This window comes from Primulina tabacum, chromosome 6 (assembly GCF_025594145.1).
Source record: "Primulina tabacum isolate GXHZ01 chromosome 6, ASM2559414v2, whole genome shotgun sequence".
In the NCBI taxonomy this organism is placed as follows: domain Eukaryota; kingdom Viridiplantae; phylum Streptophyta; class Magnoliopsida; order Lamiales; family Gesneriaceae; genus Primulina; species Primulina tabacum.
Genome location: NC_134555.1, coordinates 26,614,553 through 26,686,641, shown reverse-complemented (window position 1 = coordinate 26,686,641; position 72,089 = coordinate 26,614,553). Strand labels below are relative to the sequence as shown.

Genomic DNA, 72,089 nt, shown 5'->3' with positions numbered 1-72,089 from the left:
ACCTGCATGACTACATAAATTATATGTTCACGTCACATGTTTAATAGCTTCATGATGATATATGATTTATATGCTTTGGAATTTTTTTATATGTGATACGATATGAAATGAAAATTTATTTTATTTTAACGCATGTTGGCTTCGTGGTGGAATTGGACTATGTTGATTTTGGGTTTTAGTATTGACGTTCTATTTTTTGGGCCATAAGTTAATCGTGAATATTTTGAATGCTTTGGGACACATAGATTTTCTAAGGAAATATTTATGATTCGTGGTTATTAGTTGAATTATTTTTGGGAATTAGACATAAGGAATAATTATTCGAGGATTACAACGACTTTGGGAATAAGAAAATAGATAAATTGGGATTTTAAGTTGATGAAAAGTAAGATTGGTTATAGAAATTTATTTTTTGGGTAAATAAGTTTAAGTTTATTGAAATTATGTCATGGGAAAACTGTAGAAGAAAATTAAGAATACCGAGAATTTATGGGTTAACTGTAGAATTTTTGAAATTAAGGACCAATTAAGATAATTTTTGAAGAAATTAAGAATTGATTTTGTAATTTTTAAGGAATTTGGGGACTAATTTAGCAATAAGCGATAATTTGATGGTTTAATTGATAGGAATTTTGAGGATTTAGACTTGTAAGAATATTTTGAACCTTGAGATATCTTAGATATAGTGTTATAAGGAATTTTAATCAGGGGTTTTTAAGGATGAATCGATATTAGGCTTGAAAAATCTAAGCGTTAGCGGATGCGTTTGCGATTTTAAGATTGAAATTTGATAAGTTGATGAATATTTTGGGTATAAAATAAGGAAAGTAAGATACGATAAGTATGTTCCTCCATCATTTGATATTGGGAATTGTAAGAAAATTGAAATTCGAGGTTATAATAGTAATAACACTAAATATTTGGGTCTTTTTAAGTTGCGATTTTTAAATAAGGATTTAAGAAGGAAAATTTAATTGGGATAAAGAGACTTAAGGTCATTCTAGAGTTTAAGTTTTATCAAAGTAAGCGCAGCGGAAGCGTGGAGTTTTGGGATACTAGAACTAAGTCTAAACTTTGGGTTATTAAGGATAAGCGAATTTCGAGGACGAAATTCAATTTAAGGGGGGAAGATTGTAACGCCCCGAAAATTTTAAAGTCCACGCAAACCACGTACATGCAATTATTAAATTATTTTGTATTTTAATTAAATGTTTTAATTGCATGAATTAATTATGTTTTGCATACTTGCATATTTAAAATATATTTTTCTACATGATTGCATAAAAATTGTATTTTTAAGGAATATTCAAGTGACGATCGAGGAACGGGGACCGAGGGCTGAAGAATAGAAAATATTTTTATTAAATAGTTGTTTTTAATTATTTAAAATATGGTTGATGCTTTTTAGTATTTTTGAAAATATGGGGTTTTGACGTGATTTTATACGCCGGGACGTAATTTTTACGGTGTTGGATTTTCAACAAAAATACGAACGTTTTAGCAACCCGGCTAATAAATTCACAAACTTATTTTAACAAAATTATTTTTAGTATTTAATTAAAGACTAATGGGCCTAATTAAATCCTTTAATGGGCTTAAGCCTAATTAGTTATTAATTAAACTATATAATATGATTAAACCCTTCCCAAACCCTTACACCTACACGCCACTTTCAGAATTCTTTTCTCTCCCAAATCACTCCAAGTACACGGCACCCACTTACCACAATTTGAAGGGAAATTTTGAAAGTTTCAAAGAGGAATTGCTAAGGTTTCATAGCCAAGGTTTTTTGTCCGTTCTTCGTCGTCAACGGTTTTTTCGTGCGTTTAAAACGCAAAGGCACGCCATACATCTCCTTTTCTCGTTCATCACATCATATTATTGTTTAAATTATATTTGAATGAAAAGCATAAAGTTCTATGATTATTTTCGGAATATTGCATGCTCACATGGTGAAACTTGAGTTTTTGATGCCAAAATCATGATTTTTATGTGCATAAGGGGCTGCCATGATTAGGAATTGGTATGGGATGTTTGTACATGTTTTTAAGGGGTCCTAGAACACATGAAAATACTGCATAACATGAATTTAAAAAGCTGGAAAACAGTAGGATAAATTTCAGAAAGTGCCGTGAGTTTTTGGTTGGCTTGTTCAAGGTTCATGGGCTGTTTGTGTTGCATGGGACTTAGGGGCTCGACCAGGCCTTGAGGAGGGTTCGGTTGAGACGTGGTTAGGTCCTAGGAAGAGTCCTAGGAGGGCTAGGGCTCGTGCTAGTGAGTAGGGAAGAGTCCTTGTATGAAAAAACTCTTCACGCGTAGGATCAAGGGTGGCTGAGAGTTCCAGGGGTTGTGGCTCGGTTTGGGGGATGAGATAGGTGGTCTGGACGATGGCTTAGGATGGTCCAGTGAGGGTTAGGAAGGGCTGGGTTCAAGGGAGTGGCTTGGGCCAGCGAGGGCAGAACAAAAAGCGTGGGAGCGCAGGGGAGGGACGCGCAGGCTGTTTCTGATCGAGGAGGTTTGCTGCTTGGGTCCAGGGCTTGGGCTGGTTTGGACAGGGCTGGGCGTGGTCCATGGGTGGTGAGGGTCGGCTGGGCTCGGGGGTGGCTCGGCTGGAGGTGACCTAAGCTAACTAGGAGTCTTGGGCGTGAGGGACAATTCCATGCGTGGCTACTGGTTTCACAAACAGGTGGGTTTCTGCGTGGCTTAGAGGCTCGGGCTGGGGGTGGCTCTTGTCTGGGACTGGTCTAGGGTCAGTTAGGGTCATGGGTGCTCAATGTTTAAGGGCTGGTAGAGTCCTAAGGTGGCTAGGAGTCTTGGTGAGGGGAAGGGGATTCACGCACACACAGCACATGCAATTGGGTTGGCTTCTAGGAGGTTTGTTCGTGGGTTAGAGTCATGTTCTTTAGGCTGGGCTTGCACAGTAGGGTCCCTAGGTGAGTTGGCTAGGTTTTGGTTCAAGGTGGCTCGGACGTGGCTCGAGTAAATCGGGAGATGGCTCGGTGGGTTCACTTAGGTGTCATATTTCGAAATTAAAGAACTGAAAATGAATCCAAGGGTCCACGGGGGTGGGTCATGACTTGGAAGGGTAGAATAAATCTTAAAAATGCTATGTTTAAAATTTGGGATCAAAATAATGAGTTTTGGATTTATTCGGGATTTAATCGCCATATGAAACGCTAATTAAATAACTAATTCAAACGCCTAGTTTTATGCTTTATAAAATTATAAAAAATTAGGTTTAAGCTTAAATAATTATTATAAGTCTAAGTTTTTAATTTGAGAAATTTATATTAAGATTTGGTTTAATTCGGGATTAAAACGCATTAATATGTCACATTTAAAGATTAAATTAAATGTACTCGATTTAAGCTAAATAAAAATATGGAAAAATTCATGTAGGCTTGAATAATTATTTGGGATATGTTAGAGTCAAGAAATCAAGAAAAAAAGTCGAAAACGTAAAATGTCGAGTCCAAGGGTAAAACGGTCTTTTTACACCGGGAAATTAGTAAACGTCATGGCAGTGCCCTGAATGCTGTTTTATGTGCTAATATGATTATTTTTTTTTATAGTTATGGATGTTTGTGGAATTTTTATGTTAAAACGGATATTTTAAATGTTTAACGAATTTTAGATGGTTATGATTTAATATGTAAAAATGTTATTTTAAATGTTTTGAGGTTAAAATGTCATTTGAAATGTTTATGAAATATTCATGATTAAATTATGATTTTTAAATGTCTATTTGATTTTTATGATTGAGGGAAGACATTTAAAATACATGTTGAATGCTTAGTTTCAAAAATGAAAAATGTAATGATATTCATGATTTTTCTAAAGTGATGTGAATGAAAAATGTTGAAGGATGTGAAATAATTGTAACTAATTCGTTAATGTTGGCGACGTCGTGAGGGTTATGGTCCCAGTGGGAGCCCGACGATCGTGTTTCCATCATTGCGAATATGTGGTAACGGATATGTGGTAACGGTTTTGTGGTAACGGAAGAATGGGAATATCGTGAGGGGAAAAGGCCCCAGAGGGAGCCCATTTATGGGAAAAGGCCCCAGAGGGAGCCCCGACGATCGTATTTCTATTCGAATCATGATAGGCCAGGGCCCAGTTGACCGGTGAGAGTGTTGCTGGTGTCCCTCGCCGCCCAGTACTGTGGTTTTATGTAGATGGATCCATCGACCCTCATGAGCATGATCAGGAAAGTCACAATTAACGATCTGAATTCAACAAAAGGAAAAAAGGAAAAGGAAAAGGAAAAGGAAAAATGTTTATGATCATGAAAAATGTTTTATGTCATGTCATGTTGAGGAAAAAGGGAAAAGGTTAAGGTTTATGATTGCATGTCATGAAAAAGTATTTTATGAAAATGTTTATGTTTAAAGTTTTATGCATCATGAAAATATTTATGAAAATGTTTATGTTTATGAATCTTCATGAAAACGATATTTTAAGTACAAATATTTTTCACCGTTATATGTTGACTGTATTACGTATTACTCGTTATCAAGAATATGACGTGTTGAGTCTTTAGACTCACTAGGTGTGTATGATGCAGGTGATTATGATAATATGTTAATGGAGGTCTTGATGGTTGATTTGACTGGAATGAAGGCGCACACAACCCGAGGACCAGCGCTTCTACTTTTTCCGCATTATGACTTTTGACGCATGCTTTATGATTAAATATTTTTAAGATTATTTATTTATGCTTTTGAGAGATTTTTGAGAGGTTTAGTATGGGCTTTACTTTTCAAATTATTGCTTTTTAGGTTTAGTAAAATGTTTGACGATTTTATGCTTTAAAATATTTTCCTTTGGATTTTTAAATAGCAGTTGGATGGTTATTTTTAAAATGATGTCAAAATATTTTATGGTTCGGCCGATGCTAAGTGAGGATAAAAAAAAAAAATTCTAGTACTTTTAAAGCAATAAAAAGGGCAGGACGTTTCAGGCACTCTACACCTCGCTTGTAAGTCCTTCTTGATTGCTCATAAGCCCATGCAATGCTTCCTTGAATCTCTTCAGTCGTCCTCTCGTGATTGGTCGCTCTGGCAACTCCAACGGATCCCATGCTTACCTCGGAGCTTGATCTACCATGATAGAATCATCCTCCCTTTTTGAAAAGCATTTGTCCTAAAATCTTGCTCATCACCTACATCAAACAACGAAAGATCACTAACATGAAATGTTGAACTCACGTAATACTCACCCGGCAGATCGAGTTTGTAGGAATTGTCATTGATTCTTTCAAGGACTTGGAATGGTCCATCAACCCTAGGTAATAGCTAACGCCGCTTCTTGGGGAACCTTTCCTTCCGCAGGTGTAGCCACACCCAATATCCCTTCTCAAAAACCACCATTTTCTTCCCTTTGTTAGCTTGCTTGGTATATAGCTCTTTTTTCTTCTCTATGTTGGCCTTGGCCTTTTCATGCAAACCCCTAAAAAATTCAGCCTTCTTTTTTCCATCCATGTTTAAGCTTTCACTCAAAGATAAAGACGTCAAATCCAACGGAGTCAAATGATTAAAACCATACACAATTTCAAACGGCAAACAATTTGTAGTAGAATGCACGCAATGATTATAAGCAAATTCAACAAATGATAAACATTCTTCCCAATTCCTTACGTTCTTTTTAAGAATAGCACGCAAAAGTGTTACTAAAGTTCAATTAACAACTTCAGTTTGTACACCCGTTTGAGGATGACACGTAGTAGAAAACAACAATTTTGTGTCAAGCTTAGCCAACAATGTTTTCCAAAAGTAACTCAAGAATTTAATATCACGATCAGAAACAATAGTCCTAGGCATACCATGCAACCTAAGGACTTCTCTAAAGAACAAATCCGCAATGTTAGAAGCATCATCAATTTTGTGACAAGCAATAAAATGCGCCATTTTTGAAAATCTATCAACAACGACAAATATCAAATCCCTCCCTTTTTTAGTCCTAGGAAATCCCAAAACGAAATCCATAGATATGTCAATCTAAGGCTTGCTAGGAACAGGAAGCGGGGTATACAATCCATGCGGTTGTGTCCTGGACTTAGCTTAACTAAAAGTTATGCACTTATCACACACACGCTCAACATCACGCTTCATATGTGGCCAATAGAAATGTTCATTCAAAGAACTCAATGTTTTACCCACACCAAAGTGTCCCATCAAGCCACCCCCATGTGCATCCCTAACAAGTAGTTCACAAATTGATGATTTAGGGATGCACAACCTATCTTCCCTAAACAAGAAACCATGTTGCAAATAAAATTTGTCATGTGGACCATGCATACATGTTTCAAAGACACTTTTAAAGTCCTCATCTAGACCATATAACTCCTTGACATGCTCAAACCCCAAAATTTTAGACTCCAAGGTAGAGAAAAGTTTGTAGGTTCGTGATAGTGCGTCGGTATTTGATTATGTAGGGGAATGTCTCTACAAATACCACCCACTTGGATTGTCTCTTATTCAACTTCTGCTGCCCCTTAAGATGCTTTAAGGATTCATGATCCGTATGAATCACAAACTCCCTAGGCCTCAAGTAGTGCTGCCAAGTCTCTAGCGTCCTCACAAGTGCGTACAACTCCTTTTCATACTTCGGATAGTTCAGCGCTGCTCCACTGAGCTTCTCACTAAAGTACGCCATCAGACGTTCTCCTTGCATCAAACTCTACCAACACCTACACCTGAAGCATCACATTCAATTTTAAAGATATTAGCAATGTCATGCGAAACAAGTAAAGGAGCATTAATTAATTTTTGCTTAATAATATTAAAGGACTTCTCTTGCTCCTCGCCCCAATGGAATGGAACGTTCTTCTTGATCACCATCGTCATTGGTACTGCCAGTATGCTAAAATCCTTTACAACCCTCCTATAGAAACTTGCAAGGCCATGAAAGCTTCGGACTTGACCAACAGTAATAGGCGTTGGCCAATCTGGAATAGAACTTACCTTGTCTTCATCCACTTGTATCCCCTGCGAACTTACAAAAACACCAAGAAAGACAGGTTTTCTTGTTCATAAATCATATTTCTTTAAGTTAGCATACAAACTCTCCGCTCGAAGTTTGATTAGCACAAGTTTTAAGTGTTCAACATGCTCTTCTAAATTTTTGCTATAAACTAGGATATCATCAAAGTAGAGTACAACAAATTTCCTTATGTGTGCACGTAAAACATTTTTCATTAACCTCATAAAGGTGCTAGGAGCCTTAGTTAAGCCAAAAGGCATTACCATCCACTCATATAACCCGTATTTGGTCTTAAAAGTCGTTTTCCACTCATCACATTCCCTTATTCTAATTTGGTGATAACCACTTTTCAAATAAATTTTACTAAAGATACAAGACCCATGCAATTCATCTAACATATCATTTAGTCTAGGTATCTGATGCCTATACTTGATGGTTATATTATTGATTACTTTACAATTCACACACATATGCCATGAGCCATCTTTCTTAGGGACTAATAAAACAGGTACAACACAGGGAGACATGGACTCACACACAAAACCCCTATTTAACAACTCACTTACCTGCCGTTGAAGCTCCTTAGTCTTTTCCAGATTGCTCCTATAAGCTGGATAATTTGGCAATGCACTCCCGAGCACAAAATCAATTTAATGTTCAATCCCCCTCAACGGTGGTAGTCCTTGAGGTAGTTTGTAAGGACCCGGACACTAATTCATCTTCTTAATCATTATTAGGATCAAATGTAACAATTAAATAAACTGGGTCATAATTTTTTATTAAATACATGAATGCGCAACATATGAAATAAATCTTATTTCATTTACTAGATCCACATCTAGATCAAAAGTACAACTCTTGTACAAAAGTAATTCAAATAAACTACTGTCCATTCACTACATATCAGGTAATGAAAATAACTCTACTTTTGGGTCCGAATCTCCACGCTAATCTCAATCTCTCATCCTCTTCTCGACCCTGATCATGTCCCACCTGTTGTCATGCACACATACAAACACAACAACAGCCGGATAACTCCGGTGAAAAATATATTCCCAGTATAAACAACGTATACATGCAATGATATAAATAGATATAAAATCATGGAACAGATATCAATAACATGTATCATAATCTGACAGACATGAATCGATATAAAACTGAAAATCAAACTCTTGACTCATAATCTCTGACTCGACTCTTCTCTAATCTAGGGATCCCTGTTGAATAAGAACGCAACATTCTCCCACCTACTCTCCCAGCTAGATTGTGGTATGTTCTTATTCCCAGACTTTGGCATTCTGTATCGAATCTCTACAATAGAAGTCGATCTACTCCTAAGCCCATCGATTCCACCAAAAGTCCAGTGCTTTAGCGGCTCTGCCAAAGACTCGGCACCTCTGCCAATGACTAGGCACATCTGCCTAAGACTCTAACTCATGCTTTGCTATAAATCAATAGACTACGCATATCAATCTCATGAATTGCAAACATCAATGCAATAAAATAAAGTATGTGGTTCTGGGAAAATCAAGTCGGATCTAACTCGAGTCTTATCTTCCCGGTTTCAAATTGATTTATACCTTTTCTTTCGTAGATCAGTCTGATCAATCAAATCAATATCGGTCTGGCTCTGATCGTTCTTCGAATGTCGTCAATACCCACTATGGAATGACATTATTGAGTAGTACAATATCAATATACCACCCAACCCAATCAATACTGGATATAATAAGAACTCAATCTAATTCTGTTTCGACGGCATAACTGCACAATCTCGATATACCCAACAATACAATATCAACAGATACAAATAATAACTCATAAGCGATAACAAACTCAATCGGATATCAAATCTGTATAATCTCAGTCAAATTCAATCTGAAAAATCATAATAATTTCATACTATATCCGTTCTTCGATCCAGTTTCGATTATACAATTACAACAATCTCAGGAACACATAATATAGAAGCACGGTATCAAACTCAGATTGAAATTCTGACGGATGGATCTTGCACAATCTTAATTCTAGAATATAAGAAAAAAATTTAAAGATTTCTAGGGAGCTTTCCTCGTTTCCATGCTGGAAATCTGAAGAAATGAAAGAATTGCATATTAAATTTGCATGTCAAGAAACGTGGCTCATTCCTTTGTGCAGCACGTGTCGCGCATATGCGTGACCTTCTTCGACGCATATGCGCGAGACCTACTGGTCTACGCATCAAAATCTTCTGCTCGCGCATATGTGCGCCCTGACCCCGCGTATATACGCGAGACCTACTATCTCGGCACTTGTCAATTTCACCTGCTCGCGCATATGCGCGCCCTGTCTCCCGCATATGCGCGAGGTTCTCTGCTTGTCTCGCGCATATGCGTGCCTCTTGGTCGCGCATATGCGCGAGGGGTTCTGTCCTCCCACACATCTCATGTCTTCTTTTGTCTTTCCCATCTGTTCCTTTTCCTCTATAATCACATCAATTATCAATTAATCATTTCCGATTATAATAATAAAATCTCGGGCGTTACAATTCCCCCCCTTCTAAAATCTTATTTCATCCTCGAAATAACAAGCAATCAAATCAGATAGCAAATCAAATACAATAATTAATGTATAATAGAAGCTAAATAGGAAACTCACATCAATGAAATAACTCTGGGAATTTCATCTCATATCTGACTTAGTCTCCCAGGTAGCTTCTTCAATGCCATGACGACTCCACTGAACTTTCATAAGCGGAATAGTCTTCGTTCTGAGTTGCTTTTCTTTACGATCAAGAATCTGGATCGGCTTTTCAAAATAACTCAGTGTCTCATCAAGTTCGGCCTCGTCTGGTTGAAGAATATTAGAAGCATCAGGAAGATATTTCCGCAATAAAGATACATGAAAGACATCATGTATTCCAGATAAAGAAGGCGGTAGGCCGAGTCGATAGGCACGATCACCTATCTTCTCGAGAATCTCATATGGCCCAATATACCGTGGAGACAACTTCCGTTTCTTTCCAAATCTGACAACACCTCTGAAAGGAGAAATCTTCAGAAATACTCTGTCTCCTGCCTCAAACACTAGAGGTCGACGACGAACATTCGCATATTTAGCTTGTCTCTCTTGAGCTGTTCTCATTCTCTGACGAATCAGCTTCACTTTCTCTGTCATATCTCGAATCATATCAGGCACAATCTCAGGTACCTCTGAGATATCATCCCAATAAAGAGGGGATCTGCACCTCTTGCCATACAAAGCTTCAAACGGAGCCATCTATATACTTGTCTGATAGCTATTGTTGTACGAAAACTCACAAAGTGGCAAAGAATCTTGCCAACTAGTGCCAAAATCTAGCACTACGCTCTAAGGATATCCTCTAATATCTGGATAGTCCGCTCTGACTATCCTCTGTCTGAGGATGACATGTAGTACTCAAATGCAATTTCGTACCGAGAGCTTGCTGCAAACTGTGCCAAAAGTGTGAAGTAAATCAAGGATCACGATATGATACGATAGACTTCGGCATTCCATGCAATCTGACAACTTCTCTGACATAAATCTCTGTCATCTGGTCATGTCTGTAAGTCATCTTGTACGGAATAAAACATGCTGATTTTGTCAATCTGTCAATGACAACCAAAATCGCATCACAACCTCAGGAGGATCGCGGTAGCTTCGTCACAAAATCCATAGAAATGTGATCTCATTTCCATTCAGGAATAGACAAGCTGTGCAACAAACCTCCTGATTTCTTTCTTTTTGCTTTTACCTGTTGGCAATTCATACATTTTGATACAAACTCTGCAATATCTACTTTCATCTGTTTCCACCAAAATTGTCTTTTCAAATTATTATACATCTTTCTGCCACAAGGATGAATACTGAATCGACTACAATGCGCTCTGACAATATCTGTCGTTTCAAATCTGAAGCATCTGGCACAACATGAAATACCATCTCCAGATGTAATAGGATCAACAGAAATACCATCTCCAGATGTAATATGTCCCAGAAATATCACTTGCTTAAGCCAGAATCTACATTTAGACAGCTTTGCATATAATTTCTCAGTTCTTAGAATTCTCAATATAGTTCTAAGATGCTCAGCATGATCATTCAAATTCTTTGAATAAATCAGAATATCATCAATAAAAATAATCACAAAATCATCAAGATATCTCTGAAATATACGGTTCATCAAACCCATAAACACAGCTGGAGCATTGGTTAAACCAAACGGTATGACTATAAACTCATAGTGGCCATACCTGGTTTGAAAAGCTGTCTTCGATATATCAGAATCTCTGACTCTCAACTGATGATATCCAGATCTCAGATCGATCTTGAAATATACAGAAGAACCCTGCAACTGATCAAATAAATCATCAATACAGGGCAAAGGATATTTGTTCTTTACCGTAGCCTTGTTCAGTTGCCGATAGTCAATGCAAAGTCTCATTGAACCATCCATCTTTCTCACAAACAGTACTGGAGCACCCCAAGGAGAAACACTCGGTCTGATGTAATCCTTGTCCAGTAAATCTTCTAACTGCTATTTCAATTCATTCAGTTCAATCGGTGTCATTCTGTACGGAGTTCTAGAAATCGGAACTGTACCTGGTACCAATTCAATGCTGAAGTCTATCTCTCGAACTGAAGGCAAACCCGGAATCTCATATGGGAAGACATCAGCAAACTCACATACCACTGGCAAATCTGCCAATGATGGGCTCGATTTTAGTACGTCTACTGAATACACAAGGAATCCCTCTGCTCCTTTCTGTAATAATCGAGTCATAGATAATGCAGATATCAAAAGAATTCTAGCTCTGGAACCCTTACCGTAAAATTTCCATTCATCAACCATCTCAGGTCTGAACTCAAAATCATATAGAAACAATCTACGGTAGCTCTGTACTTGGTCAGCATATCAATACCGATAATGCAGTCAAAATCAGACAAACCGAGTACAATATAATCTAACTCAATCTCATGCCCGTCATACAGTAACATACAATGTTTCACAGAATTCACTGATATAAGAGCTCTCCCCAAAGGTGAAGATACAGATACTATAGTAGATAATGACTCAACATGCAAATCATGTATCAAGATATAAAGGTATGGAATGCACCCGAATCAATCAATACATAAGCAGAGTAACCAAAAAGAGAACAGTTACCTGCAACAACATCATCTGGTGCTTCCTATGGTTGTTCTTCAGTCAAAGCAAATACCCTGGCCTGCTATCTCGGAGGCTGGCTAACAATTTGGCTTTCTCCTGGCCTCTGCTATGACTGAGTAATAGTCGGCAGCTGGAAGGAGTGAACAACTGATGATCGTCTATCAGTCTGACCCATTGATCCAGATGATTCTGCTCTCTAGGATCTTTGGGAACCTCTCTGTGGACAAACTCTAGCAAAATGTCCTTGCTGGCAACAGATATTGCAACTACCAGATACTCCTTGGCATTGCTCTGTAGGATGTCTTCCTCCACAAGTTCTGCAATAGACCCTTGTAACACTCTGGCTCTGTCGTGAACCACTGGAGCTAGATAAACTACAACCAGATCTCTTAAACTGTCTTCCTCGGGCTTTCATATAATCTTTCTTTCCACTACTGCTACTACCACTCTCAAATTTGGGAGGGGGTTGGTGGAATTGAGTTGAGGGTTGTTGCTGTTTCGGCGCTGGGGCAACATACGAAGCTCCTTTTTGTCTAATCAAACCTGCTTCTGCTCCTTTTGCTCTGTTCAGAGCATCAAAAAAGTTATTCGGTCTCGCAGCATTTACCAGTGTAAAGAGCTCAGGATTCAGCCCATTAATGAACTGATCAGCAACAGCTTCATCATTCTCAGCAACATGTGGAGCAAATCGTAGCAAGGTAGATAACTTGGCCACATATTCTTCAATATTCAACTAACCCTGTCTGAAATTAGCAAACTCTGCACCCTTGTCTTTCCTGTACGATACCTGGAAAATCTTTGATAAAATTCAGTCTTAAAGATTTTCCAAGTAATAAATGTACCTCGATGCTCCAACGCTCTCTTGGTCGTAAGCCACCAATTCTTCGCAAAATCATGCAACTGGTGCCCAATCAGTCTAACTCTGCGCTTGTCAGTATAATCAAGGGAGTCAAACAACATCTCAATGTCATCTAGCAAACTCTCACAGTCAACTGAATTCTCTGTGCCCATCAAAGTCGGCGGTTTGAACGACTGAAATCTCTTCGGCAATGTTTCCATAGGTGTTGCTGTGACATCCATCGGATTATTTGACTTACTACCCTGTTCTGGGATTCTTCGAGGAGGCATATCTGATTATAAAAAGGATTAGTAACCAAATACAAAAAATCTGTTTCAGTCATCCCCTAATCATCTTACTGCTGATCAAGAATCTGTTCTGATTCATTCTCAAGTCATACACGTTTCCAATCAAATCAGATAATCAGGTAAACATGTATTAAAGCAGTAAAACATGCTAGCACTTAAAAGCAGGAAAGAAAACTCAATCTACCCCACTCACTAGCTTCTATCTCAGTCTAAGGAACCTACTGCTTTGATACCACCTGCTGTGGGGACCCGGACGCTAATTCATCTTCTTAATCATTATTAGGATCAAATATAACAATTAAGTAAAAGGGTCATAAATTTTTTTTAAAAAATACATGAATGCGCAACATATGAAATAAATCTTATTTCATTTACAAGATCCACATCTAAATCAAAGGTACAAGTCTTGTACAAAAGTAATTCAAATAAACTATTGTCCATTCACTACATATCAGGTAATGAAAACAACTCTACTTCTGGGTCTGAGTCACCATGCTAATCTCAATCCTCATCCTCTTCTATACCCTGATCCTGTCCCACCTGTTGTCATGCACACATACAAACACAAAAACAGCCGGATAACTCCGGTGAGAAATATATTCCAAGAATAAAAAACGTATACATGCAATCATATAAACATATATAAAAGCATGGAACAAATATCAATAACATGTATCATAATCTTACAAACATTAATCGACATAAAACTGTAAATCAAAATCTTGACTCATAATATCTTACTCGACTCTTCTCTAATCTAGGGATCACGGTCGAATAAGAACGCAACATTCTTCCACCTACTCTCCCAGCTAGATGGTGGTACGTTCTTATTCCTAGACTTTGGCATTCTGTATCGAATCTCTACAATAGAAGTCGATGTACTCCTAAGTCCATCGATATCACCAAAAGTCCAATGCTTTGGCGGCTCTGCCAAAGACTTGGCACATCTGCCAATGACTAGGCACATTTGCCCAAGACTCTAACTCATGCTTTGCTATAAATCAATAGTCTACGCATATCAATCTCATGAATTGCAAACATCAATGCAATAAAATAAAGTATGTGATTTTGGGAAACTCATGTTGGATCTAACTCGAGTCGTATCTTCCCGATTTCACATTGATTTATACATTTCTTTTCGTAGATCAGTCTGATCAATGAAATCAATATCGGTCTGGCTCTGATCGTTCTTCGAATGTAGTCAATACCCACTCTAGAAGGACATTATTGAGAAGTACAATATCAATATACGACCCAGCCCAATCAATACTGAAAATAATCAGAACTCAATTTCTGTTTCGACGGCATAACTGCAAAATCTCGATATACCCAGCAATACAATATCAACAGATACAAATCATAACTCCTAAGCGATAACAAACTCATTCGGATATCAAATCTGGATAATCTCACTCAAATTCAATCTGAAAAATCATAACAATTTCATACTGTATCAGTTCTTCGATCCGGTTTCGATTATACAATTACAACAATCTCAGGAACACATAATATAGATCAAGTCATGATTCCTTCAATATCATATTTTCAAACCATGTTGGAAAGAAAATAAATTCCCATATTCTTGATGCTCTTACCGAGAGAAGCACGGTATCAAACTCGGATTGAAATTCTGACGGACGGATCTTGCACAATCTTAATTCTAGAATCTAAGAAGATTTAAAGATTTCTAGGTAGCTTTCCTTGTTTTCTTGCTGGAAATCTGAAGAAATGAAAGAATTGCATATTAAATATGCATGTGAAGAAACGTGGCTCATTCCTTTGTGCAGCACGTCTCGCGCATATGCGCGACCTTCTTCGGCGCATATGCGCGAGACCTACAGGTATGCGCATCAAAATCTTCTGCTCGCGCATATGCGCGCCCTGACCCCGCGCATATGCGCGAGACCTACTGTCTCGGCACTTGTCAAGTTCACCTGCTCGCGCATATGCGCGCCTTTTCTCGCGCATATGCGCGAAGTTCTCTGCCTGTCTCGCGCTTCTTTTGTCTTTCCCGTCTGTTCCTTTCCGTCTATAATCACATCAATTATCAATTAATCATTTCCGATTATAATAATAAAATCTCGGGCATTACATAGCTCCTCCGGAAATATGTCATCAAACTCCTGCAAAAGTGAAAGAAAAATACTCGGAAGGGACCCAGCTATATGTGTTGAAGAGGATCTCTTTATGAAGAATCAACACAAGTGGTTCATGTGTGTGCATCAATTGCTTCAACTCACTCTTTGGGGCCATATATGTTTTCTTTTTGGCCTCATTTCTATCATTTTCTTTCCTCTTTTTTTTTCCTTTTGTATGGCCGTCTCACTCTTTTGGTCCATCCTTTTTTCAGCCATTTTGTTTTTGCTCCCAAAGGCCATCTCACTTTTTTGTTCACTCTTTCTTTCGGCCTCTTCTCTCTTCTTCTTTTTCAATTGGTCCTCTAACACTTTCTTTGGGGACAATGGAAGCAATACAATGGGTCCCTTCTTCAATACATATGAATACCTATTCTTGAACCCGTCGTCAATCACTTGCCTATCATATTGCCATGGCCTACGTAGCAAAATATGACATGCATGAATTGGCACAACATCACACAATACCTCATCAACATACTTTCCAATTGAAAATGCAACTAAAACTTGCCTATTAATCTTCACTTCCGCACAATCTTTCAACCATTGAAGCCTATATGGTAGCGGATGCGTCAATGTAGGCAAATCCAATTTTTCCATGATCTCAATACTAGCCACATTAGTACAACTCCCACCATCTATGATTAGATTGCAAACCTTTTGGTTTACAAAACATCTAGTATTGAACAAGTTTTCCCTTTGGTTAGTATCCTCCTTCTTGACTTGGGTACTCATGATCCGCCTAGTCACTAGTGCTTCTCCAACGACCGCCTCATAACCCTCATCGCGATCCTCTAATGCAGGCATCTCATAATCATTACCCTCTTCATCCCCCTCACTTTGAGGCTGATACCCACCATAGTCATTCAATATCATTACCCTCTTATTAGGACATTGACTAGCAATATGACCAACCCCTTTAGACCCAAAACATTTAATATCTCGAGAACAACTAAGAGAAGTTGCAGTTTTACCTTGCACTCCTTGTTTAGGAGTCTCTTGCTTGGTCTCAATTTCGGGCTTGGTCATCGTCTTATTCTCCTCACATTTAACCACATTTGAACGCCAAGAAGATGAAGAACTCCCAATTTGATTGGTGTGGCCAACTACTCGCCTCTTGAGTTGTTGCACACCATTATGGCCATTTGCATCATCTCGTCTAGAACCAAGTAGTGTCTAATCTCCACTTGATCTTGAATCTCCCTGTTGAAACCACAAAGAAAACGTGTCATCGTCGCCTCACTATCTTCCTCTATATTTGCCCTAATCATGACTACTTCCATCTCTTTATAGTAGTCCTCAACACTCTTTACTCCTTGCCTCAATGTTTGTAGCCTCTTAAACATCTCCCTATAATAGTGATTGGGCACAAACCTCTTCCTCGTGACCCTTTTAATATCATCCCAAGTATCAATGGTCTCTCATTATACCTCCTCCTAGTGGTCACTAGTTGATCCCACCAAAAAAGAGCATAGTCTAGAAATTCAACCATCGCCAACCTAACCTTCTTTTGTTCGGAGTAGTGGTGACATTCAAACACAAACTTGACCCTCTTTTCCCACTCTAAATATGCCTCCGGGTCAGATTTCCCATGGAATGATGGAATCTTCATCTTAATACTACCCATGTTACCATCTTCCCTATCATTGTATGTACCCCGTACGGCTCCTCTTCTTCCTCTACCTCGTCCGTTCCTACCCCAATTTTCATTTTGGCTCTCCTCGTCTCCTCCCAAATCATACATTTCTCTTCTTCTCCTTTACCCAAATCTTTAGGCTTATATTTATCTCCACTAGTACTAAATTCAAGCCTACTCATCCTCTCGTGTAACGGCTCCAACTCAGCCCTCATCATCCTAGTGAAATGTCCAAAAAATTCCTCCATTTGAACCTTAGACAATCCTTGGTTCGAACTATCTACTATATCCCTCTCCATTTTATCTTTTGGACTTGTACATGCAAGAAAACATTAGTAGAAATAAAAGGTATTCCTCACACAAATTCTCACCGTCACTCCAAAGAAAATTCGCTCGTCTCTCCTCTCTATTTTTTTTCTCACTACAAATACTTGCCGGTCACTCCAAAGAAAAAACGCTCACACTCAAGTGTTTCACTCGAATTTGATAGTTCTCTTGAAAGTGTGTTTAAGCCTTGTATTTGTATATATCAAACAATCAAGTTCAACTCGTGAACAATTGTGATAGACTCACTTCGACTGTGCAGACAAGAAATTTGAGAGTAGTATTTTTTTTACTATGAGAGACTAATGAATATGACTCATCAAAGGGAATATAATAAAATATCAAAACCAAATAACGGCAAATTTTTGGAATTTTTGTAAATTGTTTTTTGCCTTTGTACAAGATGGATTTGTTCACCTCGAAAATCCCAACAAAAAAAAAAAAGAAACACAAGTTATCGAGAATCACATATTCAAGAAAAGACGAAGAACGATAGACAACGCAGATCTGACAAACAACAAAAGGATAATTGCAGATCTGAAAACTTAAGAACGAAATATACATACTTGAATTCAATGAACCAAAGCTCTAATACCAAATGATATGAATCTTTGTACGAAGAAAAGCAAACATGATTAAATATGAATCACACCCTCAATTAAATAACGAAAAAGGATCGTTGTTATGACGTCCCGATCTTTTGATTCAAGCAATGCGCGATCTTCACCCCTGAACTACGTGGTTTAGTAATAAATGATCACAAAGAAACAAATGAAACTCAATCGAACCTTCAAGGAACTCGTCTTTGGAAATCCACGTGAGGAACGATCGACAAACGCCACAAAGTAAAACTTTGATAAGTTTGATTTTGATTTCAATGAAAAAGCTTTAATTGTTTGAGAGAAAACTCAAGAACAATCTATTCTATCCGTAAAAATCTGAAATATGTTCAAAAAAATTCGTGCAAATATGTTCAAATAATGAAAAAAGATATCAAATCTAGTTGCCAAAAGAATTTGGACTCTAAACAAGGAAACAATTATTTTCTCACAGATAGGGCGCGCTCGGGCGGTAGGATTTGGCGCCTCGAGCACCAGGTCTTCTTGGCTATTCTCGCTCGGGCGGTAGAATTTGACCGTTTGAGTGCCGAGTGTTCTGGAGTTTTGGCTCTTGGGCGGTAAGATTTGGCCTCTCGAGCGCGGAGTGTTCTGGAAATCTTCCTTCTACAGTAAGTGTGGCGCTTGGGCAGTAAGATTTGCAGCTCGGGCGCCAAGTCTTCTGGACTCCTCATCATTTACCACTTGAATAATGTTCCTATGACTCCCAAACTCGCTCCCATGCATCACAAACCCTTCGGCACTCTACACCTCGATTGTAAGTCTTTCTTGATTGCTCACAAGCCCAGGCAATGCGTCCTTGAATCACTTTAGTCGTCCTCTCATGATTGGTCCCTCTGGCAACTCCAACGGATCCCATGCATGCTTTCCTCGAAGCTTGACCTACCATGATCGCATCAAGAAAACAAGGAGTCTTCGTCACCCGATCGTTCTTCTTTGCATCTCACGCCGACAATTGTATATTCGAGCGTTTTAAACGCAAAGGCAAGTTTTTAAATTTCTTTGACACATCATTCAATCCATATTATGCATGTTTTGTTTATTTTTGCATGAAAATATTGGATTTCAAATTTCTTATCATCTTGATGATTATTTTTAAAGTTTTGAAGATTTTTACGTGTATATGAACGTGTTATGATTACGAGTACGCTCCCAACATAGGACGTTTAAGGGAAAGAATAAGGGCGGTTTAAGGCAGAAACGAGGGTCAGAAAGTTATCATGGGTGCTGTGCGGGGTTAGCTACATGATCTTACGGTTCGAGTGCTTCCCATGGATCCTAGGGCTAGGTTAAAGGGAGACAATGTGTAAGGTCCAGGAAATTTAATTTGCGGAACCTGAATGCATGTAATCTAGGGGTTTATTTAAATAATGTGTTTATTTATTTTTATGCATTTAATAAACAATTATTGCATTACAGGACTCATTTCACGATTATTTTAAAAGTTCACGCATTAGAGTTTCTAGATGCATTTCATGCTCAATCGAGGAACGAAGACCAGAGAATTATCAGGAAATTATTTTTACTAAATGTTTAATTTTTATTTATTAAAATAAGGTGTTTTAAGTGTATTTTTCAAGAAATGGGCTTTTTTAGGTATTTTTACTCGCCAAAGCATATTTTAAATTGGTACGCAAATTTTAACGATTCAGAGGACTTTTGAGGGTTCAGGCAATATTTTCAAAAAACGTACCAAAACAAAAATTTTTTCGGGATTTTTTTGGGATTTTTGGGTTGGTTTTATTGCTAAATGGGCTCAAAACCTTTTTTTATTTTCATTAGGGCCCATTAGTGTAATAACCTTTAACTTAATTTAACTAAACCTAACCCTAAACCTGCTTATGTGTCTCGGCCACCCCTCTCCCTCACATAGCAGCCTCCCCTTTAGTTTTACAGCAAGAAACATAGCAGCCACCTTGGTTCATCCATTAAAAATTGAAGCAAGCTCTTTCCCCGCTCATCTGGCGCTTGCCCGATGCGTTCTTCTTCAGGTTTTTGGTCATTTATCATCAAGGCACGCCATTTGCTTTCATTTTTGCATCATTCATGTCATATACATGCGGTTTATGTGCTTCGTCTGTTTAATGTTCGTTCCTTGCATGATAGAGGGTTTATGTCATCGGTTGTTGCGATTTTGCATGAAAACGTTTCACCAACTCATGATTTTTTTACCATGATGCAAGGGGCTTCTGATAAAGCGTATTTAGGGGCTGAATGTGTCAAGGAACATGTTGTCAATAGGCTAGAGTCGAGGCATGGTGTTGTACGCCAGGGTCGTGAGATGTAGGGTTGCGTTTGGTTATGTTTTGGTGGGGATCGCGTGAAAGGAGTTGGGGCTGGTGGTGCAAGGGCCGATCTAAGGCATAGAACAAACCCTAGTGGGTCTGAGACATGGCTGAGTTTGGCTCAAACGCTGCCGGTGGAACCCTTGAAACCGATCGATCGTGGAGTAGAGGTGTTCGCCGCGGGTTGTTTTTTCTTGGGGACTAGCGATTGAAGTCGAGTTGCCGCTTGCATGGGGATGTGTTCGTGGGTCTAGCATGTCCAAAGGGATCCTAGGGTGGTCTAAGTGAGGTCGGTTAGTGGCTGGTCCGCTTGGTCGTGAGCTAGGTGCGAAATTATGGAGCTTGGCTGCATTAGGGTTCAGTCAGGGCACTTGCTGGAAATTCCAGCGGCGTGTGGCCTCGTTTTTGTGTGTCATAGTATGCTGGAATGTGAGGTTTAGCGGCTGGTATGATATATTTTAGGCATGGTTTAAGTTTGGAATAATTTTGTTAAGGTTCGGGTCAATTCGGGTTAAAACCGGGACCACGGTCCAAGTTTTAAAACGAATTGGTTAGGTTTTGTAATGGGCTCGATTTTATGTGTAAGAAACACTTTAATTATGTTTTGATATGTTTTAATGAGTTTAGTAAGTTTCGGGTCGAAATTTAGAGGTCCAGGGGTAAAATGGTCATTTTGGGTTTCCAGGGGCAAAGTGGTCATTTTTCTCTTGGGGTGAGTTTTTAGTTTTGGTAGCACCCTGAGCACAAATTTATCATGGTTTTAATGTTTAAGAATTAGTTTTATGCTTTTTATGTAAATATGAAAAATACGGTGCATGTTTGATTGAAAGGAAAATTTACGTTTATACATGTTTTTATTAAGTGGTGAACATGATGACACATTTTGAAGGATGAGATTTGGTTGTGACTAACACAATTATGTGAGATATTATGATCTGAGGCCAAGGGTCAGTGGACGGGTAATGTTGTCGCTGATGTCCCCTCCGCTGGGTACTGCTGTTTTTTAGATGGATGCTTGAAAAAAGCTGATACGAAAGTCACAACTAATGGACTGAATTCAATTAAAAGGAAATGTATACGTATATGATGATATGTTGAGGCATGTTTTGATTTTATACGACACATTTATGTTCATTCTTTTAAGATCATTAAATGTATGTTGATTACGGTATTTTCACTGTTGTGTGCTACGTATATGTACTTGCTATTAACGGTGCAGGTGTGTTAAGTCTTTAGACTCACTAGGTGTGTTTGATGCAGGTGAGCATTTGGCTGAGGAGACTGGAGGTTCCGAACTCTGAGTAGGCAGGGCTGGATGTGCGAGCACGACCCGAGGACCACACTTTTCCGCACGTCACGATTTTATTAGTTTTGAGAAGACATGATCAGTTTTACACGTTTTACTTTATGATACGCTATTAATTTTCAGTATTTTACTTGTTTTGTTTTATTCATGCATGATTGGGGGCCGAGTTTGAAATTTTTAAATTAAAGTATTTTTATTTGTCGGTCATTTACGATTAGTTTTTAAATGATATAATTTTCAGGAGGGTTGCATTAATGCAAAATATTTAGATGTTTATTTTCGAAAATTTTAGCTTTTAAAAAATATATATGCACATTTAAATTTTCGCATTTTAATTTAGTAGATGTTACACAACGCATGGGGCTTGGGTCAGGGGTCTATTGCGTGGCTTGTAGATAGGCTAAGAAGTAGACGTGAGGGTCTGGACGCGGCAGCAGCAAGGGAGAAGGGTCCTCATGCACTAGGAATCTCCCATGCATGCGCGCGGTGGTGTGTTTTCGGAAAAGGGATGTGGCTCAGTTTGGGCTGGCTGGGATTGTCCAGCAGGGTCTAGAGAGTGGTCCAATGTTGGCTAGGGCTCGGTGGAGTCGGTGGTTAAGTGCAAGAGTCCTAGTTCGACTAGAGTCCTAGAGAAGCAATTAAACTAAGAGGGAACTCGAGCGGCTAGTTGCTTGATCAAGGGGCTGGGTGTGTGGGTCAGGGCGAGTCCAGGGTGTTCGGTGAGGGTGCAGTAAGGTCAGGGCCTGGTATGGGCCAAAGTGGCTCAGCCATTGTTGAAGAAAATTGGATCGTGGCTCATTAGGAGAGAGTTAGGGTTCTGGTTTTTGAGTTTAATGGGAAAAGGTACCAACCGTGGTCTTTGGGGGTCAATTCATGGTTTACAAGGGTAGTTTTGGTAAAATTTTATTTTTAAAGTGTGGGAAGAAAAATATTAAAGTTAGGATTAATTCAGAATTAAAATGCTTCACAAATTAGTATTTATGGAATTAAATCAATATTATCGAGTTTACGTTAAATAAAAATATTAGAAGCTTAATTTAAGCTTAAATAAATATTTAGGAATGTCTCGAGTCAATAAAAGTGAGAAAAAATCAAAATCGAGAATTTTAGGATGCAAGAGCATAACAATCATTTTACACCTATGTAATACGAAAAAGTTTGGCACTGTCTCGAAGAATCATAATGCATGCTAAATGATATTTTTATAATGTTTATGATGAACATATGAGATTTTATTATTTGTGATAAAGCTGTGCAATTTTTACTGTTAAAAATTTTATTTTTTGAATGTGGAAAGAACATGATATTTTATGATTAGAAAGAAAGGAAAAATATTTTGAAGGATGTGAATTGACTGTGACATAAAGGATATGATATATGATTTTTGGAAATATCGTGAGGGAAAAGGCCCCAGAGAGAGCTGTTTACGAGAAAAGGCACCAGAAGGAGCCCAACGATCGTATTTTCACTTTACGTCGGTGCCTATTACCCGTCTCCATGCCCAATGGTGAGCTAATACTGATTAGTTGACTAGAGGATAAAGGCTATTCACTTTCAAGGATCAAACTTCACCCAAAATGATAAATGATTGAAAGTTTTACGATTTGACGATGTGTTATTAAATTATGCTTACAAATTTATTTTGAATAAAAGTATGATTTTCAATCCATGTTCTTGTAAATGTATTATATGCTACTCATGTTTAGAACATGTTGAGTCAGTAGACTCACTGGGTTTGAATGCTGCAGGTGATGAAAAGTTTAAAGATTTTGTTAATATTTTATTAAAGATTTTTATGCTTTATTTTGGAGTTAGGATGATCATGTTAAAGGTTAGAGTTGAATTTTGTTAATTGACGATTTATGGATTTTTATGCACTTGAGATTTTAAATGTTAAATTATTCTGATATATGGAAATGTTAAGTATTTTAAATGGTAAGTCTCAAAAGTATGTATGAAAAAAAAATTCTAGCATGATTTAAAGTTAAAAGGTAGTGAACGTTTCAGTTGGTATCAGAGCCGAGGATCCCCAAAGGGTTGTGTTATTGCCACTCTGAGACGCTCAAAAAGTCACTCCTCAAGTTTGTGAGTTTTTACTTTTAGATTTTATATATTGAACTTTTTCAATGCTTTTAAGATACATGATATAGAGGTTAGATGCATGTTCTATTTAAAAATGTTAAATGCATGTTGGTTACGTGGTATGGACGATTTGTGCAAAGATGTCTCATAGATGGATTATATGTAGAAATAATGAGGATAGGCATGAGGAGGAGATTCTAAGCCTCCACCTAATCAGGATGTCAGTGCCCGTGTACTAGTAAGTATGGCTCGTTTATTAGAGGAGCACGTGGGAAATGAGGCAAGGGTCCGAGCGGAAGCTGTCAATGAGCGATTTAGGAAGATGGATCTCGCGGATTTTTCTGGCACTACTGATCCATTCGTGGCTGAGGGATGGATTAGATATTTAGAGGTGATTTTTTGATATATGGATATGGCGGATGCCGACCGAGTTTCTTGAACCATCTATCTGGTGAAGGGCGACGCTTCTTTATGGTAGGAGGGAGCTGAGCGAGGTGTGAATTTAGCAACAATGCCATGGGAGGGTTTCAAGAGGGTGTTCTATGATAAATATTTCACTACCGATGTTCGTTCGAGGTTGAAGAAAGAGTTTATGAGTCTCCGTCAGTTGAACTTGTCTGTTGCTGAGTTTGTGCATAAGTTTGATAGGAGCTGTCATTTTGTGCCCTTGATTGCTAATGACGCTGAAGAGAATTTACGGTACTTATTTGATGGATTGAGGCTGACGATCCGTCGCGATGTGATTCTCACTGATCCTATTGACTATATTATTGCCGTTGCTAAAGGTTTTCGAGCTGAGCAGTCACTTAAGGATATTGATTGGGAGATACAACGTAAGAGGAATCGTGCCCAGCAAGCTAGTCAGCATAATAAAAATCTGTTTACGGGACAACCTAGGCGGCCAGGACCGCCGAAACCACAAGGACCACAACATAGAGAAAAGGTCTCGAAGACTGCTAAGAAACCACTTTGCAAGGAGTGTGATAACCATCACTATGGCAAGTGCATGTGGGGCACCTACAAGTACTTCAAGTGCAGAGGAATGGGGCATAAGGTTGGTGATTGCCCAAAGATCAAGCAACCCACGACTGGAAGGGCCTATGTGATGCACGCTGAGCAAGCGTAGCCAGAAACTACGCTTATTACCGGATGAATGTTGCTAACGGGAACAACTACTTATGATTTTCTAGATTCTGGAGCTACGCATTCTTTCATATCTGAATCCTTCATGAAACAATTGGAAATCTTACCCATGGACGTAGAGACGAGATAAAGAGTTACAGTGCCTTCTTGCTAGCATATGGTCTCTAGTTTCATGGTTAAGGATATGGAACTTAAATTGCAAAATAACATTATATGAGCAGACCTTATAGTACTACCAATGCCCGAGTTCGACATTAATTTTGGAATGGATTGGCTCACACTGAATATGGCTACTATTGATTTTAAGCGAAGGTCAATATCTATTAGGCCACCAAATGGAAAGCATTTATCTTCGAGACGGCACAAAACAATCAAATTCCGCATATTATTTCATGCATGCTTGCAAAGAAACTTATTCAAAAGGGTTGCCAAGGTTTTCTTCCTAGTATTGTATCTTCACCCGACATTGACAGTCGATCTATTGAGGATGTGGAGGTTGTCAAGGAGCTTCCGGACATGTTCCCTAACGATGTTTCTGGTATCTCACCTGAAAGAGAAGTGGAATTTGCTATTGAGTTGATGCCTGGCATAGTGCCGATCTCTAAGGCACCATATCGATTAGCATCCGCTGAAATGAAGGAATTAAAGGACCAAATTCAAGAGCTGTTAGCCAAAGGGTTTATTCACCCTAGTTTCTCTCCATGGGCGCGCCGATGTTATTTGTGAAAAAACAAGGATGAGACTATGAGGTCGTGCATCGACTATAGGGATCTAAATAAAGTGACAGTGAAGAATAAGTATCCATTGCCCCGAATCGAGAATTTATTTGATCAATTGCAAAGAGCTTCGGTATTCTCAAAGATAAATCTTAGGTCTGGATATCACCAGTTGAGGGTTAAGGAGTTGGATGTGCACAAGACGGCTTTCAGAACGTGTTATGGGCATTATGAGTTTTTAGTGATGCCTTTTGGATTGACAAATGCTCCAGCGATCTTCATGGATCTCGTGAATTGCGTATTTCATCGGTACATCGAGCAGTTCTTTATTTTTTTTATTGATGACATCTTGATTTATTCCAAGATCTATGAGGACCATGATCAGCATTTGAGGACGACCTTGCAATTTAAACGAGATCAAAACTTATATGCAAAGTTCAGCCTGTGCAAGTTTTGTCTAGAAAGGGTGACATTATTCGGCCACATTGTGTCAAAAGAGGGAGTAGAGGTCGAGTCAGTCAAGCAGTGGCCAGTGCCTAAAAGTGTGACAGAAATACGCAGTTTCTTGGGTTTAGCTTGCTACTATCATAAGTTCATCAAGGGTATTTCATCCATTGCAGTACCCTTGACGTCATTGCGAAGAAGAATGCGAAATTTGTATGGGACCGGAGTATCAAAATAGCTTCAATCAGTTAAGAAATCACTCACTAAAACGTCAGTTTTAGCAATGCCGACAGAGCAAGTGGAATATGTGGTATTTACTGATGCTTCAAAATTGGGTGTCGTCCTCATGCAAAATGACTGAGTCATAGTGTATGCGTCTAGGCAACTGCAAGTACATGAAAAAAATTATCCGAGGCATGATCTTGAGCTTGCAGCAATCGTTTTTCGTTGAAAATTTGAAGGCACTACTTGTATGGTGAGAGATGCAAGATCTTTACGGATCATAAAAGTCTTAAATAATTCTTCACCCAAAAGGACTTGAACATGAGACAAAGAAGATGGCTAGAACTTGTAAAGGACTACGACTGTGACATTAGTTATCATCTCGACAAAGCTAATGTAGTTGCGGATGCTTTGAGTAGGAAATGGACAGTCTTGGCCCATTTATCAGTATAAAAGCCTATACAAGTGGAAATTCAGCACTCCGATCTTGAAGTTTATCATTATAGAAGCCTCTACCAGAAACGTCGTCAGGGAACACATCCGGAAAGTCCTTGACAACTTCCAAATCTTCTATCAATCGGCTTTCAATGTAGGGTATGGAAGTAATACTAGCGACAAAACCTTGCCAACATCATCATAACTTGTCGGGTCTCTCAACAGCACATCCCGATGCACAGTAGGACAAAGACCATCTAGGAAGTGTCTCAGCTTCTCAGCAGCGTCATTTGCAATTAGGGGCACAAAGTGAGAACCCCTATCGAACTTCTCAACAAACTCAGCAATAGACGAATCTCTCTGGCGGAGACTCATACTCCTTTTTCAACCTCAAACGGACATCAAAGGCGAAATACCTCTCAAAGAATACCCTATTGAAGTCCTCTTAAGTCAACGTGGTCAGATTCACTACTAGCTCCGTTCCCTCCTACCGCAAGGAAGCGTCGTCCTTCAGTAAATAAATGGTACAACGAACCCGGTTAGCGTCAGCCATGGTCATATTCCTAAAAATCATCTCCAAGTACCTAATCCATTCCAACACCACGAATGGATCAGTAGTGCAAGAAAAATAATTGGGACCCATCCTCCTAAACCGCTCATAAACCGTCTCTGGTCATGCCCTCGCAGCATTCCAGACATCCTGTCCAAGTAATAGAGCCATATTGGCTAGCACACGAGCACTAGCACCCTGATTGTGTGGAGGTGGTAAAATCTTCTCCTCCTGCCTATCCTCATTATCTCTGCGAAGAACTCGTCTAGGAGGCAACTCTTTACATGTCGTCCAAACCACGTAACCAACATGCATTTAAATTTAAAATTACGACTAGCTTCTTAATACATGTATCATATAAGCATTTAAAACTCATCATATAAATCTTAAAGCAATAAAACTCACAGACTTGAGCTGTGACTTTTTGAGCTTCTCGGAGTGGAAGTAACATAACCCATTCGAGAACCTGGCTTTGATACCCACTGAAACGTCTCTTACTTTTTAACTTTAAAATCCTACTATTTTTTTTGTTATCATAAAATTCAAAACACTCATTTAAATCAAACTCAACATTTAAAAATGAATAAATCGTCAACCACCAAAAATCATACGTCAACCTTTAATATACTCCAAAATTAAACTTCAAAATAACTCAAAAAATATCAAAATATATAATCTTCAAAATCATTACATAAAATTTTTAAATACTAAGTAAGTGCGGAAAATAAATTTCCCTCAAGAGTGTATTGCCGGACTTGATCCACTCAAGCATCAGCGCTTCCCTCAATATCGTCATCACCTACAACTATCCAAACCTTGTGAGTTTAATGACTCATCACGTTCTAACTATACGTGTAATAGCTGATCGTTCATGTTTTTTATTATGAATTATGTTATTTTTATTGCGATGGTTTATTTCTTTACATTATGATGTGAATGGTAATGAATGTTATAGAATGGAATAGATAATGGATGGGTAGAATAGAATGTTGAATTTGAGTTAAATAGGTAATGGAAGTGCTGTAACGGTAGGAAACTGTGGCAGTAGTTGTGGTTTTTAGCATAATGTTTTGTATATTGATCCAATTGATGTGAGAGGACATGATCAGTTTTACACGTTTTACTTTATGATACGCTATTAATTTTCAGTATTTTACTTGTTTTGTTTTATTCATGCATGATTGGGGGCCGAGTTTGAAATTTTTAAATTAAAGTATTTTTATTTGTCGGTCATTTACGATTAATTTTTAAATGATATAATTTTCAGGAGGGTTGCATTAATGCAAAATATTTAGATGTTTATTTTCGAAAATTTTAGCTTTTAAAAAATATATATGCACATTTAAATTTTCGCATTTTAATTTAGTAGATGTTACACAACGCATGGGGCTTGGGTCAGGGGTCTATTGCGTGGCTTGTAGATAGGCTAAGAAGTAGACGTGAGGGTCTGGACGCGGCAGCAGCAAGGGAGAAGGGTCCTCATGCACTAGGAATCTCCCATGCATGCGCGCGGTGGTGTGTTTTCGGAAAAGGGATGTGGCTCAGTTTGGGCTGGCTGGGATTGTCCAGCAGGGTCTAGAGAGTGGTCCAATGTTGGCTAGGGCTCGGTGGAGTCGGTGGTTAAGTGCAAGAGTCCTAGTTCGACTAGAGTCCTAGAGAAGCAATTAAACTAAGAGGGAACTCGAGCGGCTAGTTGCTTGATCAAGGGGCTGGGTGTGTGGGTCAGGGCGAGTCCAGGGTGTTCGGTGAGGGTGCAGTAAGGTCAGGGCCTGGTATGGGCCAAAGTGGCTCAGCCATTGTTGAAGAAAATTGGATCGTGGCTCATTAGGAGAGAGTTAGGGTTCTGGTTTTTGAGTTTAATGGGAAAAGGTACCAACCGTGGTCTTTGGGGGTCAATTCATGGTTTACAAGGGTAGTTTTGGTAAAATTTTATTTTTAAAGTGTGGGAAGAAAAATATTAAAGTTAGGATTAATTCAGAATTAAAATGCTTCACAAATTAGTATTTATGGAATTAAATCAATATTATCGAGTTTACGTTAAATAAAAATATTAGAAGCTTAATTTAAGCTTAAATAAATATTTAGGAATGTCTCGAGTCAATAAAAGTGAGAAAAAATCAAAATCGAGAATTTTAGGATGCAAGAGCATAACAATCATTTTACACCTATGTAATACGAAAAAGTTTGGCACTGTCTCGAAGAATCATAATGCATGCTAAATGATATTTTTATAATGTTTATGATGAACATATGAGATTTTATTATTTGTGATAAAGCTGTGCAATTTTTACTGTTAAAAATTTTATTTTTTGAATGTGGAAAGAACATGATATTTTATGATTAGAAAGAAAGGAAAAATATTTTGAAGGATGTGAATTGACTGTGACATAAAGGATATGATATATGATTTTTGGAAATATCGTGAGGGAAAAGGCCCCAGAGAGAGCTGTTTACGAGAAAAGGCACCAGAAGGAGCCCAACGATCGTATTTTCACTTTACGTCGGTGCCTATTACCCGTCTCCATGCCCAATGGTGAGCTAATACTGATTAGTTGACTAGAGGATAAAGGCTATTCACTTTCAAGGATCAAACTTCACCCAAAATGATAAATGATTGAAAGTTTTACGATTTGACGATGTGTTATTAAATTATGCTTACAAATTTATTTTGAATAAAAGTATGATTTTCAATCCATGTTCTTGTAAATGTATTATATGCTACTCATGTTTAGAACATGTTGAGTCAGTAGACTCACTGGGTTTGAATGCTGCAGGTGATGAAAAGTTTAAAGATTTTGTTAATATTTTATTAAAGATTTTTATGCTTTATTTTGGAGTTAGGATGATCATGTTAAAGGTTAGAGTTGAATTTTGTTAATTGACGATTTATGGATTTTTATGCACTTGAGATTTTAAATGTTAAATTATTCTGATATATGGAAATGTTAAGTATTTTAAATGGTAAGTCTCAAAAGTATGTATGAAAAAAAAATTCTAGCATGATTTAAAGTTAAAAGGTAGTGAACGTTTCAGTTGGTATCAGAGCCGAGGATCCCCAAAGGGTTGTGTTATTGCCACTCTGAGACGCTCAAAAAGTCACTCCTCAAGTTTGTGAGTTTTTACTTTTAGATTTTATATATTGAACTTTTTCAATGCTTTTAAGATACATGATATAGAGGTTAGATGCATGTTCTATTTAAAAATGTTAAATGCATGTTGGTTACGTGGTATGGACGATTTGTGCAAAGATGTCTCATAGATGGATTATATGTAGAAATAATGAGGATAGGCATGAGGAGGAGATTCTAAGCCTCCACCTAATCAGGATGTCAGTGCCCGTGTACTAGTAAGTATGGCTCGTTTATTAGAGGAGCACGTGGGAAATGAGGCAAGGGTCCGAGCGGAAGCTGTCAATGAGCGATTTAGGAAGATGGATCTCGCGGATTTTTCTGGCACTACTGATCCATTCGTGGCTGAGGGATGGATTAGATATTTAGAGGTGATTTTTTGATATATGGATATGGCGGATGCCGACCGAGTTTCTTGAACCATCTATCTGGTGAAGGGCGACGCTTCTTTATGGTAGGAGGGAGCTGAGCGAGGTGTGAATTTAGCAACAATGCCATGGGAGGGTTTCAAGAGGGTGTTCTATGATAAATATTTCACTACCGATGTTCGTTCGAGGTTGAAGAAAGAGTTTATGAGTCTCCGTCAGTTGAACTTGTCTGTTGCTGAGTTTGTGCATAAGTTTGATAGGAGCTGTCATTTTGTGCCCTTGATTGCTAATGACGCTGAAGAGAATTTACGGTACTTATTTGATGGATTGAGGCTGACGATCCGTCGCGATGTGATTCTCACTGATCCTATTGACTATATTATTGCCGTTGCTAAAGGTTTTCGAGCTGAGCAGTCACTTAAGGATATTGATTGGGAGATACAACGTAAGAGGAATCGTGCCCAGCAAGCTAGTCAGCATAATAAAAATCTGTTTACGGGACAACCTAGGCGGCCAGGACCGCCGAAACCACAAGGACCACAACATAGAGAAAAGGTCTCGAAGACTGCTAAGAAACCACTTTGCAAGGAGTGTGATAACCATCACTATGGCAAGTGCATGTGGGGCACCTACAAGTACTTCAAGTGCAGAGGAATGGGGCATAAGGTTGGTGATTGCCCAAAGATCAAGCAACCCACGACTGGAAGGGCCTATGTGATGCACGCTGAGCAAGCGTAGCCAGAAACTACGCTTATTACCGGATGAATGTTGCTAACGGGAACAACTACTTATGATTTTCTAGATTCTGGAGCTACGCATTCTTTCATATCTGAATCCTTCATGAAACAATTGGAAATCTTACCCATGGACGTAGAGACGAGATAAAGAGTTACAGTGCCTTCTTGCTAGCATATGGTCTCTAGTTTCATGGTTAAGGATATGGAACTTAAATTGCAAAATAACATTATATGAGCAGACCTTATAGTACTACCAATGCCCGAGTTCGACATTAATTTTGGAATGGATTGGCTCACACTGAATATGGCTACTATTGATTTTAAGCGAAGGTCAATATCTATTAGGCCACCAAATGGAAAGCATTTATCTTCGAGACGGCACAAAACAATCAAATTCCGCATATTATTTCATGCATGCTTGCAAAGAAACTTATTCAAAAGGGTTGCCAAGGTTTTCTTCCTAGTATTGTATCTTCACCCGACATTGACAGTCGATCTATTGAGGATGTGGAGGTTGTCAAGGAGCTTCCGGACATGTTCCCTAACGATGTTTCTGGTATCTCACCTGAAAGAGAAGTGGAATTTGCTATTGAGTTGATGCCTGGCATAGTGCCGATCTCTAAGGCACCATATCGATTAGCATCCGCTGAAATGAAGGAATTAAAGGACCAAATTCAAGAGCTGTTAGCCAAAGGGTTTATTCACCCTAGTTTCTCTCCATGGGCGCGCCGATGTTATTTGTGAAAAAACAAGGATGAGACTATGAGGTCGTGCATCGACTATAGGGATCTAAATAAAGTGACAGTGAAGAATAAGTATCCATTGCCCCGAATCGAGAATTTATTTGATCAATTGCAAAGAGCTTCGGTATTCTCAAAGATAAATCTTAGGTCAGGATATCACCAGTTGAGGGTTAAGGAGTTGGATGTGCACAAGACGGCTTTCAGAACGTGTTATGGGCATTATGAGTTTTTAGTGATGCCTTTTGGATTGACAAATGCTCCAGCGATCTTCATGGATCTCGTGAATTGCGTATTTCATCGGTACATCGAGCAGTTCTTTATTTTTTTTATTGATGACATCTTGATTTATTCCAAGATCTATGAGGACCATGATCAGCAATTGAGGACGACCTTGCAATTTAAACGAGATCAAAACTTATATGCAAAGTTCAGCCTGTGCGAGTTTTGTCTAGAAAGGGTGACATTATTCGGCCACATTGTGTCAAAAGATGGAGTAGAGGTCGAGTCAGTCAAGCAGTGGCCAGTGCCTAAAAGTGTGACAGAAATACGCAGTTTCTTGGGTTTAGCTTGCTACTATCATAAGTTCATCAAGGGTATTTCATCCATTGCAGTACCCTTGACGTCATTGCGAAGAAGAATGCGAAATTTGTATGGGACCGGAGTATCAAAATAGCTTCGATCAGTTAAGAAATCACTCACTAAAACGTCAGTTTTAGCAATGCCGACAGAGCAAGTGGAATATGTGGTATTTACTGATGCTTCAAAATTGGGTGTCGTCCTCATGCAAAATGACCGAGTCATAGTGTATGCGTCTAGGCAACTGCAAGTACATGAAAAAAATTATCCGAGGCATGATCTTGAGCTTGCAGCAATCGTTTTTCGTTGAAAATTTGAAGGCACTACTTGTATGGTGAGAGATGCAAGATCTTTACGCATCATAAAAGTCTTAAATAATTCTTCACCCAAAAGGACTTGAACATGAGACAAAGAAGATGGCTAGAACTTGTAAAGGACTACGACTGTGACATTAGTTATCATCTCGACAAAGCTAATGTAGTTGCGGATGCTTTAAGTAGGAAATGGACAGTCTTGGCCCATTTATCAGTATAAAAGCCTATACAAGTGGAAATTCAGCACTCCGATCTTGAAGTTTATCATTATAGAAGCCTCTACCAGAAACGTCGTCAGGGAACACATCCGGAAAGTCCTTGACAACTTCCAAATCTTCTATCAATCGGCTTTCAATGTAGGGTATGGAAGTAATACTAGCGACAAAACCTTGCCAACATCATCATAACTTGTCGGGTCTCTCAACAGCACATCCCGATGCACAGTAGGACAAAGACCATCTAGGAAGTGTCTCAGCTTCTCAGCAGCGTCATTTGCAATTAGGGGCACAAAGTGAGAACCCCTATCGAACTTCTCAACAAACTCAGCAATAGACGAATCTCTCTGGCGGAGACTCATACTCCTTTTTCAACCTCAAACGGACATCAAAGGCGAAATACCTCTCAAAGAATACCCTATTGAAGTCCTCTTAAGTCAACGTGGTCAGATTCACTACTAGCTCCGTTCCCTCCTACCGCAAGGAAGCGTCGTCCTTCAGTAAATAAATGGTACAACGAACCCGGTTAGCGTCAGCCATGGTCATATTCCTAAAAATCATCTCCAAGTACCTAATCCATTCCAACACCACGAATGGATCAGTAGTGCAAGAAAAATAATTGGGACCCATCCTCCTAAACCGCTCATAAACCGTCTCTGGTCATGCCCTCGCAGCATTCCAGACATCCTGTCCAAGTAATAGAGCCATATTGGCTAGCACACGAGCACTAGCACCCTGATTGTGTGGAGGTGGTAAAATCTTCTCCTCCTGCCTATCCTCATTATCTTTGCGAAGAACTCGTCTAGGAGGCAACTCTTTACATGTCGTCCAAACCACGTAATCAACATGCATTTAAATTTAAAATTACGACTAGCTTCTTAATACATGTATCATATAAGCATTTAAAACTCATCATATAAATCTTAAAGCAATAAAACTCAAAGACTTGAGCTGTGACTTTTTGAGCTTCTCGGAGTGGAAGTAACATAACCCATTCGAGAACCTGGCTTTGATACCCACTGAAACGTCTCTTACTTTTTAACTTTAAAATCCTACTATTTTTTTTGTTATCATAAAATTCAAAACACTCATTTAAATCAAACTCAACATTTAAAAATGAATAAATCGTCAACCACCAAAAATCATACGTCAACCTTTAATATACTCCAAAATTAAACTTCAAAATAACTCAAAAAATATCAAAATATATAATCTTCAAAATCATTACATAAAATTTTTAAATACTAAGTAAGTGCGGAAAATAAATTTCCCTCAAGAGTGTATTGCCGGACTTGATCCACTCAAGCATCAGCGCTTCCCTCAATATCGTCATCACCTACAACTATCCAAACCTTGTGAGTTTAATGACTCATCACGTTCTAACTATACGTGTAATAGCTGATCGTTCATGTTTTTTATTATGAATTATGTTATTTTTATTGCGATGGTTTATTTCTTTACATTATGATGTGAATGGTAATGAATGTTATAGAATGGAATAGATAATGGATGGGTAGAATAGAATGTTGAATTTGAGTTAAATAGGTAATGGAAGTGCTGTAACGGTAGGAAACTGTGGCAGTAGTTGTGGTTTTTAGCATAATGTTTTGTATATTGATCCAATTGATGTGAGGCCTCTTTCACTAGAAAGATAAGATATAAGGCTATAACTTTCGTGTTTTGAGTTTTGTTCAAATCATTAGGGAAGACAAGCCAAAAGCGCCCCAAAGTGTGTCGTGCGTATCGTCATTCCTACAATGACACATGTTGGAAGAATGAGCATAACTATTTACTCACACCTTCAAATGACATGAAGCCAATTGGAGATGAAATCCAAGACATAGGGCTACAACTTTCATGCTTACTACTTTTTCTAATTCGGAGGGGAAGAGGCGTTTCGGAAGCGATCTTTACAGTAGCTGTGCGCAGAGCGGTGCCCGAGCTGTATGAAACTACCGCCTGAGCGCCACTGCTTCTGGATTTTTGAGTTTCGGGCAGTAAGTTCGGTGCTAGGGCGGTAATATGTGACCGCCCGAGCGCCCAGCAAGTTAAAAAGCGTGTTTTGAGGTTTGGGAAGGCATAAAATCGAATGTGATCATCTTTTTACTAATTTTCCTTCTCCTTCTTTTCTCTCCATCGGCTTGGAAGTTAGGGTTTCTCATTTCTCCTTCAATCCAATTTCTTTCAAGGCATTAATCTTTGACTGAAGCCTTAATCTTTGCTTGGAGATTAGAAGTTCTTCTCCTCAAGAGTAACAATGTAAGAAAGCTTATTTTCCTTGGGTTAGTGCTTGAAGGAAAGATTTTGGGTTGTTTGGTTTAAATGTTGAGGTAAGGTTGTTAATATAATGATTAATGGTATTATTATTGATATTGTGTTGTAGGAATCCCTCAAGAACTAAGCAACTACTTGTATATTGGGTTGTAAGTAGACTTTTCCTTGAATGCATCTCAGGAGCTATACATATGATAAATTAAGTTTCTATTGATTTTAGCTCCTTTAAATCATTGATTATGTATATTGTATGTATTGATATATTGAAAAGAAATGAAATTGGTGCCAAGGGCAAAGTAAAGGAGCTAATTCTTTAGCACGCACACCACGCGTTTGATAAAATGTTTCAATGAATGTTTTTATGGCTTGATGGTTATATGGTATTGTGGTGTTACCTATGGTAATTCTAAACCCACTTGACTGAAGTTGATCAACATAATGACATGTACTGTGACTGATTTTGATTGAGATGTTGAAACATCTGCTACTCGTTTTCTTAAAATGTAATAGAAATTTTTTTTTTAAAACCTCACTTAGCATCGGCCGAATTGCATACACAAGCATAAAATATTTTTGACATCATTTTAAAATAAATCAACCAACTAACATTTGAAAAGTATAGCCCATACTATAACCTCTCAAAACCACTCATAAATAAATTGTCGTAAAAAAAATATCTTTAACATCACTTAAAATCATAAATCATAACTATTGCGGAAAACTAGCGTCGGTCCTCGGGTTATGTGCACCTTAAATCCAGTCAGATCAACCATCAAGACCTCCAAAAACATTAACATAAAAATCACCTGCATTATTTACACATAGTGAGTCTAAAGACTCAACACATCATATCCTTGATAACAAGTAATACGTAATACAGTTAACATATAACAGTGAAAAATACTTGTACTTAAAATATCACTTTTATGAAGATGCATAAACTTAAATTTAAACATTTTCGTAAACATTTTTATGATGCATAAAAACATTTTCATAAAAACTTAAAAATATTCATAATTGTATTCCTATTCATATTCATATGCATATCCATATTCGTATCCATATTCATATTCGTATTCGTATTCATATTCATATTCATATTCATGTTAATGTTCATGTTCATGTTCGTGTTTGTTGAATTCAGATCGTGATTGTGACTCGTATTCTTGATCGTATTGGGCGATGGATCCATCTAAAGAAAACCACAGTACTGGGCGGCGGGGACACCAGCGACACTCTCACCTGGCAACTGGGCCTTGGCCAACGTATTAACATATTCGTATTCGTATCACGTATTCGTATCCGTATTCAAGGAAACACGATCCTCGGGCTCCCACTGGGACCATAACCCTCACGATATTTCCAACATGTAGTAGTCACAATCCCTTCACGTCCTTCAACATGTAATCATCACTTAATAAAAACATGCATAATATCATTTTTATTTTGAAACCAAGCATGCAACATGTCTTTTAAATGCTCATATTTAAATCATAAAAATCATAACTTAACATATTAAAAAATATAAACATCTATGAACAGTTTTAAAATAAATATTTTAATTTCATAAACGTTTAAAATAAACATTTAGACCATAAACATTTAAAATAAACATTAAACATATTAAAGTCTTAAAAATCCATAAACATTTAAAATTGACATATTAACATGTAAACACCCCTAATCATTAAAAATAATCAATATTAGCATATAAAACAGCATTCAGGACACTGCCATGACGTTTACTAATTTCTAGGTTTAAAAAGACAATTTTACCCTTGGACGTATAATTTATCGTTTTTGACATTTTCATAATTTCATTGACTCTAACATGTCCCAAATAATTATTTAAGCCTACAAGAATTTTCTCATATTTTTATTTAGCTTAATTCGATGACTTTAAAATAAATCTTTAAATGTGACGTATTAATGCGTTTTAATCCCGAATTAAACCAAACCTTAATATAAAATTCTTAAAATAAAAACTTAGACTTATAATAATTATTTAAGCTTAAAACTAATTTTCCATAATTTTATAAAGCTTAAAACTAGGCTTTTCAATTAACTCGTTAATTAGCATTTCGTGCGGCGATTAAATCCCGGATAAATCCAAAACTCGTTATTTTGATCCCAAATTTTAAACATAGCATTTTTAAGATTTATTCTACCCTTCCAAATCATGAGCCACCCCCGTGGACCCTTGGATTCAATATTTGCCTTTTAATTTTCGTTTTTGACACCTCGTCGAACACACCAAGCCATCTCCTAATTTACTCGAGCCACGGCCGAGCCACCTAGAGCCAAAACCTAGCCAACCCATCTAGGGACCCTACTGACCAAGCCCAGCCCGAAAAACCGGCCCATTCTGGCTCAAAACCTTCTGAAACTAGACCCCATTATTCTGCATGTGTGCGTGAGTTAGTATCCTTGGTATATTAGGTTCCCTTGTCAAATAGGACACCTCCAAGCCCTAACCACTCGACTCCTCACGACCCTAGCCTTCCCTAGACCATGCCCAGACAAAGCCCAGACCGACCAAGCCCCTGGACCATGCGCACGAGCCACCTGAAGAAGGCAGCAACCTGTGCGCTACATGCATCCCTCACGTTTCTGGTTTTTCTCGTGCCCTGCCTGAACCAACCCATACCAGCCCCTGCCCCACCCTTAGACCACCTTCTCTAGACCCTAAAGGACCTAGTTTAACCCAGCCCAGCCCCCTGGCCTTGCCCCTCCTCCCTGCACAAGCTCCTGAAACCTGCGCAGCCTCACAAGAATTTCTCGGTTAGGAATCCTTCTTGGATGGGACTCCTCCCAGCCCACCTGTCTCGAGTCCTAGCATGGCTAGGACTCTTCCCTTGACTCACCCTTGGTCTTAGCTCGGTTCTGGCCCCAACCGAGCCCAAGCCAAGCCCTCCTCTCATGAAAGCCGAACCACACGATCACCTATGTCCCAGAATTGTTCCATAACGTTTCCAGCTTGTTTTAGTTATCGTGTGCAGCGTTTTTGGTTGAGTTTTATGACCCTAAACTTGTGTAAATTCATGCTTGATCAAGTCCTAATCATGGCAGCCCTTTTACACACATAAAAACATGATTTTTGGAATTAAAAACACAAGTTTAAAGCATGTATGAACATAGTTACGAAAATAGAACTTGTGTGACTTGTTTTCTTGAAAATTCATAAACAATTACATAATATGGTGTGATGATGAGTAAAAAGAGAATATGGCGTGCTTTTGCGTATTAAACGCACGATTTTACGTTGACAAATCTAAGAACGACGACGAGGAACGACGGCTTGAAAAACTTTAGCAAACTTGATGCTCTTCCCTTTGAAATTTCGAAACCTTTACTATCAAATTGGGAGGTTTTGTGCCGTGTGAAAATTGTAAGGGAGAGTTTGATTTGTTGAGGTAAAGTGGGGCGTGCATATGCAAGAGTTTAGGGTGGGGTTTTGCACTTTTTAAATACTAAATAAAACACTAATCAAGGTTTAGGCCCATTAGGAAAAATAAATTAGGCCCAATAGCCCATTATTTTTTAATAAAAATATTAAAAATAATTTTTCTTAAATAAGTTTGTGAATTTAGTAGCTGGGTTGCTATAACGTTTGCGTTTTTGTTAAAAATCCAACACCGATAAAAATTATGTCCCGGCGTATAAAATCACCTCAAAACCCCTTGTTTTCAAAAATATTAAAAACCATCAACCATATTTTAAATAATTAAAAACAATGATTTAATAAAAATATTTTCTATTTTTCAGCATACGGTCTCCGTTCCTCGATCGCAACTCGAATACCCTTTAAAAATACATTTTAATGCAACCATGTCGAAAAATATAATTTAAGCATGCAAATATGTACAACATAATTAATTAATGCAATTAAAACATTTAATTAAAATACAAAGGAATTTAATAATTGCATGCATGTGGTGGACCTTCAAATTTTCGGGGCGTTACAATCTTCCCCCCTTAAATTGAATTTCGTCCTCGAAATTCGTTTATCCTTAATAAGCCAATTTTAGATTCAGTTCTAGTATCCCCAAAAATCCACGCTTCCGCTGCGCACTCTGAGCAAACTTAAATTCTAGAAAGTCCTTACGTCTCCTTGATCCCAATTATTTTTACTTTCTAAATCCTTATTTTCGAATTGCAACTTAAAAAGACCCATAATGACTTAGTTCTATACTATTATAACCTTGAATTTCAACTTTTCTTACAATTCCCAATAATAAAAGATGGATAACCATACTTATCGCATATTACTTTCCTTATTTTATACCCAAAATGTTCTTCAACTTATCAAATTTCAATCTGAAAATCCCAAACACTTCCGCTAATGCTTAGATTCTTATCAAATTTCAATCTTAAAATCCCAAACACTTCCGCTAATGCTTAGATTTTCAAGCTTAATATCAATTCTTCCTACAATACCTTGATTAACATTTCTTATAACTTTATAACCCAAGATATCCCAAGGTTCCAAATATCCTTAAAGGTCTAAATTTTCTAAAATCCTTATCAATTCTCACTTATTATTAGACTAGTCCCCAAATTCCTTAATATTTGCAAAATACAATCTTAATTTCTTAAAAAATCATCCTAGTTGGTCCCAAATTTCGAAAAAATCCTACAATTAACCCATAAGTTCTTGGCATTCTTAATTTCCTTCTACAGGTTTCCCATAACGAAATTTCGATAATTTAAACTTATTTATCCAAATATCAATTCTTATAACCAATCTTACCCTTCATTAAAACTTAAAATCCCAATTTATACATTTTTATACTCCCAAGTCATTGCAAATCCTCGAATCATTAATTCTTATGAGTAATTCCCAAAAATTATTTCGACTAGTAACCATAAATCAAAAAATATTTTCTTAGAAAATCTACGTGTCCCAAAAGCATTCATAATATTCACGATTAACTTATAGCCCAAAAAGTAGAACGTCAATACTAAAACCCAAAAATCAACATAGTTCAATTCCACCACGAAGCAAACATGCGTTGAAATCAAATAATTTATTATTTCACATCGTATCACGTATAAAAATTCTAAAGCATGTAAATCATATATCCTCATAGAGCTATTAAACATGTGACGTAAACATATAATTCATATAATTAAGCATGTAACTTCATAAAATCATATAAAGCATGCAAACTTACAAGTTTGAGGCTTGACGACTGAGCTTCCCGGCACTGATGGTGGCACAACCCTTTACAAGACCTTTGCTCTGATACCAACTGAAACGTCTGCTACTCGTTTTCTCAAAATGTACTAGAAATTTTTTTTTTAAACCTCACTTAGCATCGGCCGAATTGCATACACAAGCATAAAATATTTTTGACATCACTTTAAAATAAATCAACCAACAAACATTTGAAAACTATAGCTCATACTATAACCTCTCAAAAACCACTCATAAATAAATTGTCGTAAAAAAATATCTTTAACATCACTTAAAATCATAAATCATAACTATTGCGGAAAACTAGTGTCGGTCCTCGGGTTATGTGCACCTTCAGTCCAGTCAGATCAACCATCAAGACCTCCAAAAACATTAACATCAAAATCACCTGCATCAATCACACCTAGTGAGTCTAAAAACTCAACACATCATATCCTTGATAACAAGTAATACATAATACAGTTAACATATAACAGTGAAAAATACTTGTACTTAAAATATCACTTTTATGAAGATGCATAAACTTAAACTTAAACATTTTCGTAAACATTTTCATGATGCATAAAAACATTTTCATAAAAACTTAAACATATTCATAATCGTATTCGTATTCATATTCATATGCATATCCATATTCGTATCCATATTCGTATTCGTATTCATATTCATATTCATGTTCATATTCATGTTCGTGTTTGTTGAATTCAGATCTTGATTGTGACTCGTATTCTTGATCGTATTGGCCGATGGATCCATCTAAAGAAAACTACAGTACTGGGCGGCGGGAACACCAGCGACACTCTCACCCGTCAACTGGGCCTTGGCCAACGTACTAACATATTCGTATTCGTATCACGTATTCGTATTCGTATCCAAGGAAACACGATCGTCGGGCTCCCACGGTGACCATAACCCTCACGATATTTCCAACATGTAGTAGTCACAATCCCTTCAAGTCCTTCAACATGTTATCAACACTTAATAAGAACATGCATAATATCATTTTTATTTTGAAACCAAGCATGCAACATGTCTTTTAAATACTCATATTTAAATCATAAAAATCATAAACATTTAAAAATCATAACTTAACATATTAAAAATCATAAACATCTATGAACAGTTTTAAAATAAACATTTTAATTTCATAAACTTTTAAAATAAACATTTAGATCATAAACATTAAAAATAAACGTTTTAGCATATTAAATCATAAAATATTAAACATATTAACGTCTTAAAAATCCATAAAATTTAAAATTGACATATTAACATGTAAACACCCCTAATCATTGAAAATAATACATATTATCATATAAAACAGCATTCAGCACACTGCCATGACGTTTACTAATTTCTAGGTGTAAAAAGACAATTTTACCCTTGGACGTATAATTTATCGTTTTTGACATTTTCTTAATTTCATTGACTCTAACATGTCCCAAATAATTATTTAAGCCTACAAGAATTTTCTCATATTTTTATTTAGCTTAATTCGATGACTTTAAAATAAATCTTTAAATGTGACGTATTAATGCGTTTTAATCCCGAATTAAACCAAACATTAATATAAAATTCTCAAATTAAAAGCTTAGACATATAATAATTATTTGAGCTTAAACCTAGTTATCCATAATTTTATAAAGCTTAAAACTAGGCTTTTCAATTAACTCGTTAATTAGCATTTCGTGCGGCGAGTAAATCCCGGATAAACCCAAAACTCGTTATTTTGATCCCAAATTTTAAACATAGCATTTTTAAGATTTATTCTACCCTTCCATGTCATGAGCCACCCCCGTGGACCCTTGGATTCAATATTTGCCTGTTAATTTTTGTTTTTGACACCTTATCGAACACACCGAGCCATCTTCTAATTTACTCGAGCCACGCCCGAGCCACCTTGAGCCAAAACCTAGCCAACCCATCTAGGGACCCTACTGACCAAGCCCAGCCCGAAAAACCGGCCCATGCTCGCTCAAAACCTTCTGAAACTAGACCCCATTATTCTGCATGTGTGCGTGAGTTAGTATCCTTGGTGTATTAGGTTCCCTTGTCAACTAGGACACCTACTGATACGATCCCGCCCACGAGATCTTTGATTTGTCCCGATCTTTGAAATAAGTAATTGATAGGTGTGATAATCGCCTCTAGATCACGCGGTCTAGCAACAATTAATCAACGATAGAAACAATCTCGTTCAAGAGAACCTCCAAAGAACCCGTCCCTGGCAACCCTCGTGATATTCGATTGACAAACGCCACAAAAGATAAATCTTTTGATAAGTTTGATTTGATACGACGCAAAAGTTATAACAAAACTTAAGCTTGTTTTGAGAGAATTCTCAAAGAAAAGTTTTTATAAACTCAATCAATAATGAACAAAAGTTGTTTACAATGATGAAACTTTCAGGTATATATTGTCTCATAAATCAAAAGATATCAAATCTAGTCTCCAAAATAATTAAAACTCTAGAAAAGGAAATTTTCTCGCCAAGCCGTCAAGGACACGGACCCCGTGTAGCCCTCCGTGTACTGGTCCGTGTACACTCGAGAAATCAACCTCAGCTGGAAACAAGGGACACGGACCCCGTGTCCACCTCCGTGCACGGGTCCGTGTACACACGGTCTTCGCAAATGTCATTGGACACGGACCCCGTGTACTGGTCCGTGCTCGGGTCCGTGTAGACACTGGAATTCTTCATCCTCGGCTGTAAAGGGCACGGCCCCTGTGTGCAGGTCCTTGTGGACATCTGTGTAGGCTCGGCCTGATTCAACAATGCTTACCTTTAAACCAAAGTTCGTAGGTGCTATCATCGGCCCTCTCCAACCGTTCTTGTAATCCCAACTTCACGGTTGCCCTGTCTATGTATTCACCTATTGCTCCATACGATGAATAATACATGACACAAAATGACATTAACAAAATCTCATTAAGCATCACGAAAATTAAATTCCTACCCTTCTGAGACCTAGTTAACAACACAAAAATTTCTACACAAATGCACAACCATAGTTCACTAGGAATAAGAATTACTTCATGCCACACATAAGAATTAAACTTAAGTGCCTTTTCCCTATATGCAATGCATCTTTCACTACACAACTTAATATACCTCTTTATATGCAACCAACACATATAATCATGAATTATATCAACGATCAAACCACAGTTATGCGTCTCAAGAACAAGTTGATCATGACATGAATATAGACCAAATAATTTATTCTCTCTACACATATATTCATCATGAATGAAATAATTATTATGTCCAACCATCAACCTCTCAAAGCCATCACCATATGCCTCATTAGCAAGTAACTTATGCAACGAAAATTGAATGAAAATTTTATTCTCTTTAAAATTGTATTCTCTATGCACATAAAAATTTCCGCATTCAATCATGCAATTACCAACACTATCAACAACAAGATATGGAACACACACGTAAAACACGTCACATGCGCTATCCATGCAACCAATATTCTCAATGCATAAATCCATTACTTTGACAACTTGTGAAGAATCACAATCAATAATGTCTAAACTTAAAGCATGTGGTTCCTCACTAATATCAAACCCATAAAATCTGGAAATAAAAGTTAAATCCAAGTCACATCTCTTATACCTCACAAGTGCAAATTTCCAATAAAACCCATGAAAACTAAAACTCACATAATTAATAGGGGGAAGTAGCTCATACCTCATAGTTGTTGCATTAACAACTATTTTTACCTCTCCTCGACTGATATGTGGATCAACCCATTGAACCCATTCATCCTCGACACTCACTTGCCTCCTCATCTCGAGGGCCTCCAAGTCCTGCAAAGAAAAATTAATACTTCTCGGGATTGAACCGGCTATATCATCACTAGATATATAAATCTCATCTTTGTACAAAGGTACATGGAGAGATTTATACAAAATTAAATCACCCTCATACTCACTTTTTTGGGCCTTTAATTTATTTCCTTTTTCTCTTCTGTTGGCCTCTTTTGCATTTTCTTTTTCTTTTCTTTCTATGGCCATCTCACTCTTTTGATCACTCATTCTTTCGGCCATTTTAAATTCTTTTTCACTCTCACAATTAAATTGCAGTTGATCATCAGTAATTACAATTGAAATAGGTTGATCAAGAAAGCTACATGATGAATCATAACATGCGTGCAACAAATTATTACTACTTTCTTCTTTCTCCTCCATAGCGCACACATTAGAAGAAAATTCACCATCTAAGGATTCACCCTCCACAGCACAACATTCTATGCTCAAGTCAGAAATCAGTGGAGTGTCAACCTCCTCAATTCTCTCAATCTCCACTTTAGGTTCAACAACATTCAACTCACCAACTAGTGGAATAATGTCGTCAACAACTTTATCAACCACAACCTCCACTTGAGATTCAAGCCCAACCGCAACATCAACCTCCATTTGAGATCTAAGCTCAACTGGCGATTTTACTACCGTCAGCTCCTCACGTGGGCATTGGATGATATCATGCCCAACTGCTAAACAACAACAACATATAATATCACAAGTACTAGAATTTGAGTTTTTAAATGTACCTTGATATTCATATTTGCTAGCTTCACGTCTCGACTCCTTCTTTGGCCTAGCAATGATTTTCTCTCCCACGCTCGTCCTCCACGTGGATGCCAACGACTCCCTAGGCATATCACGTTCACTTCTTCTGCTCACCCTTCTATTCTCCTCATACCGCCTTTCATCATCACGACGCAACGCTCTACTTCCTTCAACTCCCCTACCTCGTCTACTCTTATCATCATGTCCATCATAGGTCTCCTCTCCTTCACATCGCCTAAACCTCTCACGGAGAGGCTTAAACTCCTTCTCCCACATTTTATCCAACCCCCTTAACATCGTTTCAAATTGACTATCGTCAATCATTATACCTGCAAGAAAAGGTTAGTATAAAACAATAAAAGAATAAAGTTTCCTCACCACAAATTCTCACTAGTCACTCCAATGAAAATTCACTCGCACTCGTCTCTTTTTTTTCCCTCACCACAAAACCTCACAAATCACTCCAATGAAAATTCACTCGCACTCGTCTTTTTTTCCCTCACCACAAAACCTCACAAATCACTCCAATGAAAATTCACTCCACTCAAATATTTTCACTCAAGTGAGAATTCTCAAGGGGACGCTTAAGTCTCGTGGCTTCCACGTATCAAACTTATGAGATCAATCCTGTGATGCTTGAAATTCGACTCACTTAGACCACACGAGATCTTTGATTTGTCCCGATCTTTGAAACAAGTAATTGATAGGTGTGATAATCGCCTCTAGATCACGCGGTCTAGCAACAATTAATCAACGATAGAAACAATCTCGTTCAAGAGAACCTCCAAAGAACCCGTCCTTGGCAACCCTCGTGATATTCGATTGACAAACGCCACAATAGATAAATCTTTTGATAAGTTTGATTTGATACGACGCAAAAGTTATAACGAAACTTAAGCTTGTTTTGAGAGAATTCTCAAAGAAAAGTTTTTATAAACTCAATCAATAATGAACAAAAGTTGTTTACAATGATGAAACTTTCAAGTATATATTGTCTCAAAAATCAAAAGATATCAAATCTAGTCTCCAAAATAATAAAACTCTAGAAAAGGAAATTTTCTCGCCAAGCCGTCAAGGACACGGACCCCGTGTAGCCCTCCGTGTACACTCGGGAAATCAACCTCAGCTGGAAACAAGGGACACGGACCCCGTGTCCACCTCCGTGTACGGGTCCGTGTACACACGGTCTTCGCAAATGTCATAGGACACGGACCCCGTGTACTGGTCCGTGTAGACACTAGAATTCTTCATCCTCGGCTGTAAAGGGCACGGCCCCCGTGTGCAGGTCCGTGTGGACATCCGTGTAGTCTCTGCCTGATTCAAGAATGCTTGAATAATGTTCCTTTTGCTTTCCAACGTATGCCCATGCATCACGAGCCCCTCTTCCTTGCTCATCACTCCTTGTAGTGCCTCTTTGAACTTCCTTGGTCGTCCTTTGAACGCCATGCCCGGCCAGATTCATATCACCTACAAGCCCTAACCACTCGACCCCTCATGACCCTAACCTTCCCTAGACCATGCCCAGACCAAGCCCAGACCGACCCAGCCCCTGGACCATGCGCACGAGCCCCCTGAAGAAGGCAGCAACCTGTGCGCTACATGCATCCCTCACGTTTCTTGTTTTTCTCGTGCCCTGCCTGAACCAACCCATACCAGCCCCTGCCCCACCCTTAGACCACCTTCTCTAGACCCTAAAGGACCTAGTTTAACCCAGCCCAGCCCCCTGGCCGAGCCCCTCCTCGCTGCACAAGCTCTTGAAACCTGCGCAGCCTCACAAGAATTTCTCGGGTAGGAATCCTTCTTGGATGGGACTCCTCCCAGCCCACCTGTCTCGAGTCCTAGCATGGCTAGGACTCTTCCCTTGACTCACCCTTGGTATTAGCTCGGTCCTGGCCCCAACCGAGCCCAAGCCAAGCCCTCCTCTCATGAAAGCCGAACCACACGATCACCTATGTCCCAGAATTGTTCCATAACGTTTCCAGCTTGTTTTAGTTATCGTGTGCAGCGTTTTTGGTTGAGTTTTATGACCCTAAACTTGTTTAAATTCATGCTTGATCAAGTCCTAATCATGGCAGCCCTTTAACACACATAAAAACATGATTTTTGGAATTAAAAACACAAGTTTAAAGCATGTATGCACATAGTTAGGAAAATAGAACTTGTGTGACTTGTTTTCTTGCAAATTCATAAACAATTACATAATATGGTGTGATGATGAGTAAAAGGAGAATATGGCGTGCCTTTGCGTATTAAACGCACGATTTTATGTTGACAAATCGAAGAATGACGGCTTGAAAAACTTTAGCAAACTTGATGCTCTTCCCTTTAAAATTTCGAAAACTTTACTATCAAATTGGGAGGTGTTGTGCCGTGTGAAAATTGTAAGGGAGAGTTTGATTTGTTGAGGTAAAGTGGGGCGTGCATATGCAAGAGTTTAGGGTGGGGTTTTGCAATTTTTAAATACTAAATAAAACACTAATCAAGGTTTAGGCCCATTAGGAAAAATAAATTAGGCCCAATAGCCCATTAGTTTTTAATAAAAATATTAAAAATAATTTTTCTTAAATAAGTTTGTGAATTTAGTAGCTGGGTTGCTATAACGTTTGCGTTTTTGTTAAAAATCCAACACCGATAAAAATTATGTCCCGGCGTATAAAATCACCTCAAAACCCCTTATTTTCAAAAGTATTAAAAACCATCAACCATATTTTAAATAATTAAAAACAATGATTTAATAAAAATATTTTCTATTTTTCAGCCTCTGGTCTCCGTTCCTCGATCGCAACTCGAATACCCTTTAAAAATACATTTTAATGCAACCATGTCGAAAAATATAATTTAAGCATGCAAATATGTACAACATAATTAATTAATGCAATTAAAAAATTTAATTAAAATACAAAGGAATTTAATAATTGCATGCATGTGGTGGACCTTCAAATTTTCGGGGCGTTACAGACGTATATGTGTACCATTGACTAATGACCTATCAATGCAATATTAATGAAAAGAAATGAATTGTTCTATAGATGCCATCTTATAATTGTTATATGCGCATTTTATTGACTGATGGTATATTACGGTTAAGAAATGGTATGGATTCCTTCTTTACACTATGGTATGCATACTTGTTATTTAAAGGTCTACTTTATGAGTTTTTATAACTCATTTCAGTTATGTTAATGAGATGCAGATGCAGGTAACCAAGACTGATAAGGCGTGGTCTCGAGACGGAAGAAGGAAATGTGCCAAGCTTGGAGGAAGGATGCAATGATTATTTTGTCAATGGATGGTTAAAGAAAGTATTTTGTTTTGTAATGGTTGGAGTTGGCTAACATATTTTGTTGTAACTCATTTGATATTTTGGGAGTTTAACTTGACTTAATTATTTTGGTAATCAAATGGAATGCTTTTGATTTTGTATATCTCTATGTATTAGTTGTGGGAATGTTTTGATGAATTAGTTTTATTGCTTGAGGCAGGATATGAGTTCCTTTTTACTGGGAAACTTTGCCAAAAATTTTAAAGTACATACTTTCCTCAAAGTCTATTTTTAAAGCTTCCGCATTATAGAATTTATTATTATTTTAAAACGGGTCAGGGTGTCACATTTAGTGGTATCCGAGCAGACGTTTTTCGGACCAATGTTTGGCACATGACTTCTTCTGTTGGCGACACTTCGGTATATATATTCCTGCATCTCATTGATGTACTGATATGATGATAAGTATCTTTAGTGGTATGTAGATGATTTAAAATGATTTTAAACTGAGATGTAATGTACGAGATGCCACCTAATAGGAAAGCTGTAGAGGGAGAAGATAGTTCCTCATCACGAGTTGTTGATGAGTTTAGTAAGTTGCTCAAGGAGCAAGCCAAAGTTCATGCAGATCAGATCCAATAGTTATTGAGATTGCAGAACCCAGTACAAGGGAGAGGTAGAGGTCTTGTGAGACAGGAGCCCAGTTCAGAGAGAGCGTATGACATATTTAAAAGAATGAATCCACCTGAGTTCGTGGGAAGTTCGGACCCTCTTATAGCTATGGAATGGGTTAAAGCTATTGAAGCAATCTTTGACTACCTGCACTTTGAGGATAATGATCGAGTTAGTTGTGCAGTGTTTCTTCTGACTAAGACTGCACGCATTTGGTGGGAGGCGACGAATGTAACTGTCAACATTCAAACCCTCCAATGGAATGAGTTCAAGGAGCTATTTTATGACAAATATTTCTCCACGAATGTCAAGACACAGAAAGTGAAGGAGTTCTTGGAACTAAAGTAGGGCAACTTGAATGTGAATGACTATATATTGAAGTTCGAAGAAGGATGTCTGTTCGTTCCTTTTATTGCCTCGAATGACAAAGATCGAGGGGAACACTTCATGAGAGGCTTGAGAGCTGAGATCAGGAGGGATGTCAGAATGTCTAAGGCTACAACGTACAAAGAGATTGTGTAGAAAGCTCTTTTAGCGGAACATGACGAGAAAGAGATTGAGAAGGAAAGGCAATTGAGAAGACAAAGCTTTAATCAAAAGATCCAAACTTCGAGTCAAAGTTGGAAAGGGGGATACAAAGGAAAAGGAAAAGAAAAACATCGAGGTAAAGCTCCTGTGGTTCAGTATGAGACGAATAGGCCTTTATGTCCCAAATGCAACAAGCCACACATGGGTGAATGTCTCTTAGGGATCAACAAATGTTACAAATGTGGAGGTGCAGGTCACATTTGTGAGGACCGAAAATTTTTTAAAGATACAATTAACAATTGTAAGGAAATTTGTAGGATAATAAGATATGCACCTTGGGAAATTAATTGTTGGAAATCTTTTTACCAAGTCAATAATACCTACACTAAGGTATGCTAATCTTCGAAAATTGGAAAGAATATTTGCATGATTGGAGTATCATACAAAGTAAAAGGGTTGAGGCATGATAATTGCTAGAGATTTCGAAAATCCCTCCTAGATTAATTTCCTAGTTATGGTGATGGATAGATACTAGTGTGATTGGGAAATATATCATCCAAGATGGCTCAAAATCCTTCCCACCTAGCAACCTAATTTTCGAAAATATTGAGGGGCAAGGGATTAAGGAATGAATCTCATAAATTGGTAGCAAAATAAACTAATCATGGAATGATTTTCTTAGGAAAAAAATCGTGTGAATCTTGAGTGCAAATATATGGGATTTTAATGCCATATTCAATTCCACTCCCCTCAACTATAAATAGGCCATCCCCTCACTCCACAAGACACCACAATTTCGAAATCCCCTTTGTTGAAATCTCGAAATTTTCAGCAATCCCCTAGCCGAAACTCTGCCCGAATATCGTCCCAACATTAGCCTAAAAAAATCGAAGCCGAAGCGCCGTCTGAGCAAGAAGGAGAAGCAATCCAATTCTCGAAGCCAAACACCTACGTTCCTAGCATAAATACATACTGTAAGTGGGCTTAATTTTAAACTTTAAAATTTCGGATTCGGGTATGCATGTTTTCGATTTTTACAAGAAAAATAAATAGTCGAGTACAATCTCCTTTCTACTCTTTTCGTGTAATTGTCATACGATTTCAAAAGCACTGTGAGGAGTCGACTGTATACGGGAGGGAATCCCAACCACGACGTACCCTTACGCGGTGGGGGACATAACCGCTATACGGCCTCGCCCCCTTAGAGGAGTAAAAATTAGGGACTGACGTCAGTAAACCGTAGAAAGTAGATGAGTCGCAGTGCTGTGTCAATGTTATGCATGTTTATGAAGTATGTATGCAAGTCATGTTTTATTCTCGAACTTTATGCATGTTGTCTTTATTGTGCTCGATTTTCCCCCATTTACTGAGTATTCCCAAATACTCACCCCCTTACAACCCTTCCCAGATAAGCCCGAAGAAGAACTCGAGGATGAGGAGTCCGAACAGTTCTGGGGATGGTGAACGTTCAAGGAATACAGTTTAAGTTATTACTAAATAGATTTACGTTTCCGCATTAAAACTATGTCATCTTATTTATTTTGGGAATTGTAAAGACAATGGTTATTTAATTTAAGATTATAATATATAGACTGGTTCGGTTTATACTGTGCTACAAGAGGCTTGTTGTTGCGATTGTGTGATTGTTAAACAACGCCGGTGTCATTCCCGAGTTTCGGGGCATGACATTTAAGTGGTATCAGAGCCGCCAGGTTCATAATCCAAGTGGAAAAAAAAAGCCTAAAAATTTTCGGTGGAATTTTAACTCGAGGCTGATGCTACCCCCTCCGAAACGGCCCAACGAACAAGGCTCACGACATTAAAGTCGTGAGCACCACGCTGAAATCGCGAAAATCCTTCGTTAAGGCCTCCGAAACGTCGTTTTTGCCGTTTTAGGAAATATTCGTAGACCCTATAACTTCTCGTAGGAAATTCCGAATTCGTTTCCGTCGATTGTCCCGGAATCCTCTCGACATATTCTTCGAACCCATATGTCAAATTCCAAACTTTCCATTTTTAGAAAAAAAAATATATTTCGAAAATTTCATATATATTGCATATTCTCACTTGTTATATACTGTCTATTTCGGATTCTGAGCATTTTCATCTTTTTGATTTCAGGAAATGGCTCCATCTACTCCCATGCGACCCCGTACTCGTGTCCAAGCTGCCCTTCGTTTAAAGGATCTTGCCCTTCACTACCACTCACGCCAGATTCGACGACTTAGAGCCCGATTAAGGGAGAGGAGGAGTGAGGTCGAAACCTTAACCGCTGAGAAAGAAGAGATTCAGGTCCGCCTTAATCAGTCTATCTATCAGGGTGAACTAGTTAGGGGAGATAACATGGACCTACGGGACGTCATAGAGCAATGCAAATATCAAAATGGAAAGCTACGAGAGGATGCGGAGCGCTGTCGCAAGGAACTTGAAGAGGAGAAACCGCAGAATGCCAAGGGTAAGAGGAGACTCGAAAATTTAAGTGAGGCGGTAAGCTGCATTGCCAAAGTGAACCACCAGCTGACTCAACAGGGTGAAGCGCTGAAGAACAAGATCAAGGAGAATAAGAAGGGGTACGAACTACGCCATCAGAGTACCATAGATCTATTGGACGAGGCAGAGGCAGATGTTCAGGGGTGGAAGACACAGGTGGCCCAGCTTAATGCAGAGAATGCCCAGCTTAATGCAGAGAATTCCCAGCTCACCCACATGGTGGAACTACTGCAAGAGGAGGAGCCGGAAGAAGAGGAGCCGATAGAGATCGACGAGCCTATAGCTGCCATAGGAGATGGAGAGATAGATGATTAGAGTTCTTAGTTACCTTTCCTTATTACTAGGAGTTTATCCTTCCATTGTTGCTATTTTATTTTCAGTCATCATGACTTATTTCCATTCAGTACGCTTTGTTCATTCAGTTGTTTCTTTAAATTCGAAAATTAATAAAATATGATTATTATTTATCTCAGTCGTGCATCTATATCCAAATTATGTTTGTTTATTTACTCAGTTGTTCCAGCATAACTTACCTATTCAATCTTGTCGATTTATACCACAAATTCTTAGAAGCGTTTGAGTTGTAGGAAATGGACGGTAGACCACCAAGACAAAACCGCAACCCCCGTTATGCTAACAACAACAACAACACTAATGAAGAAGGCAACGGGCCTCCACCTCAGTTCAATCTCAATCAAGCAGACCTAATGGCCATAGCCACGATCGTGGCGACGACACTTCAGGGGTTAGTGAACCCCAATGCTAATCAGCAGCCCCCACCTCCACCACAGCATGGGGTCAAGTTTCATTACGAGTCACTGCGCAAGAACAGGTGCCCAACCTTCAGTGGCGCTGCCGACCCCGAAGTTAGCCAGAGTTGGCTAAAAAGCGTGGAAACTCAGTTAAGACTGTTGGAAGTCCCGGATGCACTAAAAGTGGACGTGATAGTGCCCTTCTTGGAAGATAAGGCAGCTAAATGGTGGGAAGCAGTCTCGCCAGCTATGACCGCTGCTGGACCAATCACATGGCGAATCTTCCAAGAAACATTTCTGAAACAGTACTACCCGGCAGAAGTCAGACTACAGAAGCTAAGTGAGTTCGAAAATCTCAGCCAGGCCCCAGATATGTCAGTAGTGGAATACACATCTCAGTTCAATGCCCTTGGATCATATGCTCCAGCGATTATGGCGGATGAAGTTCTGAAATTGCACCGCTTTAAGAAGGGGTTGAACAGCAGAATCCAATCAGCTCTAGCGGTCTACCAACCTGCCAACTTTTCAGATTTGATGGGTGCGGCTATCCGAGCCGAAACTTATATTCCTCGAAGAGAAGGGGAAAACAGGAACAAGCGACCCCCTGTCAACCCGCCTTCTCAGGGCAGACCAATTTTCAAGAGGCCCAATCAGTCGGGTGGACCTCCCTCAGAGAAATTCCCCGCCAATAACAATCCAGGACTCAAGCCATGCTCAACATGTGGCTTCAAGCACTCCGGGGAATGCCGAAGGGCCAGCGGTGTATGCTTTGGATGTGGGAAAGCGGGGCACCGAATTGCAGAATGTCCTACCGCCGCCAACCGACCAGCAGGGCCAAACAGAGGAACTGGGCCAAATACGAGAGCAGGCCCTAGTAAACCAAAGGAGGACAAACCCAATGCTAGGATCTTTGCCATGACTCAGGAAGAGGCTGACGACGCATCTGAAGTCGTGTCAGGTACCATTCTAACTCAATCAGTGCCTGCTTACGCATTATTTGACTGTGGCGCTACGCACTCCTTTATGTCTAAGAGGTTTGCTAAGAAATTAGGACGTAAGCCCGATAAGCTAACCGAACCTTTCCGAATAGCCACACCTACTAATAGAGCCGTTGAAACGAACGAGATTTACAGAGATTGTAAAATCAGTATTAGTGATCAGACTTTTAGCGCCGATTTGATACAGCTAATCATGGTCGATTTCGACGTAATCTTAGGGATGGATTGGTTAGCAAGAAACAGTGCAATAGTAGATTGTAAAGGGAAGAGAGTTAAACTCCTAACCGCAGAGCAGAAGGAAGTCGTGTTTCATGGTAAATCAAGGGAACGGAAGTTGCTACTTTCCGCATCTCAAACCTGGAAAGCCATGAAATCCGGGGAGGACATCTACCTAGCGATGGTCAGGGAAGGAAAAGAAGAAGTCGAAATGAAACTGGAAGACATCCCGACAGTGAGAGAGTTCCCAGATGTTTTTCCTGAAGAGCTCTCAAGGACGGTCCCGGACAGTGAGATTGAGTTCGAAATCAACTTGGTTCCCGGTGCTGCACCAATCTCTAAAGCACCCTACAGAATGGCACCAGCCGAACTCAAGGAATTGAAAGAACAACTCCAAGAATTGATAGATAAAAGGCAGATTCGACCGAGTGTGTCCCCGTGGGGAGCTCCAGTACTCTTCGTAGAGAAAAAAGACGGTAGTATGAGATTATGCATCGACTACAGAGAATTAAAAAAGATCACCATCAAGAACAGGTACCCTCTACCTCGGATAGACGATCTGTTTGATCAGCTTAAAGGACCGCCATCTTTTCTAAACTGGATCTGAGGACAGGTTATCACCAGTTGAAGGTCAGGGCTGAAGATATCCCCAAGACAGCCTTTCAAACCAGGTATGGGCATTACGAATTCACAGTGATGCCTTTTGGTCTGACCAATGCACCGGCAGCATTCATGGACCTGATGAACAGAGTATTCAAGCCATTCCTGGATCAGTTCGTAGTGGTATTCATCGACGATATCCTCGTCTATTCTCCTGACGAGACGAGCCATGAAGAGCACCTTCACCTTGCACTGCAGACCTTAAGAGAGAATAAGCTATATGCTAAGTTCAGCAAGTGTGAATTCTGGCTAAGGAGTGTGTCGTTTCTAGGACACGTGATTTCGAGAGAAGGAGTGTCAGTGGACCCAAGGAAAGTAGAGGCAATTACCGAGTGGCCGAGACCTAAGAACGCCACCGATATCAGAAGCTTTCTTGGATTGGCGGGTTACTACCGAAAGTTTGTCGAAGGGTTCTCCTCGATAGCCGTGCCACTGACGAAGCTCACACAGAAGAATTCTAAATTCATCTGGGATGACGATTGTGAGATGAGTTTCCAGACATTGAAGGAGAAACTCGCATCCACACCAGTGTTAATATTGCCTGCAGAGAATAAGGATTTTACCATCTACAGTGACGCATCTAAGGAAGGTCTGGGATGCGTACTCATGCAGGAAGGAAGAGTGATCGCCTACGCATCAAGGCAGTTGAAACCGCATGAGCAGAATTATCCTACTCATGATCTGGAACTAGCAGCGGTTGTCTTCGCCTTAAAGATTTGGAGGCACTATCTCTATGGTGCTAAATGTGAAATCTTCACAGACCATCAGAGCCTCAAGTACTTGTTCCCCCAAAAGTAACTTAATATGAGGCAAAGGCGATGGATCGAACTTCTGAAAGATTATGACTTGACCATAAGCTACCATCCGGGTAAAGCGAACAAAGTGGCCGATGCGCTAAGTCGGAAGGGCCGTGGCAAGGTAACTCTAGCGTCCCTCTCTGCCCAGCCATGCCTACAGGAGACCGTCAAGTTAAACCAGGATCGAGACCCGGTACTGACTAAACTTAAGGAGCAAGTCAGAGAAGGGAAGTCTCAAGGTCATCAGATTGACGATAAGGGAATCTTGTGGATGAAAGGGAGACTGTGTGTGCCCGACAGGGATAACCTTCGCAAAGAGATAATGGCAGAGGCGCACAAGTCAAAATTCTCAGTCCACCCAGGCAGTACAAAAATGTACAGGGACCTCAAGAATAGTTTCTGGTGGAATGGCATGAAGAGAGATGTAGCTGAATTCGTCTCCAAATGTCAGGTATGCCAGCAGGTCAAAGCAGAACACCAGCGACCTGGGGGATTACTGCAACCTTTGGAAATTCCCGAATGGAAGTGGGAGCATATCTCCATGGATTTTGTGGTAGGATTGCCAAAGTCTAGGCAAAGCCACGACGGTATATGGGTGATCGGGGACAGACTCACAAAGACTGCACACTTCCTACCCGTCCGCATGAATTACAACCTCGACAAGTTGGCTTCACTGTACATGGACCACATCGTGAAACTGCATGGAGTGCCAGTTAGCATCTTATCTGACAGAGACCCGAGGTTCGTTTCGCGTTTTTGGAAGAGCTTTCAAGAGGCCATGGGAACGAAAGTGACCCTAAGTACGGCCTATCATCCTCAAACCGATGGGCAAACGGAGAGAACCATACAGACCTTAGAAGATATGCTGCGAGCGTGCGCTCTTGAATTCAGTAGCAACTGGAGCACTCATCTACCCTTAATTGAGTTTGCTTATAACAACAACTATCACAGCAGCATCGGAATGGCCCCATACGAAGCCCTTTATGGAAGAAAATGTCGATCACAAGTTTATTGGGATGAAGTCGGAGAGAAAGCCTTAGTGGGACCCGAGCTAGTGCAGATGACTGTGGACAAAGTTAAACTCAAGGCAGCTCAAGATCGACAGAAAAGTTGGGCAGATCTTAGGAGAAGGCCTGTGGAGTTCCATGTGGGCGAGAAGGCTTATGTGAAAGTCTCGCCTATGAGAGGAGTTGTCCGATTCAGTAAGGCCTGTAAATTGAACCCTCGATATGTTGGACCCTTTGAAATCTTGGAAAGAGTGGGCACGCTAGCATGCAGACTGGCATTACCACCAAGCATGTCAAGGATACACAACGTGTTCCATGTGTCCCAACTAAGGAAGTACATTCCAGACCCAAGTCACGTATTAGAAGTAGAACCGCTCTTGATCGAAGGGAACTTGGGAGAAGAACTGAAATACGAAGAAGTCCCCATTAGAATCGTGGACACCAAGGAACAAGTCCTCAGACGACGCATCATCCCCTACGTCAAGGTGCAGTGGTCCAACCACACCGAGCGAGAAGCAACTTGGGAAGTGGAAGAGAAAATGCGAATGGATTATCCCTACCTGTTTGGAAAACAAGCCAGCCCAAGTTTCGAGGACGAAACTTCTCATAAGGAGGTAAGGATGTGAGGACCGAAAATTTTTTAAAGATACAATTAACAATTGTAAGGAAATTTGTAGGATAATAAGATATGCACCTTGGGAAATTAATTGTTGGAAATCTTTTTACCAAGTCAATAATACCTACACTAAGGTCTGCTAATCTTCGAAAATTGGAAAGAATATTTGCATGATTGGAGTATCATACAAAGTAAAAGGGTTGAGGCATGATAATTGCTAGAGATTTCGAAAATCCCTCCTTGATTAATTTCCTAGTTATGGTGATGGATAGATACTAGTGTGATTGGGAAATATATCATCCAAGATGGCTCAAAATCCTTCCCACCTAGCAACCTAATTTTCGAAAATATTGAGGGACAAGGGATTAAGGAATGAATCTCATAAATTGGTAGCAAAATAAACTCATCATGGAATGATTTTCTTAGGAAAAAAATCGTGTGAATCTTGAGTGCAAATATATGGGATTTTAATGCCATATTCAATTCTACTCCCCTCAACTATAAATAGGCCATCCCCTCACTCCACAAGACACCACAATTTCGAAATCCCCTTTGTTGAAATCTCGAAATTTTCAGCAATCCCCTAGCCGAAACTCTGCCCGAATATCATCCCAACATTAGCCTAAAAAAATCGAAGCCGAAGCGCCGTCTGAGCAAGAAGGAGAAGCAATCCAATTCTCGAAGCCAAACACCTACGTTCCTAGCATAAATACATACTGTAAGTGGGCTTAATTTTAAACTTTAAAATTTCGGATTCGGGTATGCATGTTTTCGATTTTTACAAAAAAATAAATAGTCGAGTACAATCTCCTTTCTACTCTTTTCGTGTAATTGTCACACGATTTCAAAAGCACTGTGAGGAGTCGACTGTATACGGGAGGGAATCCCAACCACGACGTACCCTTACGCGGTGGGGGACATAACCGCTATACGGCCTCGCCCCCTTAGAGGAGTAAAAATTAGGGACTGACGTCAGTAAACCGTAGAAAGTAGATGAGTCGCAGTGCTGTGTCAATGTTATGCATGTTTATGAAGTATGTATGCAAGTCATGTTTTATTCTCGAACTTTATGCATGTTGTCTTTATTGTGCTCGATTTTCCCCCATTTACTGAGTATTCCCAAATACTCACCCCCTTACAACCCTTCCAAGATAAGCCCGAAGAAGAACTCGAGGATGAGGAGTCCGAACAGTTCTGGGGATGGTGAATGTTCAAGGAATACAGTTTAAGTTATTACTAAGTAGATTTACGTTTCCGCATTAAAACTATGTCGCCTTATTTATTTTGGGAATTGTAAAGATAATGGTTATTTAATTTAAGATTATGATATATAGACTGGTTCGGTTTATACTGTTCTACAAGAGGCTTGTTGTTGCGATTGTGTGATTGTTAAACAACGCCGGTGTCATTCCCGAGTTTCGGGACGTGACAACATTGCCATCAACTGCACCCAATCTTTAGGCAGAGGACGAATTCACGGGCGCTTCTTCTCTTTGACCAAAGAGGGTGTTAATCCTTATACGTCGGTTATATCAGGTACTATTCTGATTTCAGGCAATGTAGCTCTTACTTTAATTGATACTGGAGCTACACATTCCTTTATGTCTGAAATTTTCATGAGATCGTTGGGTATTGCACCTATATTTGAACCTCTCCAGTTTAATATTGTGCTTCCTTCGGGTGATGTGATTTGTCCTACAAGTGTGATTAAAGCTTGTCCTATTCAAGTGATTGAGAGAATCTTATTTGCTGATTTAATTGTGATTCCTATGATAGAGTTTGATGTGATTTTGGGTATGGATTGGTTATCATCGTATCGTGCAGTAATAGATTGTGTTGAAAATACGGTGCAATTTTCGACAGAGGAAGGTGAAAATAGGGTCTTTAAACGTTCAGGTACTTCGCTTGACACTTCTTTTATTTCTTGCTTGAAGGTGAATAAGATGTTGGTTAAGGGGTATCAGGGATTTCTGGCGTCAGTAATGGATGTGAGTAAGGAATATAATGTGGATGTGAATGCTATCGAAATTGTTCGAGATTATTTGGATGTCTTTGCCGATGATGTGCCTGGGTTGCCACCCGATAGAGAAGTCGAATTTGTCATTGATGTTGTACCTGGTACTGCTCCTATTTCTAAAGCCCCTTATCGAATGGCACCGACTGAAATGAAAGAATTAAAGAACCAATTGCAAGAACTGTTAGATAAGGGCTTTATTAGACCGAGTTCTTCACCATGGGGGGCACCAGTGTTGTTTGTGAAAAAGAAAGATGGGTCACTACGTTTGTGTATTGACTACCGAGAGATCAACAAAGTTACCATTAAGAACAGGTATCCTTTGCCATGAATTGATGATCTTTTTGATCAATTACAAAGGGCAACGGTATTTTCTAAGATTGATCTGTGATCAGGATATCACCAATTGAAAGTGAAAGAAGATGACATACCTAAGACTGCTTTTCGAACTAGGTATGGTCATTATGAATTTCTGGTAATGTCTTTCGGGTTAACTAATGCGCCGTCAGCTTTTATGGATCTTATGAATCGAGTCTTCAAGCCTTATTTGGATAGTTTAGTCATTATATTTATTGATGATATTCTGGTTTATTCGAAGACTCGAGAACTTCATCGAGAACATTTGAAAACCGTGTTGCAACAGTTTAGGGATAACAAGTTATATGCCAAGTTAAAGAAGTGCGAGTTCTGGTTAGACCAAGTGACTTTCCTAGGCCATATTGTTTCTAAAGATTGAATTACCGTGGATCCAACAAAGATAGAAGCAGTGAAGAAATGGCTTATTCCTACGACAGTTTCTGAGGTACGAAGGTTTCTTGGTTTAGCAGGTTACTATCGTCGTTTTATAGTCGATTTCTCAAAGATAGCCTTGCTATTGACCGCATTGACAAGAAAGACAGTTAAATTCGAATGAATAAATGAGTGTCAACAAAGTTTTCAGGAGTTGAAGGATAAATTAACATCGGTTCCAGTGTTGTCACTTCCTGAAGGAGTTGAGGACTTTGTAGTGTTCACTGATGCTTCTAAGAAAGGACTCTGTGCTGTATTGATGCAGCGTGGTAAAGTAATTGCTTATGCTTCCCGTCAGCTGAAGGATTATGAAAAGAATTACCCGACTCACGATCTTGAGTTGGCAGCTGTGGTATTCGCTTTGAAGATCTTGCGACATTATTTGTATGGAGTAAAATGTGAGATTTTCTCAGATCATAAAAGCCTTAAATATCTGTTTACTCAAAAGGAATTGAACATGCGTCAGAGGAGATGGTTGGAACTTGTTAAGGATTATGATTGTACTTTTAGTTACCACCTTGGGAAGGAAAATGTAGTTGCAGATGCATTGAGTCGGAAATCAGGAGTTGTGTTGAGTTCTATGATTCAAAAACCTTTATTGTTGGACTTGCAAAGGAATGAGATCGCTTTGGTCGAGAAAGGTACGATAGCTCGACTTTTAGTTTTGGTGATTCGACCTACCTTGAATGACAGGATTAAAGATGGACAACAGAATGATAAGCAATTACCGGAAATGAGATCTAATGCTGAGCTGAAAGGAAATTCTGAGTTTGGTTTAAACAGTGATGGGTTGATGACCTTCAGAGGTCGAATCTGTGTTCCTATCGGCGATGATATTCGACGAGATATTTTGATTGAGGCTCATACCTCACCATATTCGATACATCCAGGTAATACCAAGATTTATCAGGATCTTCGTCTACTTTTCTGGTGGCCAGGTATGAAGAAGGTTATTGCGTTGTATATTTCTGAATGTCTAACATGTCAGCAGGTTAAGATTGAGCACCAAAGACCTGCAGGATTGTTGCAGCCATTGCCAATACCTCAGTGGAAATGGGAACACATCACAATGGACTTTGTTGTCGGACTTCCGAAGACGCAGAAAGGTTATAATTCCATTTGGGTTATTGTTGATCGTTTAACCAAGTCATCACATTCTCTTCCTATCAAGACAACTTATTCGATGAATCAATATGATGAGGCTTATGTTCAAGAGATTGTTAGACTTCATGGGATACCAGTGTCAATTGTTTCTGATCGTGATCCAAGATTTACATCTGAATTCTGGAAGAGTTTGCATAGAGCTTTGGGTACAAAGTTGGCCTTCAGCACAACTTATCATCCTCAGAGTGAAGGACAATCAGAACGAGTTATTCAGATTCTTGAGGACATGTTAAGAGCGTGCATTATTGATTTTCCTGGAAGTTGGGATTTGAAGCTTCCTCTTGTGGATTTCACATATAATAATAGCTATCAGTCCTCGATTGGCATGGCACCTTATGAAGCTCTGTATGGGAGAAGGTGTCGTTCACCTTTGTTTTGGGATGAAGTAGGTGAAAGAAAGATGTTAGGACCAGAGTTGGTTCAACAAATGGTTGATGTTGTAGCATTGATTCGAGAAAGAATGAAAATTGCCCAATCTCGACAAAAAAGCTATGCAGATGTTCGAAGAAGGCCTTTGGCATTCGAGATAGGTGATCACGTGTTTGTTAAGATAGCTCTTCTCAAGGGAGTTATGAGATTTGGAAAGAAGGGGAAGTTGAGTCCTCGTTTTATTGGACCTTTCGAGATTCTCGACAGAATTGGCGAGCGAGATTATCGAGTGGCTTTGCCTCCGGATTTGGATAGAGTGCATAATGTATTTCATGTCTCAATGCTTCGTAAATATGTATCGAATCCAACTCATGTACTTCGTCACGAACCACTAGACTTAACGCCAAATTTGAGTTATCATGAACGGCCGGTGCAAATACTGGATCGAAAGTTTAAAGTGCTTAGAAACAAAGAAATTGGGATCGTGAAGGTGTTATGGAGTAATCATATCATCGAAGAAGCAACATGGGAACCTGAGGAAGAGATGAAGCAACGTTATCCTGACTTGTTTACGTCTTGAGGTAAATTTCGGGGACAAAATTTTTATAAAGGGAGGAGAATTGTAATAGCCGATCGTTCATGTTTTTTATTATGAATTATGTTATTTTTATTGCGATGGTTTATTTCTTTACATTATGATATGAATGGTAATGAATGTTATAGAATGTAATAGATAATGGATGGGTAGAATAGAAGGTTGAATTTGAGTTAAATAGGTAATGGAAGTGCTGTAACGGTAGGAAACTGTGGCAGTAGTTGTGGTTTTTAGCATAATGTTTTGTATATTGATCCAATTGATGTGAGGCCTCTTTCATTAGAAAGATAAGATATAAGGCTATAACTTACGTGTTTTGAGTTTTTTTCAAATCATTAGGGAAGACAAGCCAAAAGCGCTCCGAAGTGTGTCGTGTGTATCGTCGTTCCTACAATGACACATGTTGGGAGAATGAGCATAACTATTTACTCACACCTTCAAATAACATGAGGCCAATTGGAGATGAAATCCAAGACATAGGGCTACATCTTTCATGCTTACCACTTTTTCTAATTCGGAAGGGAAGAAGCGTTTCGGAAGCGATCTTTACAGTAGCTGTGCGCAGAGCGGCGCTTGAGCGGTATGAAACTACCGCCCGAGCGCCACCGCTTCTGGATTTTTGAGTCTTGGGCAGTAAGTTCGGTGCTAGGGCGGTAATATGTGACCGCCCGAGCGCCCAGCAAGTTAAAAAGCGTGTTTTGAGGTTTGGGAAGGCATAAAATCGAATGGGATCATCTTTTTACTCATTTTCCTTCTCCTTCTTTTCTCTCCATCCGCTTGGAAGCTAAGGTTTCTCATTTCTCCTTCAATCCAATTTCTTCCAAGACAATAATCTTTGATTGAAGCCTTAATCTTTGCTTGGAGATTAGAAGTTCTTCTCCTCAAGAGTCTAGGAACAAGGTAAGAAAGCTTATTTTCCTTGGGTTAGTGATTGAAAGAAAGATTTTGGGTTGTTTGGTTTAAATGTTGAGGTAAGGTTGTTAATATAATGATTCACGGTATTATTATTGATATTGTGTTGTAGGAATCCCTCAAGAACTAAGCAACTACTTGTATATAGGGGTGGGAAAAAATACCGAAATACCGAAATACCGAAAAACCTTACCAAAAAAATACCGAACTTACCGAAAAAATCGGTATACCGAACATTTCGGTACGGTATCATACCATACCGAAATGTTCGGTATCGGTATCAGTATGAAATATTTTTTTTTCGGTATACCGAAAATAATTTTTTATTATTATTTTTTTTAAATTTAAGTTCGGTATACCGAAAAAATGTCGGTATACCGAAAATTTCGGTATACCGACAAAATTTTAGGTGTCGGTACGGTACCGGTATGAACTTTTTCCATACCGAAAATTCGGTATACCGAATGTGCGGTATACCGAAATTTCGGTATCGGTATCGGTATGGAAAAATTCCATACCGATATTTTCGGTACGGTATACGGTACCGTAGTTTGGTACGGTATACCGTACAGTACCCACCCCTACTTGTATATTGGGTAGTAAGTAGACTTTTCCTTGAATGCATCTCATGAGCTATATATATGATAAATGAAGTTTCTATTGATTTTAGCTCCTTTAAATCATTGATTATGTATATTGTATGTATTGATATATTGAAAAGAAATGAAATTGATGCCAAGGGCAAAGTAAAGGAGCTAATTCTTTAGCACGCACACCACGTGTTTGATAAAATGTTTCAATGAATGTTTTTATGGATTGATGGTTATATGGTATTGTGGTGTTACCTATGGTAATTCTTAACCCACTTGACTGAAGTTGATCAACATAATGACATGTACTGTGACTGATTTTGATTGAGACGTACGTGTGTACCATTGACTGATGACCTATCAATGCCATATTAATGAAAAGAAATGAATTGTTCTATAGATGCCATCTTATAATTGTTATATACGCATTTTATTGACTGATGGCATATTACGGTTAAGAAATGGTATGGATTCCTTCTTTACACTATGGTATATATACTTGTTATTTAAAGGTCTACTTGCTGAGTTTTTATAACTCATTTCAGTTATGTTCATGAGATGCAGATGCAGGTAACCGAGACTGATTCGGCGTGGTGTCAAGACGGAAGAAGGAAATGTGCCAAGCTTGGAGGACGGATGCAATGATTATTTTGTCAATGGATGGTTAAAGAAAGTATTTTGTTTTGTAATGGTTGGAATTGGCTAACATATTTTGTTGTAACCCATTTGATATTTTGGGAGTTTAATTTGACTTAATTAATTTGGTAATCAAATGGAATGCTTTGATTTTGTATATCTCTATGTATTAGTTGTGGGAATGTTTTGATGAATTGGTTTTATTGCTTGAGGCATGATATGAGTTCCTTTTTACGGGGAAACTTTGCCAAAATTTTTAAAGGACATACTTTCCTCCAAGTCTATTTTTAAAGCTTTCGCATTATAGAATTTATTATTATTTTAAAACGGGTCAGAGTGTCACAATACGTAACAAATAATACATGTAACTTCTACTCATTTTTAAAAGTGCAGAAATAAATTTTTTTTGTAAAAGCTCACGTTTTCAAATAACATTTAAAATAACCGTAATTATTTGACAGTAAAATAGCGCAGTTTAAAATAACCAAAATAATCCAAGATCAAACGTAAACATAAATGATAGGACTCGTTTTTACGTGTTTTTAGTGTTGGTTTTGAGTCGCATTCATGCAACATATTAGTTTGTTTAGTTTAATTTTGCATCTTTTTAGCATTATTTAGCATTTGACTGACCTCGTGTATTTTGTGGTGATTTTGTAGGAATTGAACCAAAGAGTGGGAGAAACTTTGGCATAATGTCGAAGAGGATTCGCTAGGGCGGTCAAAAGTGACCGCCCCAGCGAGCATTGTGGTGTGGCCGAGGATTATTTTGCGCAAGTGTCTCGCTAGGGCGGTCAAAAGTGACCGCCCCAGTGAAACCAGGGACATGCTCGAGGAAGCTTATTCGAGGACCTCTCGCTAGGGCGGTCAAAATATGCCGCCCTAGCGAGAAGCGAGATTGAGAAAGATTTGTTTCCAAATTTCTAGGGACTCTATCCTACACCATAACCTAACACACGAGAACAGCAGCCGTTTTTCATCTTTTATCAGACTTTTCATCATTTTTCTTGGAGAGGAGGCTAGGAGCAAAGGAGATTTCGAAGACCTCGAGATTTCCACGCGGCGTGGCCGTCATCCATCGTCATCTTTAGTATTTTCATTATTCAGTATTTTATTTCTTACATTGATTGTTGGTTTTTATCATGAATTTCAGTAGCTAAACTCTAGATTTGTTGGGATTTGAGGGGATCCTACCCCGTACTCGGTGTTTAACATTATTTCTCGACGTTTTCATTAGTGAATTGTTTATGCTATTGTTCTTTCGTGTTTCAATCGAAGCCTAGCTAACTTCCTTTGATTATTTCATGTTGTTGATGAGTTCGATAGAATAGTTAACAATAGGATCAAATAGTATAAACCACGGATTTACAATTTTAGTAGATATACGGAATTGGGTACGTGTCGATAGAGATAGTTCACCCGAATGAAAGCTAGTGGATTCCATAGAATGTAATGCAATCTTGAACTGTTAAATATTTGAGGACACTTGAGTACTGCATGTTTTTGATTAGTATTAATATAGCTCGACAGAGTATATTAATTAGTCTAGGGAATTCCGTCGAACGCACGAGTAAAAGTCGAGTGTAATTATTTAAACACGAATGGTAGGTGAACTGATAATTCCCAACAAATTCATTTCTCATTTGATTTAATCCAAATTAATCATTGCGTTCTTGAACACGTTTTCTTTGCAATTTAATTATTTTAATTGTTTACTTTACATTAGTTTAATTATCAACTCAATTTATCGTTGCTAAAGAAATTTTACTTGAAAATAAAAAATAGTGTAACGCAGTACTTGTGGAACGATACTCGTATTCACTTACGTTTATTATAACTTGACTATCGTGCACTTGCGATATTTAAATCGAGCTTTCATTTATAAAATAAATTTTGGGATTATTCACTGTGCAAGTTTTGCTCGATCAAGTTTTTGGCGCCGTTGCCGGGGACTGTTGATTCACAATTTTTTATTTTTCATTTAAATTCTTTAGTATTATTTATTTTATTGTTATTTGATACTCTCATTGTGTTGCAGATTTTTCTTGTGGTGCATGCGAAGATCACTCGAGTTTAAGCTTGAGCCTTTTGACCCCGAGATCGAACGCACAGCTAGACGTCGACTACAGCAACAAAGAGCGAAGGAAAGAATGGAAGGCGATCAACAAAGAGAGGAGCCAAGGCGTATACCGATGTTGGATTATGCACAACCGTCTCTTGATGGAGCACGTCCAAGCATCGTAAGACCAGTCATCCGAGCTAATCAGTTTGAGATCAAGCCAGCTATCATTCAGATGATTCAGAACACTGTCCAATTTGGGGGAAGTGCACTTGACGACCCTAATTCTCATATAGCTGACTTTCTTGAAATTTGTGATACTTTTAAGTTTAATGGCGTGTCTGATGAAGCTGTTCGTTTGCGTTTATTTCCATTTTCACTGAGAGATAAAACTAAGTCGTGGTTAAACTGTTTGCCTGTAGGGTCTATTACTACATGGGAAGATATGGGAAAGGCGTTCCTGATCAAGTACTTTCCTCCGTCGAAGACTATGAAGCTCAGAGCCGACATTACTACTTTTGCTCAATATGAGCAAGAGTCACTTTACGAGGCATGGGAGCGCTACAAGGACTTGTTGAGGAGATGTCCACACCATGAGCTGCCTCTTGGGTTAGTTGTTCAAACTTTCTACTACGGTCTGCTTACTCCTAACCGTACTATGATAGATGCTGCTGCCTGTGGTAACTTACTGATAAAGATGGCAGAGGAAGGATATGAGTTATTGCAGGAGATGGCTGCTAGTAGCTATCATCCTCAGTCTGATAGGCAGAGACGAGGTGCTGGAGTTAATCAAGTTAATGATTTGTCGACGATTTCAGCACAGTTAGAGGCTTTGAATAGAAAGTTTGATGGGATGAGCATGAGTGGGTCGGCTATGCGTCTGCAAGAAATTTTCTGTGATAAGTGTGGGGGTGAGCATGATGTGCAGGATTGCCAAGATGGCAATCCATTCTATGTGCCTGAGGGAGCACCGGTAAAACAAGTGGGATTCCAGAACCGTCCTAGAAATGACCCTTACTCGAACACATATAATCCGGGATGGAGGAATCACCCAAACTTTTCATGGGGAGGTCAAAACAACCAACATCGCCAACAAAGAGGTCCACCATATGTGATGCACCAAGGATTCAAGCCAGAACCGTCTCGGGAGGAGAAGTCCAATTTAGAGCAAATGATGACTAAATTTATTTTTGCAACAGAGACGAGATTTCAGAACCAAGATGCATCCATAAAGGGGTTAGAGAATCAAATTGGACAATTGGCTAAGCTGATTGCTAATAGGGAGCAAGGAACTTTACCAAGCAACACGGAAACTAACCCAAGAGAACATGTGAAGGCGGTGGAATTGCGTAGTGGAAAAACACTCGAGTCTAATGAGGAAAAGACCAAGCACGGTGAAGATGAGGTGAAAAATCGAGGAGGTAAGTCTTCTAACTCTACATCTACACCTATTGCACAGAATAAAATTGTTATCCCTCCACCTTTTCCTACAGCAATGAAGAAAGCTAAATTAGATGCACAATTTGGTAAATTTCTTGAGATATTTAAAAAATTGCATATTAACATTCCTTTTGCTGATGCTTTATTGAATATGCCAAGTTATGCAAAATTCTTGAAAGATATCTTAGCAAATAAGCGGAAGCTAGAAGATCATATGACGGTGAATTTGACCAAAAATTGCTCCGCTTTAGTTCAAAACAAGATGCCTCCGAAGCAAAAAGATCCAGGGAGTTTCTCGATACCTTGCATTATTGGTGACATTAATTTTTATAAAGCTCTATGTGATCTTGGTGCGAGCATTAATCTGATGCCTTTTTTCTCTGTTTAGGAGACTGGGATTAGGTGAACCCAAGCCAACTAGGATGTCGTTGCAGCTGGCTGACAGATCTGTCAAGTATCCACGTGGGATTATCGAAGATGTTCTGGTGAAAGTGGATAAGTTTATTTTTCCTGCAGACTTTGTGGTATTTGACATGGAGGAAGATTTAGAGATGCCTTTAATCCTAGGGAGACCATTTCTGGCTACAGGGAAAGCACTGATTGATGTTGAGGAGGGGAAATTGAGACTGAGAGTTGGAGAAGAAGAAATTATTTTTGATGTTTTCAATACTCTCAAGCACACAATGCACAATGATAGTTGCTTTCGTATTGATGTCTTGGATTCGCTTGTTTGTGATTTTGTGCAGGATGGATTGAAAGAACCATTGGAGGCCACTCTCACTACTGAAAAGTAGGAGGACGAGCTAGACGAGGAAAAGATGGAGATGGTAGCTCATTTGAATGCCATTCCAACTTGGAGAAAACAAGTGAGGCTTAGACTAGAGGAATTGGGAGACAGAAAAGATTTAATGCCTCAAAAGTCAAGCCTAGAGGAGCCACCTACTTTGGAGCTCAAACCATTACCTCCACATCTCAAGTACGTATATCTAGGAGAAAATAATAAATTGCCTGTTATTATTTCCTCTTCTTTGACAGATGATATGGAGAGTAAGCTCTTGGGAGTCCTCAAGGAGCATAAAGGAGCTTTCGCTTGGAAGGTTTCGGACATAAAAGGGATAAGTCCTTCGATCTGCATGCACAAAATTCTGATGGAAGATAAATACTCACCTCTAGCACAACCACAAAGGAGACTCAATCCAAAGATGCAAGAGGTAGTAAAAGCTGAAACAATTAAACTTCTGGATGCAGGTATTATCTATCCTATCTCTGATAGTGCGTGGGTAAGTCCTGTACAATGTGTGCCTAAAAAGGGTGGGATTACTGTTATTGCTAATGAAAAAAATGAGTTGATTCCCACTAGAACTATTATGGGTTGGCGTGTATGCATAGATTATAGGAAATTGAATGATGCAACCCGTAAAGATCACTTTCCCTTGCCATTTATCGATCAAATGATTGAACGATTAGCAGGTCATGAATTTTATTGCTTTTTAGATGGATATTCGGGATACAATCAAATCACAATTGCACCTGAGGACCAAGAGAAAACTACTTTCACTTGCCCTTATGGTACTTTTGCGTTTAGGCGTATGCCATTTGGTTTATGCAATGCACCTGCAACATTTCAAAGATGCATGACCGCTATCTTTCATGACATGACTGAAAATTTCCTTGAAATCTTTATGGATGACTTCTCTATTTTTGGCTCCTCATTTAATGAATGTTTAGAGAATTTGAACTTGTTGTTAGTTAGATGTGAGGAGAGCAATTTGGTGTTGAATTGGGAGAAGTGTCATTTTATGGTTCAAGAGGGGATTGTGTTAGGACACAAGGTATCGGAGAATGGAATTGAGGTTGACAAAGCCAAGGTGGAAGTAATCAAAAACTTACCCCCACCTTCATCAATAAAAGGAGTTAGAAGTTTCCTAGGGCATGCTGGTTTTTATAGGCGTTTCATTAAAGATTTTTCCAAAATTGCTAAACCATTATCCTCTTTGTTGATGAAAGATGCTGAATTTAATTTTGATTCTACTTGTCTGCATGCATTCGAGATACTGAAAGAAAGCTTGGTGACAGCACCTATTCAGACTGTCCCTGATTGGGAGCTACCGTTTGAGGTGATGTGCGATGCTATTGATACAGCTGTTGGTGCGGTGCTGGGTCAAAGGAAGAACAAGGTATTTCATACCATCTACTATGCAAGTAAAACTTTAAATGATGCTCAATTGAATTACGCTACTGCTGAAATGGAATTGCTTGCTATAGTATTTGCTTTCGACAAATTTCATTTATACCTTGTTCTGTCTAAAGCAACTGTGTATACAGATCATTCTGCCCTAAAATACTTGCTTGCTAAGAAAGATGCGAAACCTAGGTTAATTAGGTGGATTTTATTATTGCAAGAATTTGATCTCGAAATTCGAGATAAAAAAGGTGTGAAAAATGTAGTTGCTGACCACCTGTCTAGGCTTGAGCATGTTAGAATTAAGGGCAGTGACGATGATATTGATGACTGGTTTCCTGATGAACAATTGCTTGAGGTAAATGCGTACCCTTGGTATGCCGATTTTGCAAATTTTCTTGTCACTGGCACACCTCCACCTAATTTATTGTTTCACCAAAGAAAGAAATTCTTTTCAGACGTGAAATATTATTTTTGGGAGGAACCGTTCTTGTTTAAGATTTGTGCAGACTCCATGATAAGAAGATGTGTGGCGGAGGAGGAAACCAATCAAATTCTGAACCATTGTCATGACCGTGAGGTAGGTGGTCACTTTGGACCCATACGGACGGCATCTAAGGTACTTGAATGTGGCTTCTATTGGCCAACTCTTTTTAAGGATGCTCGTTTGTATGTTCTCAATTGTGATAGATGCCAACGCACAGGTAATATTTCCAACCGTCATGAGATGCCTTTAAATAACATTATAGAGTGTGAAATATTTGATGTCTGGGGGATTGATTTTATGGGTCCTTTTCCTGCGTCTTTTGCAAAGAAATTTATTCTGGTGGCAGTGGAGTATGTATCTAAATGGGTGGAGGCAGAGGCTTGTGCCACTAATGATGCACAAGTGGTGTTAAAATTTTTGAAGAAACATATTTTTAATCGATTTGGTGCACCAAGTGCAATCATAAGTGATGGTGGCACCCATTTTTGCAACAAAATTTTTGATAAACTGTTGGGAAAATATGGTGTCACCCACAAGGTTTCCACTCCATACCATCCCCAAACTAGTGGACAAGTTGAAGTATCCAATCGAGAAATTAAGAGGATTTTAGAGAAGACGGTTAATGTGAATAGGAAGGACTGGTCCATTCGGTTAGATGATGCTTTGTGGGCGTATCGTACTGCTTTTAAAACACCTATAGGCACTACACCATATAGGTTGCTTTTTGGTAAAGCATGTCATCTACCAGTCGAATTAGAGCATAGAGCATATTGGGCGACCAAAGCACTAAACTTTGATTTTGCTCTTGCAGGTGAAAAACGATTGCTGCAGTTGAATCAGTTAGATGAGTTTCGGGGAAGAGCTTATGATCTTGCACTATCTTACAAGGAACGCACCAAACGAGCCCATGACAAACACATTATAAGAAGGGAATTCAAAGTGGGTGAAGCGGTGTTGGTATTCAATTCTCGCTTACGACTCTTTCCGGGCAAGCTAAAGTCAAGGTGGTCAGGACCATTCACTATAGCTAAGGTGTTCCCATCGGGTGCAGTGGTGTTGCATGATGGCAAGGACGGGACATTTACTGTGAACGCTCAAAGATTGAAGCACTATATCGGTGGCACAATTGAGCCACAAATTGGAGTCACTCCGCTCCATGACAGTCATTGAGGACATGGGTGAAGAGTCGAGCTCTAGACTATAAATTGAGAACTACTTCTACTCCTTATTTTGATTTTGATTATATTTTTTTTAGTTATTAATCGCATCATTTGCATTTAGGTAGTTGCATGGCAGTGCATTCAAATTTTTTTCCCGAACACTTCTCGCTCGGACGGTCAAAACTGACCGCCCCAGCGGTTACTCGTTTTTTTTAAAAAAAAAAAAAAAAAGAAGTCTTTTGCGAAAACGTCTCGCCAGGGCGGGAAAAATATACCGCACTAGCGAGTCGCGCAGATTAAAAATTTTTATCCCCGGAAACTTCTCGCTCGGGCGGTCAATTTCGATCGCCCTAGAGAGTCGCA

At 38.9% G+C, this 72,089-nt stretch overlaps 1 protein-coding gene and 1 non-coding gene across 2 annotated transcripts; one reads left to right on the top strand and one right to left on the bottom strand.

The window, feature by feature from the left end:
- Positions 1 to 52,873: 52,873 nt before the first annotated feature.
- Positions 52,874 to 54,856, top strand: LOC142550145 (uncharacterized). Its single transcript, XM_075659380.1, has one exon. The coding sequence runs from the start codon at positions 52,874 to 52,876 to the stop codon at positions 54,854 to 54,856; it is 1,983 nt and encodes a 660-aa protein (XP_075515495.1).
- A 12,094-nt stretch (positions 54,857 to 66,950) lies between these two features.
- LOC142550362 (small nucleolar RNA R71) lies at positions 66,951 to 67,057 on the bottom strand. Its single transcript, XR_012821326.1, has one exon. It is a non-coding gene; the product is annotated as a small nucleolar RNA R71 (small nucleolar RNA).
- Positions 67,058 to 72,089: the final 5,032 nt, after the last annotated feature.

Bases quoted from the DNA above. Each gene is read 5' to 3' on its own strand.
- LOC142550145 (XM_075659380.1), top strand. From the start codon at position 52,874: ATGGACGGTAGACCACCAAGACAAAACCGCAACCCCCGTTATGCTAAC.